We start from the raw sequence: 72089 nt of genomic DNA on the forward strand, positions 1-72089 counted from the left end.
CTTCACATAGCATATGCTTTCATTTAGTTAGAAGCTCATGTTTTGGGGCACCTGGGTGGCTCAGTTGTTAAGCGTCTGCCTTCGGCTCAGGTCATGATCCCAGGGTCCTGGGATCGAGCCCTGCATTGGGCTCTCTGCTCCGCGGGAAGCCTGTTTCTCCCTCTCCCACTCCCCCTGCTTGTGTTCCCTCTCTCACTGTCCCTCTCTCTGTCAAATAATTAAATAAAATCTTTTAAAAAATAAAAAAAAGCTCATGTTTTGTTTACTTACATTGCCGTTGAAGAGCTATGATTGAAGATAAAGACAAATAACTTTTGTTAAACTAAGGATTTGTATTTAAAATACCTCTGCACATGTGAATCTAGAAGTGCCAACAGGTTCTTCTTTGTCAGTATGCCTGTTCCTACACCTCGCTTTTCTCTAGCAATGCCTTGTGTGCCTTTCTCCTCTTAGTGTTGAGAATGGAACTCCTTCCAGAAAGCAGCATTTGTCCCCGGGGGGCTCCCTGCAGGGGCAGCTCTCCCTCTGGCCCCTGTTGGCACGAATGTGGCCACGACAGAGCAAGGAATTCTCCCGTGCCTGTTTGACCCCACTGCAATTTGTCCAGCCACTGAAGAGTTCTGTCTGTCTCACTCTGTGTTTTGGGACTCCCTCCAATCCACAGTGCTCAATTATTTTGAGCTGGTTAAGTACTGCTTATAGTGATCTCATGTTGTTTTTGCTTTGGGCTGTGTATCTCCCTCTAGACATATTTTGAGCTCCTTCAAAGTCTTTTTCTCATTATTCAAAATAGGGAAAACTAGGCAGCGGCAAATGGATTCCCAGATTATAATCTACATCCAGAGGTAACCACTGTAGATATGTTGGTTTATTTCCTTAAGACGTTAAACATAGATAACACTTTCTCTTGTTTCTGTGACACCATCTATTATAAAACACACCGTGGATTTAATCTATGCTCTTAGAACTTCATGAAACTAGTTCCTTCCTGTCACAGCTTGTCTTAACTCTGATGTCATCAGCTCAGATGAACTTCCTTGCTGACCCTTCCTAAAGTGACCATCCATCCCCCTGCCCTGCATCTCTTGTACTCTAATTGCCCCTACTCTCTTTAATTCTTAAGACTTAATACTATCTGAAATTGTCTTGTGTCTCTACTTGGCTGTATACTAACAACCCACTAGAACATAAGCTCAGGAGAGTATGAGACTTCCATCTTGTTCACTGCTCTAGTTTCAAGGCCTAGAACAGTGCCTCTGATCTCTTCGAGAACTGCTAAAAGGACAATACAAGGATTATTTTTAAAACAATGAATCCGCGAAGACAGGAATAAGGGGAGAGAAAAAGAGTGTAGTGGGGCTGAGGATTGGTCCTAGAAAAAGTAAATGCAGTGCTGTTGTGTTCTTATATCAACCCTACAGAGTCCTGGCAAATCTGAGTTCCTATAGCCTACACCCAAATTCTATTTAGTATCCATTTATTTGGATGGTGCTGATTCTGGCTTTGGTTTAAGGATCATGATCTTAAATATATTTTCCTGCCAGTAAAAAGATGAAAGTATCAATTTCTTTAACCTCATCTTAACAGCAATAACTGTTCTTAACATTTTAGTAAACTTTGAACCTTGTTTCTATACTTTTTTTTTTTTTTTTTTGGTAACACAAGGAAGGTTGTTCTAGTCTAAATAGATACTGATGCTGCTGGCAAACTAGTAAGGTAGGCTTAATTCTTTTTGCCTGTTTGGTCCACCAGAGTGGACTTAATAAAAAATTCAAGGCACTAATGTAAAAGAAATTCCGAGGTCAAATGGAAAATGGGTAAAATTCCTATTTATATTTTTAATATATCTTATCCTTTGTGTCCTATTATAAGTGACACATGATTAAAACCAGGTTATTTCCTAGTACCCATCTCCTGTTGTGTATCTTTCATCTGAACATATTACTTCTCAGCTTGTGACACACACATGATTATAATGTCATTGAAGATGGTGGCTTCAGAGAGAAAATAACCAGCAGGGATAGAACCTAAGCCACAAAGTTCTAGGGTTGAGGCAAATCTCATTTGGAAGAAAAGAAAGAGGGCAGGGTAAGACTGTGTGAACTGACCCCATAAAGGCAAACTGGGTCAAACCCTTTTCCATGCAATCTCCCAAGCTATAGACTGGCAACCTTCGGGGTTACAAAAATGGGAGGCTCAAACTATCCCCCAGTCTTTGAAGTACACTGAGGATAATTTTGGGAAATGGAGCTATAGTCAGATGAATTTCTGAAAACCAAATTCTATCAAAATAACTTACTTATTTTATAACTTTGAGTCTAGTGATTAAGGGTGGTGTAAGTGATCTTAAATGGTTGTGGTATTTCTTAGTGAAAAGAAAAGCTTGGTCGATATTCTTTAAGGAAACTGGCTGAGGTTCTAAGCAATTCTCATGTGCATTCTCAATATCTTTTCAATACTGGGGCTTCCCGGAGTGTCTCAACTTTCCACACTGATAATGAATGTCGATCAGTAGGAGTACTGGGTATGATGTAATAAGACCTTATTGGATGACTTCCCTACAGAAAATAGCTTTGAACCTTCACATAATCCAAAAAGCTGGAGATATTGGGGAATGAACAGAAGATGCACTCTAGTAGTGAGTACACACTTGGGAGTGGATAAGAGAGGAGCTGTATAAATGAAGTTCCCATGCTCATGGTAGGTAGGTAGGCTAAGGGCAGTGGTGCAAGGCAGCAGGGGTGCCTATGAAAAAAGATGGAGTCTTTCTGGCCGGGGAAACCAGAACACACCAAAAAGAATGGGGGAATCATCACAAGGAGATATCTAGAGAACTTCCAAATTCTGTTTATCCTATCTCTGGCTGACTGTTAAACTATGCATGCAGGGTTTGGGGTGCCTGGGTGGCTCAGTCAGTTAAGCAAGTAACTTCAGTGCAGGTCATGATCTGGGGTCCTGGCATTGAACCCCCACATTGGGATCCCTGCTTCTCCCTCTCCCTCTGCTCCTCCCCACCCCCACTCGTGAGCTCTGTCTCTCTCTCAAATAATTAAATGAAAGCTTAAAAAAAAAAGAAAAAAAAACTAGGCATGCAGGGTAGAGACTCAAAGCAAGTCAGCTGAAGACAAGAGACCAAATGAGACTGCAGCTGCCATCCAAGAAACAGCATGAAGTTTAAGTTCATAAGACAATTGCCAGCTAAAATGAAAGAAATACCAGAGGGAAGTAACAAGCATCCAGAACCTATACAACTAAATATTCACAGTGTTAAAGATACAATCCAAAATTACTCCACATGCAAAGAATCAAGAAAGTGGAGCATGTTCTCAAGAGAAGAGAAAGTCAATGGAGTCTGACCCCAGAATAAACCAGATGATGGAACTAAAAGGCTAGAATTTTAATGTGGTTCTTACAGCTTATCCTAAATGGTGCACCTCATGGTGAAGGAAAAGGCATGAGGTCTCCTCAGAGAAATAGGAACAATAAAAAAGAATGAAATGGAAATTCTAGATCCAAAAAAATGTAGTATCTGAAATTTAAAAAAATTAGCTGCTCACTTAAGAGTTGGATGGAGATGTGGAAGAAAATAACAAATGAACTTGAAGATAGATCAACAAAAATTATCCGAAGTGAATAACAGGAGAAAAAAGAAGTAAAAGAATGAAGTCTCAGAGACCTGTTAGATAATATCACATAGTCCAATATATGTGGAATGTGTAAATGGAATTGTGTAAGGCGAAGGGAGAGAGAATGGAGAAGTGAAAATATTTGAAGAATTAATGACCAATAAATTACTAAATTTAATTAAACACAGATATAAAGATACATGATAATCAATGAAAACCAAGCAGAATAAACCTAAAGAAGCCCTCACTAAGGCTCATCATAGTCAAACTGTTGAAATCCCAGGATAAAAAGCAAACCTTGAAAGTAGTAAGAGAAAAACAGCCCATATTATCCAGGGAAACAGTGATCTGATTACTGATTTGTCTCTCAGCAGAATTATGGAGGCCAGAAGAGGGTAGAGTGACACCTCTAAAGTGCTAAGAGAGAATAGAAATGGCCAAATCATAATTAATCACCCAGCAAATATATCCTACAAACTGAAGGCTGATGACATTTTCACATAAAACAAAACTAAAATAGTCACCAGCAGACCTGATCTTGAAGATCATCTAAAGAAAGTGCTCCAGGATGAAGGGAAAATAATACAAATGGAAATTCAAATCCTAAGAAAAGAATGAAAAGCATTGAAAAGGGTAAATATCTGGATAAATGCAAAATACTTTTATAATTTTTGATATTTTTCCTCTTAATTTATTTACAAGCCATAGAACAATTTAAAGCAAAATTTGTAATATTGATTGGTGGGGTTTGTAAGGTATGGAGATGTAATACAACCAACTACTTTAGCACAAAGGAAGGGAGAGTGGATATGGCCCAGTATGGATACATTTCCACACTTTACCTGAAATGGTAAAATACTATCTGTACATAGACAGCAAATAGTTATGGATGTATATTATAATCCCCAGGGCAGCCACAAATAATAATAATACAAAGAAATATAGCTAAAAAGCCAGTAAATCCGAGATATTTATATGAGGATAACATGAGAACTTAATGCCATTCTTGATCGATGTCCTCTAGCCATTTCTTGAGTTAAACTATTATAATTACTATTAGTAGTAGTCTTCATTAACAAGTAAAGTGTAACTCAAGGCATGACTAGAGGACATCAGCTTCCTTCCTTCATCTTTAATATTTTACGTTATAGACACCAAAAGCAAAGGCAACAGAAGCAAAAATAAACAAGCGAATCCACATTAAACTAAAAAGGTCTTGCCGATTAAAGGAAACCATCAACAAAATGAAGACATGACCTACGGAATGGAAGAAAATATTTGCAAATCATGTATATGATAAGGGGTTAATATGCAGAATACATCAAGAACTCTTACAACGCAACAGAAAAAAAATCTCCGGTTAAGAAAAGAGGCAGAGGAGGGCGCCTGGCTGACTCAGTCAGTGGAGCACGCAGCTCTCGATCTCAGGGTTGTTTGTTCGGGCCCCACATTGGGTGTAGAGATTATTTTAAAATAAAATCTTTTTAAAAATGAAATGCCTAACTTAAAAAAATGGGCAGAGAATCTGAGTAGACATTTTTCCAAAAAAGATGTATAGATGACCAGGTACATAAAAAAATGTTCAACATCATTAATCATCAAGGAGATGTGAATCAAGACCACAGTGAGCTACCACCTCATACCTGTTAGACTGGTCAGTTTTAAAAAGATAAGCAATTACAAGTGCTGGTGAGGGTGTGAACCAAAGGGAATGCTTGTGCCCTGTTAGTGGGAGTATAAATCGGTGCAGCCACTGTGAAAAACAGCATGGCTTTTCCTCAAAAAAACAAAAACAGAAATAGCATGTGATCCAGTAGTTCCACTTCTGGGTATTTCTCTGAAGGAAATGAAGTCACTATCTCAAAAAGGGATCTGTACCCCTGTGTTCAAGGAAGCATTATTTACAACAGCCAAGGCACAGAAACAGTGAAAGGTCAATGGATGAATGGGTAAAGAAAATGTGAGATGTATGTATATAGAGATATATCATGGAATATTATTTAGCCATAAAAAGGAGGAAATCCTGCCATCTGTGACAATATGCATGGACCTTTAGTGCATTATGCTAAGTGAAATAAATCAGAAAAAGACAAGATTTCACTGGCTTATGATAAAGGCAAAGCGGGATCCTCATTTTAGAAAGGGAGAATACTATGTAGTATTCCCCCCCAAATTCTTTGAACTACCGTTTCTCCCCCAAAACAGTAGTTCAAAGAATCTCACCCAAAATGCTGTCTGTGCACCTCAGCTGCCTATCTGAAATGGCATAGAGGAGTCTCGTCTCTTGGTGACCATGCTGAGGAAGGCCTAGTTTCAGGGAGAGAATAGATAGATTATAGGAAGGACAAAATCAGAAATAGAGCACATTTGTATGGGTCACATATTTATGTGGGGGATATTATGTTATTGACCACTAACACAAGTGGTTGGTACTAAATTGTTATTTTCTCAAGGCAAAAATCACAACTTTTAGGGAAAGTGGAAGCAAGCTGAGCATAGGGTCCTTTTCAGAAATGTATGGTATGACCATATGGTATGGTATGTATGGTATGACCATCTCCGTCAGGACCCTTAGAATGAAAAGCCTTTTTTGCCCATATACTCAATATCATTCAGTACCCATCTCCTCAGGAGAACCTTTGAGGAATCTTAAAACAATTTTACCACTAATGATCTTTTACTTGTAGCAAAGAATAAATTTCTTTTTGAGATTTGAAGTCAAGTAAATAGGGGATTTGGGGGATATTCTTTATAGAAATTTAAAAACTTAATAAGCTAAATATAAATCGAATTCTTAAAAAATAATCTATGACAAGAGATATCTGAGCTGGCCACCAATTCTGCTTTTATGACTCACTGTGAATTTATTGGGCAAGGGGAAGGAGATAGTTCTGGAGGGGATGAGTTGATTATAATTTTCAATAGATAAAACTTCAAATGTTTTCGTATTTTGCTGTGACTCTTAAAATATCTAGGTGACTGAAATAGAATGAGTCACCCCTGATCAAGAGAGGAAAATCAAAGGGACAATATGGGCTTGAAGTTTTTTATTCACCATCTATGAGAAAGCCTTCTAGAGTCTACTGGAGCATTTGTCTAGCTGACGAGATCGTTTTCAAGGCTCAGGTCCTGGGATTCATCGAAAAGTTCCCAAAGAAAAAGGGAGGATGGTGATTCATGTATTTTCTTTAGTCCCTTTCATAAGCTGGGCCTTCTCCTGGAGGCTTTATATTCGTGATCTCATTTAATCCTCAGATCAACTCAGTGAGGTAGATGGTATTGTACCCATTATACAGAGGAGGACACTCACTGTTTTGAAGTCTGGCAGGAAGTAGGAGAGCCATAAAGCCGACCAGGTCTGCCTGACACTAAAGGCCATCCTCCCCCCAGTCTTCTAAGTCCATTTGCTCATCTCCTCTTTGACAATACACACTCCTTCTTGGCCATCCGCCACCTAAAATGATTTTGAGAAGCCCAGCATTGCAATATAACCACCTTAGAATAAGAAAGGTTTAGGGGCATTTCAGAATTTCAATTAAAAGAAACCTCATTTGGTGGACGGAATTCAAGGTTATAAATGCTAACTGTGTTAAATACTCCCATCTTAAAGCAGATCACCCTCCAAGAGAGGGCAGTCTATGCTTCTAGATGGTCAAGTCTCTGAATTTTTAATACCCAAGAAATCTTGCAAAGTGATGTAACCAGGAAGCTTCTCAAATGTTAGAATGAAAATGACCTAGACATAGGAAGGATTGTTTGATAGGTGGCTGGCTAAGTTAAAATACAATTAAATAAAAGTCCTTTCTCAGACTTTTTATCATGTAACTTATGTTGAAAATCTTTGCCCCATTGTTCTTATCTAGTACGGCAGGAGATCTCTTCTGTTTGTGCCAATGAAAAATGCCTCAGTCCAAATATCGGACACATGTGGCTTTATGCCAGTGGTTCTTGTCTCCATCAAATGTAAAGTCTACTTTTATAAAAAAACAAAAAACAAAAAACACTTCTTTACCGTCTTGTATAGAAATTCATAGTTTATATAACTCAAATAAAATTGATAAGATCAATATAATGTTCTATATATAATGCAAAAGAAAGATCATTTATAATAACATTTCATCAGTAAAAATCACAGGCATGGCAACACTAGAAGACATTTTTAAAAAGACACAAAATATTACCATGGATAATGCTATTACTAACAGTGAATTACCATGAACACAACAGCCTCCATATAGCCCAGTGCAGGTGTGTATATGCGTGATGCTAAAACCACTTGCTCACTGCTGTCTGTGATGTGATTTTTTTTTGTACCTCCAAATGTTGAAAACCTCTTGGCAAAGTTCCAAACAAATCAAAACACAATCTCCTTTGATATTTTTTTTTACCGTAGTTGCATTCCTAGAAAATTGAGACTGCATTAAAACTGTTAAAAACATTTCGTGATTATGTTTAAAGGAGTTGGTTTTAGGTTGCAGGATGTCTGCCAGGACAGTTCTCTGTTGTATGAGACTATCTGATTTAGCTTCCCTGGGCCCCACTCAGAAAATATCAGTCACATTACCTCCATCATTGGAACTAGCAAAAATGCCCCCCACCCTTTTCCAAAACATCTCTGAGGAGGTGGTCTCAACTTAGAGAACCACTTTCTTCACCTTAGCAAGTTCTTGAAAAGCTGTGTGTGTAAGTTTAATTTTCCTACTTGAATCTGAATTTTCACATACGAAGTTTTGTAAATCGTACAGCATTTTTTAAAAAGACGCACTGGTTTTTTGTGGCATGAACAAAGGTGTTCCTGATTCACTATAAGTAATTTTCTTGGCTCACCCTAGGTGGTGACATAGGACACTGTTCACGAATGTAACATAAGAGAGAATGCAGAGTTACCTTACGTGTGTACACAAGCGGGTAAACAAAGAGGAGGTGGACCACAAGTATGATAAAGATGCCCTGGCATAGGTACATGCATTTGTATATTCAGCTGACTCAAGGACTAGGCACAAACCCTTGGCCGTCTCACCGGGTGATGGGGTCGATTCAGGGGAAAGGTGAACCCAGGGAAAAGTGGATGTCAGTAGTTGCTAGGAGGCTAAAAGTTTGTGAAGGAAACAAAGGACGTGAGTCAGGGCAGAGTGTGAATGTGTAAATGTAAACAAGGGTTAAGTAGTCGTGTTACAGGCCAGGTGAAGGGGACTAAGGCTCGGAGAGCTACCTGCTAGACAGGGCTTCCCAAATTAAGTTCTCTTGCATCGGGATCTTGCATCCGAGGTTGCTGCTGGTGGATGGCACAGAACTGTTTTTTACTCCTCATCCTGGAGGGGTAGCAACGCATGGTTGACGAGCTTCCTTTCCCCACTGTGCCCCAGACAACTTCTGCTGCCTTGACGCCTCTGGAAAGCCAAGTGACTTCAGCTGTGTGAGGCGGACATCTGTTCGCCATATTGCCTGTGCCTTCCTAATGTCTGTTTCCCTGTCCCTTTGGGAGAAGGAGTGGTGGGCAGGACTCCACACAGAAAGACCACCTTCAAAGTTCCCCAGGCTCAAGCTTCCCTCCAGCTGACCATGCATGCCTCAGCCTTGCTATAGTTTGCACACCCACCTCAGATTCCCTGCCTTACCAGGACTCCAAAAATCAGGCCCAGGCAGACTTGAACGCCGATTCATATGAAGTTCACCAGGCAAAGTGCCTGGTGTCATTTGACCTAGCTGTATGGCAGCCAATTTTTTTTTTTAATGACATGATTGCCCAGGCTTTCAAATCCTATTATGAAACTTTTTATCCTTTACTCAGAGCTTTTTTTTTTTTTTTGGTAATCTGTCATTTTAGTTTGATGGAAAGAAATGTTGAGGAGAACCACTTGGAAGTTTGTTCCATGGGGGCCAGATTATGCGGTAAGTCACAATCACTGAGCACATCTGGGGAATCTGCAGTTGTTCCATCCTTCTGTGTCCTGAAACACTGAAACATTTTATGACCGCCAGTCAGTGACTCTGAGAGAAGCCAAGCCTGGCCTGGAGAGGAAGAGGCAGAGCTGATTCCCAGGACAGTGTGGACGTGTATGAGAACCACGGGGAAGAGAGGCCTACTCAGGCCCTACGTCAGGGCCACCCCCACCCTCCGTGACAGAAAACACGGAGGGCCACCGGCTAACTCTGCCCTGCCGTGCTTTCAGGCCCCTGCAGGGATGCAGCCAGTCTGTTATTAGAAACATTTCCCAGCCAACCACAGGGTTCTGCCGACTGCTTCGCTATGGTTACACGTGACTTCGGGGTTGCAATATGATCCACTTCACACTGAGGGGCATAGGCAGTGCAGAATACATACCGTAAGTCAAAACATGGGCCTCAAAATTGGCTGCAAGAGAAATAGTTACATACTTTCATGACCCTTCTCTTCGGGCTTGACAGCAATGAGGGAGTTCTCCTCTCCTAGCAGCTTATCTAGAGAAAGCCGTAGGTGATGTTACAGCCTGGTACCCACATCTTCTCAAGTGGTCACACCCATTCAGTGTGCTGTAAGCAGTGGGTGCAAGATTCTTGAAGCCCTTACCCTCATGAGAGCCAGAAAGTTAATAATCTTCACAGCTGTGGCCAGCACCTAGTGTGCTGCCTGGAGCACAGTAGGGATGAATCAATATGGAAGCGGTAAAATGACCGACTGGATGCGCCATTCCTTCCTCATCCCCCTTCCTCTCCTTACCTCCCCCATCTAGCTCCACCCCACTGTCCTTTCTCCAAGAAGCTGTGTCAGTCAGTATAAAATGTAGTCATGAAACAGAATTAGTCAATGTTAAATGACTAAGAGAAGCAGTGTCAATATTGGTTAAGAGTATGGGCACAGGAGTTGAGAAAACGTGAATTTAAATCTTAACCGCTACCACTTGTTAGTTGGGTGACCTTGGACAAACTGTTAAATATCTTGTCTATTTCCTCATCTGGCAAGTGGGATTAATAATAGTACCTACCCCACACCTTTGTTGTAAGGATCAGAGAGGATTCATCCGAAGTGCTCAGCATTGCGTTTGGGACTTAAGTATTCAATACATGTTAGCTGCTATTATTCTTTTCTTTATGCTCCCTAGCATTATGTGGGAATCAACCCAGATAAGTGAGCACAGTTAGGCTTGTACCTCTCTGAGGAAAATTGCTGTCTTATCCATCTCTGGAGCAACTGAAATTATCTTTGTACCAATTTGACCATTGATTAGCTTGGTTGCTATGGTTATGTTACTTAACCTTTTGGGCTTCAGTTTCTTCATTGTAAACAGAGGTGGCTGCTCTATCTACACTCAAAAATAATCACATGTGAAAGTGATTGGAAAGGGTCCTAAAGAGTAACTTTGAGTTTTTGGTTTATGCCATTGTCTAGATGCCTAAAATTTAAGGGTTAGGTGAGGGTTGTGGGGAGCGATATAAAAGTCAGGGGACACTTTGAAAGGGACATCCAAAGGCATTTATCTCACCTTTATTAACTCCTGCATCATTGAATTAAAGGATTCATGATTTAGAACAATTAAGTCAACCACTCTAGCTGGTCAGTAAACATGTCCTCTTTGGAAAGCTAAAAAAGTCACATGACCTCCGTTTTCATTCTAGCCATTCTGCATGGTGTCCAAATCATTTTTCTTTTTAAGGATTAGATAGTTACTAGTAAATTAGGGCACATTTTCCACCAGCATATGCTGTTCTTCCATTCATATGTGGTAAAGAATGGAAAAGAAATGGCAAAGAAGGGAAAAGAGTGCATACAATCAATCATCTTTATAATTATGCTCATGTTATTGGAGCACACCATGTCATTTAGGGTTCCTGGACCCAATATCAACATAATGGAAGGGGTTTCCCCCACACACAACACCAGCAATTCTCGGATATCAGCTGGGTGTCTCAGAATTCATGTCCATTATGACACTACCCAGAGATAGCATCAGATTCCAGAGGTGAAGGGCACAGTCCTATAAGACTGCCTCTCCACCCTCTAGGTGACTTGCCAGTCACAATCCCTGGGCTGTGACCTGTGCATCTGATTGGCCCACTACAGATCAGAAGTTGCAACAACTCACTCCTTAGGCTTGATTAATTTGCTACAGTGGTTGACAGAACTCAGGGAAACACTTAGGTTCACCAGTTTATTAAGGTATATAATAAACAACATAAATCATCAGCCAGATGAAGAGATCCGTAGGAGATTAATCTATAGGAGTATTAATAATGAGGCACCCATTTTATTTTTATGGCTCTGAAGCATTTTCGGAAACTGTGGATGAAAACCAAATATATCTGTGAAATATATATTTGGTCATTTAAATAATTATATCAAATCTTTAAATAATTATATTAAGCATTTTTGCCTAAATAATCTCATTTAATTCCAGCCCATGGGGTTGATACATTGTCTGCATTTTACATGGGAAGAAGAAATTAAGGCTTACAGATGTTAAGTAACTTGGCCAAGTCACACAGCTGTGAATTGTAGAACACTGACCTTTTTTAATGTCTGCTTTCTCTTATTTTGTTTCCTCAAGTTTGGTTGAGTGTCACTGACCACCCTGGGTCATCACCTCTGTGGTGGCAGAGCACGAGGTAGAGTGACATTTAGAGCCCTGAATGACTCAGGTTGCCATTAATCTCCTCTTGAACTGGCAAAAACTCAAGAATGAGCTTGTGCCATTGACACTTAGTCTACGGAATCCCATACACTTGATTCCATTGCTGGAGATCCGAGTCACTCTGTACTGATACAAGATTCTCCTCCTCTTGAATACCATCAGTCCCTTAATCACTACAATCATCTTGGGTGACCTTTCATCAGTCTACTGCTCCGTTTCCTTTGTCATCATTTATGAAGCATGTACTATCCATATTGGGCATGTGGGATCAGAAAAAGATTGTCCTTGTCCCCCAAGAGCAGCTGCTCTTGGCATACATAGGTGGGTAGGCAGGTAAGTAGGTAGTGAGGCAAGACAGTGACAAATATGAAATGAAGGCCATAACAATGTGCTGTGTGAGTAGGGATGGAAGAGTGACTAATTCCAGTTTAAGGCTGGGGATCTGCAGAGGCAGATAATCTGGCTTTGAAAGAAGAATGAAGGGTGAATCTGGTAGAAGGATTTTATTACCAGTCAGAAAAAAACCATCTTGACTGTCAAACCCAGAGATTCCCATCATGTCCCTCTTTTTCACTGAGCCAAGGAATAGTATGAGTTCCCTTCTCTCTACCACAAAGGGATCATCACCAGTTTAGAATAATTCACTGTATGTGGGATGAATCTTCTTGGCCAGCCATGTCTTACTCCTTTGGTGACTCCAAAGGCAGGAATGTTAAGCCAAGTAATAGGGTAGTGGATGCATACCAAGAGACTCGAGTAGATGGCCATTTGGGTTCAGAGAGGAACTTCCAATAAAAATAATGCACACAGCATATAACTACCTACTTATAGAAATGTCTTTGGGAACTCTTAGCTCATTTCCTACCTTTCACTTGTCCAAATATCTCTTAATGCTTTATTTACAGAGACATTTGTTGTTCACCTGTTAAGGGCTTTTTGCTAGATGTATTTTTTTTTTGCTAGACAAGACCAAAACTGAGAAAAGTCCATACAAGTCCATATAATCAAAATGTTATCTGCATAGGCATTTTGAAGTCCTCCACTATCCCATCTACCACAAAGTGAACTGGCATGAAAAAATTCTGGGTCTAAAATGAAGAGTCTGCTCTTAAGAGATAGACTCCCACACAGAAAGATGACAATTTTCTCTCTTTTATTTTCCAATGTTCTATTTAATTTTGCTTTCTCAGCTTTTTTCCTACCTATATGATCCCACATTCAAATTAGTTTTGAGATACATCCACAGTTTCTCTTTGAATCGAGTAGCATTATATGCAGTAATCACAGTTGATCATCTTATTTGAATAATGAGCCTGTAAAAGTAGGAGAAAAACATGGCCAGATAAAAATTCCTCTTAGATATTCATGTTGGAGCCAAATGGAATAAATGACTTTTATATCTGACCCTGCACATGTAGAAGACAAATAGAGAACCTGCATTTTCAGCTAATTTAAATAGAAGATGGAATTGAAACAGAAAGCTAATAACTGAGTTAGTCATCTTGTGACAAAGAAAATGTAACCTGCTTTATTATTGTAATGGCAAATATCAGTGGAGTAGAAAATTGACCAGTCTTCTTATATTAGATAAAAAAAAAAGTGTTGGTTGCCAAGGAAGCTCTGCTTATATAAGCCTTGACTCCATACTCTATAATGGATTAGAGCCTATAAGATCTCATTAGCACATCACTAACAGAAGTTGTCAAAGCCATATTAAATAACATTAAAAGTTGCAGTATTGCTGCGGTGCTGATGGCAAATGTTGAGATCAAATTTAAAATTCCATAATATTTCAGTTGAACCTGTTTGGTTTTGGAGATTTTGACACAGAATGTAAAATCACAGATAACTATACCCAAAATTAAATAGAACATTGGAAAATAAAAGATGTCAGTCAAAGACAGAAAGAGTTATCTCTTGTATCAAAAGCAAATTATCTTCCCAGATAAGTCACCTGACTGGTCTAGTCATGGATCAACAGTATGATCCTAGCTTCATCAAACTGGATTGCAATTAAGGCTCTACCATATAAGCTACATATTTTAAAAATATCTTCATTAGATATCTTCCTTTTCATACAGTGTGCTATCATCATGTTCACTCATTGTGGTTTTAAGGTCTCATAACGGTGTGAATTAAATGCAACAGCAAAAATAAAAGAAAAGCACAACATGGAGAAAAAAAGTATCAACGGTAGCAGTACGCACAAGGGTAAACGCTCAGCATGCCTACACTCACCTCGTTTCTATTAAAATGGAATGTGCCACCACAGCATTCCAGTCCCTTTCCAACCTATAATTAATGTGTGTCTTCTTCGTGGCATGAAACTAAAAATGGTCTCAGAGGTGAGCGACAGGCATTTCAGAGCATGGCAGATGCGGCAGGAGAGGGCTGTGAGTGGAGTAGGAGTACATTCCCACAGTACCACCATTTTCTTTTCTGTTCTCACCGAAGTGTCCGAAGTGGAGCCACCTCCCCACAGGCAGGTACTGGAGGGTATGGAGGTGCATTTTAGATAGGAAAAAGGCACTGTATGTATAAATGTGTATATTAGATGTTGATTCGCATATGATACTGTCTTTTCTTTTGTTTCACTCCCTGAATGTTTTACTATAATTAATGTATTCATTTTCTGTATTCATTCCCAGGAGCATGTTGCAGTGGGCATAATTCTTAAAATTGAAGAAATTCATTAAACAAATAATTAGTTGAAGTTGATAAAATAGATTAATTTAAATGATTGAAAACACCTAGTACCAGCTCTCAATAAAATGATTCTTTGAGGGGAAAAAAAAATCACATTGTTAAAATTCCAGCTTCAGATTGCCTCTTGATTAACCTAAAAATATAAGGTTGGCTCCAAGCCTGGAAGGTTGGCAAGTGGAGCTTTGATCAACCAAGATTGGCAGGGGATTCCAGAGCTGGGGCCCCCCTGCCAAACATGCCCTGTCTCCAGTTGCCCTCCATCTAAATTGGGGATCCGTTAACAGAGACCCACAGTGGATTTCAGCTGTCATGACTTGTGTATACAGAGAGAGCTTAACTTGAGTCAGGATGGGGACTCAGTACCTGAGGTTGTGAACAGGTTGGAATTTTAGGTAGAGTTCAAGTTGAAAGGAAAAACAGAAAAACTTATTTTAATTGGAAGTTGGGTAGAATGTGTGTATGAGTAATACAGGCAAAACTATATTACTCACTTTCTTTTAGGAACTGGTTTCTCATAAATCACTGAGTCTTATATAGAATGTTGAAAGGTATATATCACTTACCTACTTGTAATAAGATTTTTATCAGCTAGCTAATTCATAGATGACTCTAATACCATTCAGTTGAGATGCTTTGTCTTCATAACTCAGTCTGTCTCCTACACATTGTTCCCCTCCCCATAATTTGGTAATGAGTCTATTTTGATCTGTGATCTGGGTCCCTCTTAATACTATGCTCTTCTTTTTTCTTTTTTTTTTTGCCTATCCAGAACTCTCTCTTCCTGAAGGGTGATTTGTCAGCCCCCCCCTCCCACACACACACAAAGCGAGATTAAATACAGTAATGTTTGTGAAAGTGTTAAAGTGCAACATAAATGCCAAAGACTTTAAAATTGGTTTAAGATTAAAAACTGGTACATGAATTAAAAGATTAAAACTGGTACATGAATCTAAAAGTTCAAAATACATGTTTCATGTTTAAGTCTTACAATTTCAAATTGGTACTAAGAGTTTCTAGTATTGGCTAATTTCACATTTTGCATATTCAGATTCTGATGACCACAATTAAATTTAATTCATTTCAAGGGAAAAACAAAGGTCCTTTTTCTTTTCTTCCACTGACTTTATCATTGATTTTTCTGGATTGAATTTAAAATAGACTAGTTTTTAAAAATCCTCTAGAATCTGTTGACCATTTTTTTTCATAACCCTGGTTGCCACAGAGAGGATTTTCTTATCACATGACCTGACCCTGAAACTGTTTGCTTATTCATAAAATGGACTAAAACTGCCCTTCCTTTTCACAAGCGTTGTGAGATTCAGTCATTCATGTGTCATAAAAACATCTTTAAAATATGCAGAGTGTTATCAATGTGAGGTAGTATCCATTGCTATCTGGGTTTATTTTATACCTTCCATGTGTTCAGGAGTTTTACTAAATGCTATGTCATATTTCTTAATGGTTTTATTTCAGGAAGAAAGCACCAGATCTAAAAACAACTGAATTAACTAAAACTTGGGGGGGGGGAGTTTATTTAGTATAATGTATCCATACTATATCTATCTGTACTTTTCCCTGTGCCTGTTCTCTCTCTCTTGATTCTACTTTATATCCTTTGAACCTGACAAAGGAAAGGATTGAGAGGCTGTAGTCAAATTTTCTGCTTTTGGGGGTGGAGGTTGGGTAGTGGTCAGAAGAAAACAAATCTCTAAAATATCCGGTCATGTGTTTCAATTTTGCCTATAAACAGCTGGGAAAATGTACAGCCCTATTCTCTAAGGACAGAAGTTGATTATCTGAACTCCTGGCCTCCCTGACAATGGGAGGTGAAACTGGAGAGACATCAGGTATAGCAGCTTGGTCTTAATTAGGGGCTTGGTTTTTTCCATGTTATTGAGTCTAGGCATTCTAAGATTATCATCTTTAGTGAATACTTTAAGACCATTAGTCTGAACACACAATGAGGAATTGGAGTTTAAACCCTGTAGAGCCATTTCTAAGAACACCTCCTTCCCTAATGATGCCTTTCTTCATAGAGCTTCATAGATTCAACTTCAAAAGTGGCCCCCCTCTGTAAATGGATGGCCACTCTTACCGAGTCTGCTGAGGATTTGAGATGTCCAAGTGAAGTGGCTGTACAAAACACAGTCATTTTACTTGGGTTCTAAAACATCTGTAAGAGGAAGGAAAAGTTAAAATTTGAAGCCAGAAACTTGACCATCTTCTTTTTGCATGCTAAGGGAGTAGGAGAATCTACTTCACGAAAGGTAGCTTTTTATTCCGGAAAATACCTTGTTAGAACTCTTTAAGTGTCATGTGTGAACCCCTGCCCCATTTCTTAGGGGCCCTATTCCCAAAGAAGAAGCAAAAACGGGAGCTAAGTCACCTCACCTGACATAACAGAAGTAAAATTTGGGAAGGAGGACCCTGAGACAGACAGAGACCAGAAGATGGTCCAGGAAGATAGCAGGAGACAGAGATCTGGAAGAAGAGAGAAGCAGAGAAGAGCCATCAGTGGCAGGTGGTGGGAGAACCACAGGATGCTGCTTGCTCTCTGCCCCTCCATCATTCACAGCAGTGTTAGGGGCAGTAGAGAGAATTCAGGGACAGGTTTGGAGAAAGAGAGTATGCCCTTTGCATATCGACCTTCCTGCTGTCCTGCAAATACAAAGTGCTCTGAGAGCGTCAACAACCAACCAGCCAGCTCTCGCCTGGGGAGCCTGGACTTGACTAAGAGGGTAAAGGATGAGTAGGTGCTTGCCTACTTGGTCAGGAGTGGCAGGCAAAGAATTCCACAGAGGATGCAGCACAGACAGAAGCATGGTGGTCTGGAAGGACCCAAGCAGCTGGGAGAAGCCACCTGTGATGGCTCTGCTCTGTTAGGCATTCTCAGACACTTTTTTCCTTTACTATTTAAAAAAAAAAAATGGGGAAATAAAAAAGGGAATTTAGACAGAAGAAAGACCTAATCAGATTTTTGTCTTGAAAAGAAAGCTCTTGTGCATGGCTTCTGACCATTTATTTCTTGGACAAATATTTACTGAGCTTCAATATGCCAGAACTATGCTAGGCTCTGGGGATATAGTCATGAATTAAGGACTAGTTCTTATTCTTATAGCACTTACAACTTGGTTAGGAGATAGATGTTATAACATTATTCACAAAAATTAAAGTTTAATTATAAGTAGTGGAAAAGGTGCTTTGATTAAGCATTAGAAAGGAGACCTAATTTTGTTTGAAGGTTGGGTGGGAGTTGGGTCAAGTCAGGCCACCCAGATGAAACTTAACAGATAGGCGGCCACTGGCCAAGTAAAGAGGAGTACTGTAGCTCTGTAGAGTTTGGGGAAGTTCGAGGCTTAACAGTCAATTAGGAAGCTGTTCTAATGGCCCGGGTAGATTCCCAAGTCCTGATCTACAGAAATTGGGGGGTTGGTCTCCAAAGCCACCTCTAGCTCTGAAGTTATTGAGAAGTAAGCATCTCCTATGTGCTTCACATTGCACTAGGTACTGGTTAGGAATGAAATAAAAAATATGTAAGTTATAGATCCCCAACAGAGTGACTGTCCAACAAATCAGGCATTTAGTGCAGGTTCGGGGAGTTTAGCTCTGGTTATGTATGTTGCTTTATAGAGCTTTAACAGAATTCATATAATACTTTTAATTATTTCTTATTGAAATGACAGAACCATCTACCATGGCCCAACATCTACTTCTTAAAATCTTAAGGTTTCTTAAGTTTCTTTTCTTGGATTGCCTCCTATTTGAAGCTCTCCAGTCATGATGGATGGATGATTGGTAGATAGGTAGGTAGGTAGATAGAGAGAGAGATAGCTAGCTAGCTAGATAGATGTTTGAAGCTTAAAATGTCTGATACAATACTGAACACTTGGTAGGACTCTACTGATCATCTTCACAGTGGAGGTAAAGGTGTCAATCTGAGGAACTACCACTTAATTGGTGGCATTACTGTTAACTTACAGAAGCAGTGCCTTGCACATAAAAAGCACTCACATATTTGGGTGGATGAATAAGTGTACCAGTGAACACTGCTTCAAAGTGTTCCACTGAGAAATAGAATCACATGTCTGCCAGAAACTCCCTATGGCTATGGTTATGTCAATGTGGTTATAGTGCTATCCTTAAGTGCTTTCACTGATGTAATGGACACAAAGTGGGATGTGTCCCCACTCTTTCTCTGCCTACTCAAAATGATTCTCATTCTGCCCACCCCGTTTTTCTCCCCACCTTTGATAAACTCCAAAGACTTTCCCTTTCTAATTTTCAGGGCTCTAATATTCAGAACTGGGAGAAAGGTGAGTAAAAAAGTGAAAAGATGTTCAGGATAGGGTTGAGGAATAAGTGGTTTTATTTTTTCTTATTTATTGGATCATTTTTTTCAATAATTCTTATACTTTGGCATAAATGGGGACACATCATAAATTCTATTTTTATTGCGGACACGGTTTTTAAAAAGCTTTACTTTGCTTATTTGTTGATTTACTTACTTGAGCACCCCCAAGAAGAGATCTTTTTTTCTGTCTATTTTTCTCTCTTCTTTTTTGGCAGAACAAGGTACTAAAGCAGATGAGGTGGGCAAGGGAAGATGACAGGCAAATGGAGGAATTTCTTTAAGGCATTAATTCTTTCTACAGTGCCCAAGGAAAGCAGTTAAAGGAGATGAGCTACTATAAAATTCTGTCTTGGCTGCTGGACTGTTTGAATCATCAGGACACAGCTTTGAAAAGGGCTTAGGTAGGGACTGCTCCACTCTTCAAGGCAGTGGTTCCTTGTGGTTGCCTTTATATTTGATAAGGACAGATTCTAATTCCATGAGTGTAGATGCTAGAGCTGAGGCAGGTGCAGGACTCAAATGTTGGGTAGAAGTTCCAGTGAGGCATGTTTCGGTTCGATACTTTGAAATGCTTTCTAACAGGTAGAAAGAGCTCACAGAAGAATGGGTGCCCTATCAAAGTGTTAAATCAGTTGACAAAATAGATTTCATCTTGTAGGTGAGTAGGCTAAATAACACTGAAGGTCTTTCTCTTCAGTAGAATATCTCTAGTTAGGCACCCCCTAAATGCATGTTGAACAGAGAAATGCACAACCTCAGTATAAACTCAAGCTAGAGACCTTTCCCCTATCCTGCAACTCCAGAACCCAAAGTAAGCTGGCTGTTTTTCAAGCTAGTTTCTCAATAATTTTGATGGGAGGAATGTTCTTTATAAGGTTCCAGGCTCCCCCCCACACACATTATAAAAAGGCTCATCTAACTGGTTAACCTACAACTACCACCAAACTCAGTATTGATGTTTAATTTTTTAAAAATAAAATGTGTGCCCTTCAATATAAATGAACTTAGTTATGGAGCTGTATAAAGTGTTTGGGAAAGCTTTCTGTTGTATCTTAGAGAGGCAGAAGTTCTGGCAGTGACTTCAAATTAAGCACCTCCAATACTTAGGGCATGGTGTGAAAAGGCTAAAATTCAAGATGACATTGAGAACAATACAATCCAATGCTAATAATTATAAAGTTAATTGACCACTGACTATGTACCATGCACTATGCTAACATGCTCTGTCTGTTCTAACTGTAACAATGACCTTCTAGTGAAGGTGCTGTTATTCTCCCCTTACAAGTGAATAAAGAGGAGGGATGAAGGAGATCATCAAATATTTCCCAGGGAGTATATAGTAGTACAGGTAATCAAGCCTACCTTTTCAGTTGCCATACTTAAAGAGCCACTAAAAGAAGGATCTTTACTACAGATGGAATAGACCCAGAAGTAAGGAGATCCATCAGAGCCAGCTGGAACAAACTCTGGAAGGGATCATGGAGACAATCTCTTCTCCCCCATTTCAGAGTATACATGGGTTCCAAATTGGCAAGAGTAAGTGTTAGGGGATAAAGCATGAGAGTGATTGTTTCTGCTCAGAAACAGGACTGGCCTCCCTCCCGGGGTGAATTTGGCCGGGAGGCAGTAGAGAGGTCTGAGCTCTTTGTGCCCCTCTAGTCGGGAAGAGAGCTGAGGCAGCAGGGTCTGGGAAATATGGCCCAGCGGGCATGCATTTGAGGGGATGTCCCCAGCCATTTGTATTGTCATTGTATGGCCCTCCTGACAGGGCTGTTACTTACACCAGTAGCCTAAACAGTAGGTCATGTTTGCACTTAAACTATAATCATCATGCATGAAAGCAACAAATATCATGAATAGTCTAAGAATGTATGTACTCGTTGCAAGCCAGGATTAAAGTCAATTTTAATTTATCTGCTCTTCTAAGGTCCTTTTGGATAATTTAGCTAATGGCAATCATCAAAGGCAGTGTTTCTTAAAATCAGGTCTCTATGCCATCTATGTTAGAATTATCTAGGATGCTTGTTAAAATGGCAGATTCTTGGACCCTATCCCAAATATGCCATATTGATTAGGATAGTCTCAGTTAACCTCAAAATCTAAGTGACTTGGCAAAATGAAGGTTTATTCCCCCCTCAAATAAAGTTGGCTGCAGGTTTGGTAGTTCTCCATAGTAGTTATTTTCAAGTAGTGACCCAGCATCCAATCAGCTGATATTTTCTGGTTCCATTATTTTAATAAGGGAGCATGGAGAATTCACACAACTCTACTACACTTGGCATGGTAGCCCATTGCCATAACTCGTACAGGGACCCACCCTCCTGCAAGGTGCTAAGAAATACAAGGATACACAAAAACGTAGACTGGATAATAAACATCTATGACACTTTCCATTCTTTGCCCCTTTTTCCTACACAGAGAACATACTCAATCCCTCCCTAAGAAAGACAACCCAAAGCCCCATCCAGTAGATGCCTCGAGCTCTAAGTCTGGGATTTCAGGGTGATGGCCAGTAGTCACTTCCAGGTCCAGATATGGCTCCTCTTGCACTGGAGAACTATGAGTTAAAAAGGCAAGTTATGTGCCTCTTCTCCACAGACACTCCCAGTATAGAATGATGGAACAGGGACATGTTAACTGCAGTTGGCAAAAGGAAACAAAGGAGACTCACCACAGTTATTGGTTGGCCGCAACTCTGAAGTCTTCCTGGGCATTAGGTATGGTGGCTTCCTACACTCATGTGGAAGAGTTTTCTTGACTAGACCCTAATGTTGTTTTCAGGGAGGAGACAGGAAATCTCTTGTCCACTCTTCTCTGAAGCACTTGGCTCTACCCTCCGGGAAGTTCTTATTCTTACTCGGTTTTCCTCTGTAGCATCTCAAATGGATATTGTGGTATATGCCCTCCTTAAGGACTTTCTAGTCAAGGGAGCTTGAGGGCTAAGGGTCATTTTAGGTCTCTTGACTTTTAGACAAAAACAACTTCTTCAAAGATTGAATAGAATTCCGGTGTATTTGTTTGCAGGCAGTCCTGTGTGCCAAGAACCCCATCCACACATCTTGTTTGAGACATGGTTCTCAAAAAGGCCTTATTTTTTTGTTGGTCCCTTCCAACTGAATGGCCACACACTAAATCTGATCTGTGCCCTGAGTCATTTGGATCATCTGTGTTTCTGGAACTCCATTATTCACAGCCGTTTTATATCCTCTTTCTCACAGTCTGTGGTCCAGTTGGAGTGGGTTTTCCAATGTCTCAAGGCTTCACATCGCTGGGCTCTGTTGCCTTTCATTTCTGCCAATTCATTCTAGAGCATTTCTCTCTTTTTTTTATTTCTCTTTTATAGCGCTTTGCTGGTTGCAGCTAATAGTCATCAGTACGTACTATTGATGTTCTGTTTTCTAAAACACTCCCCCCAGAGCTGCCAGCTCAGTAATCATGTGGTCTCCCAGCCAAGTTATGGGTGACAGTCTAACAAGTGTTTTTGCCACAGACTAACCTAATCTCACATTTCTAACTCCATTTTCAGTTTCCGCCTTGCCTGCCACCTGGCTGCTGAGCCAGTGCTGTATACTTTAGAGTTTTGTTAGAGCAGCAGCCCACTTTCAGTATCAAATTCTGGATTTGTCATAAGCTAGTTAATGCTGCAGAAGCAGGCCCACCTCCAAATATGTTGTTTAACATAAAAAGAGTGTTATTTTTTACTCCAAGTCTATCATAGTTCTAGGGACTCTGTAGGACCTCTCCGTTCCAAGCAGTGATCCAGGGGTGCAGGCTGTTCCTATCATATAGGTATGCAGCTGGCCCATGTGACTTGAGGGCCACCTGGCAAAGGGAGGAGGGAGCTGAGATGGCCATGCACCAGCTCCAAAATGCTTTGGCAAAGTATTGGCATGTCACTTCTGTCCCTAGTCGTTGACTATGCCAAATGACACTTGCCTCTTTGGTGAGCAGTAAATGTCTCTGGCATACCGACTTAATCAGACTCTGAGGGTAGGGCCCAGAATCTGCATTTTAACAGGCATCCAGTTTTGAGAACATATGTTCTAAGATCAGTGCTGGTGTTCTTAAGTTGTTTTTTAACAAAACTGAAGCTTAGAGATGATGCAGTGTACCCAAGGTCACACAAATTTAGAGGCAAAGTTCAGGTCAACTCCTAACCACTCAAGAATAATAAAAGCCCCATAATAATGCAAGTCATGAACCCTAATCACAATTACAGAGTGAGGAACCATGTTTTTTTCTTCTTTTCCTGAGCCCCTAGTTGTTGAAAGAAAACAGTATAGGAACGTAGATTAAAGCAGCATGTTAGCAAAATCCACCAAAAACCAAAACACAGAAGCAGAGGCAGGAAAATAATTTTTGTTAGAGAAGAGAAAACAACTTGGTCAAGAGTAAATCTGCTACGGGTTCACACCTAGATGCTTAAGACAAGTGAAAAGCCCTAAATAGATCTTTCCTGACCTTAGCTGGACCAAATGACAGCATCGGAAAGAAGTGTGATATACCCAGGCATCCACACGGTAGTTGTGAGGATTGGGGCTAGTGCTTTGCACCTCCATGGTGCCCGTGTCTCCCGTGAGCTCATTTTCAAAGAAAACCTACTGGTGCACCTCTGAAATAAATGGGCCCATTGGCTGGGAGTAAAAATAGTATTCTGTCAAGGTGAAGGGATAAGCTTCAGCATTGAGGCGATTCACTTTGGAATTTGGAAATTTCATCCTTGGATCTTACCAGCAAAGAAAAGCTAAATGTGGCATGAGGAAGAGGGAAATTCTTCCTTGCTAAGAACACCAAAATAGCTTGAGCTAATTATATTAACCTAAAAAAGTAAGCGAAAATTAATGAGAAATAAGAGGAATTCTAACTCTGGAAATAGCCTCTCTAATGTGGGTTGAAATCCTATATGCTTTGGTGGAATAAACCCAGGTCAGGAGCTAACCCACCAAAATGAAATTCTAGAAATGCAGAATGCTTCAGGGATCCTGAGTCCCCAAAGATATTGAGTATCTTGCACTATTATCCCAAACTTTTGGATCCAGTAAAATATGATTCAAATTTTGCCTCAGGCCTTCACTTTTGGAAAGTCGTATGTATTAACAATTTCAATTTGGATGTTTCTTATTTTCTTGCCCTTTAGCCTGTTCAAACATTACTTTGTAGGAGTCATTTGTTTGGGAAGCAGTCTGATTGTTTTGAAAAATTTTTGAAAGCCTTTGTTGTTGGGATAAGAAGCAAAATTTTGCCTGTTCCTGAGTAAATACATTAAACGTAAACTGGAACATAATAGAAAGTATCTGAATCAGGGGTTCTTAAAGTGTGGTCCCCAGACCAGTGTCATCATTATCACCTGGACACAGAGCCCTCATGCAGGAGGGCCTCACACTTGGTTTAGTGCTCTTGCTGTCTTCAAATTCTGAACTTATTTCTGCAAGTGAAGTCCATTTCATAGTGCAAAATCCATAAAGTAAGTAAAGATAGTAGGACCTGAAAGCATTAGTGTGAGCAGGGGAGAAACAGGCACGTGGGATGGCCCTGTTCACCAAGGCGTTCACACTGTCCATGAGCACAGAATTCCGGTGGACCCAGAGGGTAGGAGTTCGGTGAGATTCACAGCCAGTATATCTACAACTGAATAAACTGGGGGACAATGGTGGAGCCATTGGCAGCCCAGAGCAGTCACAAGTTCCATTTGAACCAGAACTCTCTATGAACCCAGACAAAAACAATGGCATTCTGAGAGGCACAACCCTCTGAGGAACACTAGCCATTCTTTCCCGTGAATTGGCCACCTGCTGACCCTCAGGAGGAAAAGGACAGATAGGGCCAGCCGTGGTTCCTTACTCCGTACTTCCTTATTCCTCACGAAGTCAAAAGTGGAGAAACTTGGCAGAAGGCGTGCCTATCAAGAAGTCAAATAAAGACAACTGAACCAGTTTTGTGTGGCAATTCCACTCTTCTGGTCCGAACAGTATATATGATACAAAGACGAATTGTCCTAGGGTCGGTGATTTCACAAATGAATGAAATGGTCTTTCAAATTGTCATTGTATAGTCTAAAGATGAACAAAGTCAGGCTCATTATTTACTATGACACGTCAAGTAGCCAATAAAAGAATACCATGTTGGTTGAGAGAGACCATGAAAGAAAGGAAATGTTTTGTCTTTTAGTACCTTATTTAAAGGGACTTTTTTCTTGCTTTTTGAGTGAGTAGCTCTGCCTCTTGATTTCGCTCAGGGTCCCACAAATTAGGTCACCGCTCCCGGGCACTGGGTGGAAGTGTAAGTTCCAGGTCACACACTAGACCGACATAATCAAAACTCACTGTGATGGGATGGGGAGGAGGGCGGCCACATGTGTGTAAGCCAGCCCTCCAGGTGATTCTGAATGGAGGTCAAGTTTAAAAGCACCGGTCTGAGTCATGTAAGCTAGAGAACCCCATGGCTCTATTTCTCTGGAAGTTCCAGGTGTGCTTACTTTATTTTATCTCCCCTATGAAACGATAGAAAACATCACCACCTTCATAACTGGCCTCTAGATGTCCGTCACCTACTGCTTGTGTGTCTCTGCTGTGGAGTCAGACTCATCTGTGTACAAATTGAGGCAGCTGTGCAACTTTGAACAGGATTCTCAACCTCTCTGACCCTCCATGTTCTCAGCTGCCAAATGCGAGTATTCATGCCCGCTTCCTAATGTGGTTAGAGGAATTAAATGAGCTAATACATGTTAAGTGTTTACCACAGTGTCTGCTACATGGTAAACCCTAAAGGAAAAGGCGTTGCATCTAAATTATTATTAATAATTATTATCTGTGTTCCTTATCGCCAGTGCTCTTAGTCTCAACCTAGATAAATCTATGAGGCATCACCCTTGCTTCCCTCTTGCTGAGGTATATCTTCTGCTTCACCTTGACGCCCATAGGCACAAAAGAGTAGAACTTTTCTTTCTACGAGTGGAGGGGAGGGATTGAGAAACAGAATATGCTGTTTCTTATTGTTGACTAGACATGTTCTTGTCTGAAAAGTTCTGCTTTCTTAAATAATGTTGCCTTATAATTCTAAAAGCACACAAAGTATTACCTATCCCCCTTGACTGGATGTCCTATAGAGAAATTTATTTCATAATCACTGAGAGCCTGAGCTTTGGAGTTGGGCCCATCTGTGTCCTTGATTGCACCACTTACTGGCTCTCGGTCAATTTCTTCAAATGCAAAAAAGTACCAACTTCATTACACTGCAGGGCTGGGCCAAGAGATGAAGTGGAAGAATGTATGTAAAGTGCACAGCTCAGTATCTGGCTCTAGGTGCTCTATATGTGTGTGCAATTGTGATCACTGCTTAGAAACTAGAGTTCAAAGCCGCTCTGGCTCTGCATCTTACCATCATATGTGTTGGCAAGTACCTGCCCTGACCTCCTTTCCTCACTGTCCAACTGGCGTAGTACTAAGTCTCTCCTACCCACCTGTAAGTGTGAACCCAAAGAACTATCCAAAAGCACTCTGTAGAGTATCAGAGTTCCAAAGAACATGAGAAAGTTTTGTTACTGATACTGCTGTCATCAGAACAAAGATAACAAAACCCTGAGAAGGATGTGTTGCTGTTGACCCATGCTTCTGCTCCTTATGTGAGTTCTTAGCATGTCATTAGGAACCAAGCCCTATTCATTTCAGTGTGTTTTTTGTAACAGGAGAAAGTGTATGTTAGCACGAGGCTAGAAGTGATCTCTAAAAAGGCTAGTGTTAAGTGTTAACTGTTCTCCTGTTTTTCCTGAGATCTTTAGAAGAAGGCAGTGCTCAAACCAGAGGCACCTTGAGCATTATTAGAACTTGAATTTGAATCCAGGACTGCCCGTGGTTTCCTCAGTGTAAGTGTGGTATCCCGTCTACAGTGACCATGCCTCTCAAATAGGCTATGGAAGGAATCCCCTTCTTTCTCTCGCTCTTTTTCTTAAGTTTTTATTTTTAAGTGATCTCTACACACCCAACATGGGGCTCGAACTTACAACCCTGAGATCAAGAGTTGCATGCTCCACCGATTGAGCAGCCAGGCACCCCACCTTCTTTCCCTTATGCGTACATCTGGATCCGACTGTGGATCCTATGTTCCTTGAGGATAAATCTTAACTTCTCAAGTGAGTTACATTTTGCAACTTTCTTTCTCAAACATTAATATGCATGCAAATCACCCAGGAATCTTCTTAAAAAGTGGGTTCTAATTCATGAGGTCTGCTTCGAGCTTGAAAGTCTACATTTCTAACAAGCTCCCAGGTGATGCCAATGCTGCTGATTCATAGAGCGAACACACTTTGTATAGTAAGGGTTTATCATGAAAGCCCCACTGGTATTTTGCAGAGCATACAGGTCGAAGGCTTTGTGTTGAAGAAAGAGCCCTGAGCAAAAAAAAACTGCAGGTGGAGGCGTGGATGGGTGGTGCCTGTGACCAGCTGGGGATGACAGCTTTGGCAAGGGGTTGTTGAGGGATTGTAAGGCCTATGGCAGTAGAGGTTCCAACTTGAGCCCGTGGTCTTGAAGAACAAAGATAGGACTTTTGACCAGTCCTTCTCTACTGGAACCCAAAGGGGTTTCAGGTAGGGATCTCTGGATAATACTGTGCCTGGAAAAACATTCCAGCAAATAACACAGTTGGAGATGGCTGCAATGACTTTCACACTGCCCCACAAGCTCCGCACACTCAGCATGTCTCCTTAACCCAACTGCCTGCTCTTTCCAAGGCCAGATTTCTAGAGTCTAGTGATACTGTGATAGTAGTGGTGGTGGTGGTGGTGGTGGTGTCAGAGAAGAAACTGTATTTGCACAACAGCTGGTTATACAAGTATTTAAAAAGAAGAAAAAGTGGCTGAGTGAGGAGGGGAGCCACCAGTCAGGAGGGACTGGCCTCAGCGGTGGCACGTAGCAGGACCCAGGATGCTCGCCTTCAGGAATGACTCCATCTGTTTTCCTGATATGCCCTCTGAGTGTCCTGGGTCCTCTGCTGAGCTGAAGGGGCCTCCTCTGGCCAGTGGGCTGAAGGTTGTGCAGATCCCAGGCTAAATCATCGTTTAGCAGATCTGATATTTGTTGGCGCCCAAAAGCCAGTAGCTCCGGGCTGGTCTGCAGCTCCCAGTGGTCCTCAGCCTTCTCCTGGGCTTCTTCTGAGGCATCCAGGAACTCCAGCTTTCTCTTCTGGTCTTTCTTCCTCACGATATGGATCTCAGCCTTTGCAGATGCTGCCTGCTCCTGAATCAATTATAGGGGTATCACCGCAGCCTTTTTGAGGGGGCTTAGCCAGGGGGACTGTGCACGGGCAAGGGGTGAGAGCAATGGGGAAAAGAATTCTCTTTATCTTTTGGGTCCACAGTGTCCTGGGCCAGAACCTTGGCTTCCTGTTCTTTTTGCTTCATCTTAAGCCTCTCAGTCTCCAGATCTTTGTCCTCACAAGCACCATCGGGGCGCTCAGCCCATGGATCCCCTGACTCCCCTGAGAGCCCAGCAGATGGTCCAAGTAATGGCCATAGCTGCGGTTAATATTGGAGAACTCAGGCTGCAAATGTCCTGAAATCTATTTCATTTAATAGATTTAACCACCCTGCAAGGTAGTAGCCATTATTATCCCCATTTTCCAAGTAAAGAAACTAAAACACAGGGAGTGTTTTAAGGGACCAGGTCACACACCTAATTAGTGAATGTCTCACTGTTTCCCATCGTTTGCCCCACCACTAGCCATTGGCCATCATGTTGTATGCTATCATTAAACAATTCCTGATATTCTACAGGTTGTAGTAAATGCCCAGGTAGTGATGGCGGGGCTGGGGCGGCGGAGGGGGGCGGCGGGGACTCAAAAGTATCTGGCAGGCCTTTCCTTCCCAAACGTGAGGAAGACATTATAGGCAAGTAGAAAACACCTTCACTGTTTGGGCAGCAACCAAGGCACCATGGGAACTCATCACCAAATCTTTCCCATGAGGGGCAAAAACTTAAATACAATGAATGAGGGCTTCCATATGAAAACAATGGAAGAACATTTGCCATGAAGCCTTCGGGGGAACTACCTATAATCTCCTATCTCACTCAGTCACCATCCTGGCTAGGCTCTAGAAAGAGCTTTCTGTCTCCTTATTCAAATATTCAGGGGCAAAGATTCATCTCCAGAAGGCAAGCTCCTTTATTTCTTTATCTCAGCCATGGCACAGAGCCTGCCTCATGGGGTATATTCAGCACATACCACTAAGAGGTTAATTAATCCACCGACCAAAGATGGCCTTCACTCTCCGAAGTAAAACAAATAGAAGTTGTGCTTAAGTTCCTTCCCCTAGGCAGAGAAATACAGTTGTGGGCAATGTCATAATTTATTCCACACATGCAACCAGGCACTGCCCTGCCTCAGTGCCTGGGTGACAATGACCAGGATCACACTGTGGCTGTGAGCTTCACACAGTCCTACAGCTGAGTCACTCATCTAACTTTAGGAGAAGTTCTCAGCGTCTTGGTCTCAGTTTCCTTATCTGTACAATGGAAATGATAGTGGTGCTTACCTCAGAGTTGTTGAAGATTAGATAAGTCAATGCATGTGAAGTGCTGAGTGTAGTGTTCATCCTATGGTAACCCTACATATCAGCTATATGAACATGACATGGGCCCTACCCACAGAGCAGGTGCAAGCAAATTTTTTTTGTCAAGGACCAGGTAGTAAAAATCTTATACTTTGTGTGCTACATATAGTCTCTGTCACAACAACTCAGCTCTGCCATTGTAGCATGAAAGGAACCACACGCGATACATAATTGAATCTCCTATTTTAATATGGCATAAGATAGTATTTTCCTTTTTTTTTCCCCAGCAGTTTGAAAATGTAAAATCCATTCTTAATTCACAGACTGTACAAAAATAGGCAACAGGCCAGATTTGGCCCATGGGCCACAGTTTGCTCATCCCTGGTCTGAAGAGAAAATTTACAAGCTGTTTGCAATCCAGATGTTTGTTCAAAGTGCTGAGAAGAGAAGGCTTTATTCTGCCAGGCAGTGAAAAGAGGAGGATTAAGAATGGCTCCAGAGGGGAAGAAACATTTGAGCTGGGCTTTAGAGAACAAGTAGGAGTTCACCCAATGGGACAGATAAGAGAAGGAACAACAACTAGAAAAAGAATGAGCAAAGGGGGAAAAAAAACAGTATTTAAAGGGAATTGACCAAAGTTCATTGCTGTACAGAAAGTGAAATCACATGGAAAGTAAAGAGGAAAGATTCTTGTGGTTTAGCTATTTGTTTTTCTCTTTAATTATTATATGAGGCCACTATTAGATCTGGGATGATATTACAAAGATCCTCAGAATAGACCCTTCATTTGTGTTCAATTACCATGTTTTTACACCCAGCGCCAGCCATCATGACCCTTTTCTGAACAATTCTAACAACGTCCTGACAGTTTGTCCTAAAATTCTCTGAATAAGCATCTGTTGACAAAGAACACAGCTTTTCCTTTTGGATAATTATGTCAGTCAAATCTAAAAGAATGTGATAATCTTGAAATAATAAGATCATTCTACTCTTTTTAAGATTTTATAGAGAGTGCATGCACTAGGGGAGGGGGAGGAGGGGCAAAGAGAGAGGGAGAGAGAATCTCAAGCAGACTCCGTGCTGAGTGTAGAGCCAAGGCGGGATTCGATCTCATGACCCTGAGATCATGACCTGAACCAAAATCAAGAGTCTGACACCTAACCAAATGAGCCACCCAGGCTCTCCAAGATTTCAGATTTTTTAAGTGAGACCCTATGTTAATAGCCCAAGTGTCCTCAACTCTTCCAACTCTATCATGAAACACTTACCAAGAATCAGACACTTAACTGCTTAACTGAATGAGCCATCCAGATGCCCCACTCAATCTACTCTTAATTTAGTAAGTTACATCAATTGGTTACCTCTGTCAGGTGTTTACTGAAAATGCATTTTTTTAGATATAATTGATATATAACATGTTGCAGGTGTACAACATAATGATTTGATATTTGTTCATATTGTGAAATGATCACTATAATAAGTCTAGACACCATCCATTACCACACAGTTATAAAATGTCTTTTTCTTGACATGAAAACTTTTACTATACTACTAGCAACTTTCAAATATACATTACAGTATTATTAATTATAGTTGTAAGAAATGCATTTTTAGGCAGACTTTTTTTAAGCTGGTCTTTGGTATCTTTGGTAATCTCACTATAAAAAGTGGCCAAGTCTTTTGTCTGCAAAATTACATCTTTGAAATTTTTAAAACCAGATAGAGAATGGATTTGCTTAAAGCAAACTGAGATGACCTGGAATTGTTTTTAAATCCAGCTGCCTGGAATCTGCAGATTTTTTGTTCTACAATGTTTTCAGTATTTAGAACGTGTTCAGTGATACTATATTGAACAGATTTTAAAGTAGGTGGGCATTTGTCAGTTCTATTTTAAAGCAGCTCTTGGGGTCCTGCGAGGGAGCCCCGTGATGGGCTTCACACTTGGCAGGGAGTCTGCTTGGTATTCCCCCCCCCCACCGCTTGCTCTCACTCTCACACTCTCAAATAAAAATAAATCTTTAAAAATAAGGAAGGGAAAAATTAAAGGGGGGGAATCAGAGGGGGAGACGAACCATGAGAGACTATGGACTCTGGGAATCAAACTGTGGGTTTTAGAGGGGAGGGGGTTTGGGGGATGGGGAGTCAGTGATGGGTATTAAGTGATGGGTATTAAGTGATGGGTATTAAGGAGGGCATGTATTGAATGAGGCGCTGGGTGTTATATGCAAACAATGGATCATGGAAGGCTACATCGAAAACTAATGATGTACTGTATGGTGACTAACATAACATAATAAAAAAATTATATAAATAAATAAAACAACTCTGATTTTTCAACCCTTTAAGCATCTGAGTTTCAGGAGACTATAGAAAAGAAATTACTTAGATTTGTTGTGTCTTTGATTCAAACACACTTGTGATGAGCGCTTACTATGCACCAGACACTTTGCAGGACACTGAGGAAGCACAAAGACCAAGGCACATTCTCTGCCCTCACAATGAGATCATGGAACACTGCACTATTTTGAAGGAGGTCCAACACAAAGGCTGTACAAAGGAGAAGATATTCTCTTAAAGTCATTAGTAAATAGAACATTATGGGAGCTCCTATTTTCAGCCAAAGATGCTTCTTCTGTAGTCTTCATCCCATCCAAACTAAGAGTGGCAATTTGTACTGGTAATAAAAGTAGTAGCCAACAATTATTGAATTATCAAATTATTGAATGCCTACTATGTGCCAGACTCTGCTAACTGCTTTGCTACACTATGATACTAAATCCTTACAAAATCTCTATGAGGTAATTTCTATTATATCTCAGTTAATGTGCCTGAGATCACACAGTTAGTGTGTATTAGAACGCTGACCCAACCCAGCCTTTTTTCACAGCCCATGCAATTCCCACCACATTATACTGGTGTTTTCTCTAGTGTATACATCAGAGGCTGAATCATTTTCTATACAGGAATCTACAAAGCAGCCTCAAAATTTTGAGGGTTAATTTTAACCACGGACAGGCATTAGCAAGTCTCTGACTACTTTATTGATATGTTCTCTAAGTGTTCCAGTCATCTGAGGAAATGAATAAGGGAATGCTGAGGTGTATACACTGCGCTTATTCTTAAGACCACATAACAAAACCAAAGGGGAAGAGGAGGTGGGGTAAGGGGCTAGGGATGGGTTATTTCAGACCATTTTGGTCATTACCCTCCAGTATTGCTTTTGAATCCATTCCAGGGCAATTAGGATTATTATGACTTAAGAATCCTTGACCTTGTCATTCTGCAAGTGTAAAGATGTTGCTCATTCATCAGTGAGAACTGGTTTCCTTGGATTAAATAATCATCAAAGAAAATAGAGCATAGCAGGGTGTTGAAGGTCAACTCTCCAAGGCAAGAGAAAGACAACAGAAAAGGAGGGGGTCCAGAGGCTGGAATCGCAAAAGCAGAAGGGTAGAAGGCAGCTGGCAATGGGCAGTATAGATTATCCATAATTTGAAATGCATGGACCCCCTACAGAGAGAAGTCTTTCATGACTTAGCTGTCCAGGAAACAAACCAACAGTTGGCTCTTTGTTCCTTTTTCTCAAATTAAACCAGGATTAGAAGAACCAAGAGGAAAGGATGTGAACTGCAAGTTGTTTTACTTTATAGAATGCATCCTGTTCCATGCCTTTTGATGTATGGTTTTTTGGCTGTCCCAGCACATCACACAAGAACTGCCTTTACCCATGGCAGAGGTGCCACAACAAAACAGTTAATTTCTCTGTTCAAGTTTGCCAGTGAGTCAGCCGAGTGAATATCTGTAAGGGAAGGAGAGAACATTCATTCTTCTTTTTAAATATCTCTGGGACGTTTTATTACCAGGAATCTGAGTAGGCAATACTAAATGAAAATAATAATCAAATCTGAAGCAGACCCATTTGTCATAGTAACATATCTGATCCCAGAGCTTAGTCAGGAAGAAAAACAATTCATAGAAAGTCCATGAGGCTCCAAGATCTTATTTTCTATAAGATTTTATATAAGAAGCATTTTTGCTTTCTTCCTTTGAATTTATGCTTAGTGGAAATTGTCCAATAACATAATTGTCTTTTTGAGGACATTTTGGGAAAGGGGAAGAAGTATTTATTACAAGGTTCAGATAAACCTGCATTACTGTTGTCCTCACTCAATTCATCAATATCTCTAAAGACTATGGTAATAGCCTCCTGTCTCATCCCTGCCTCTCTCCCTCTTCACCTGGGGTGAAATGCCACCCCAGGTTCTTCCCATGGCCAACCCAATCTCTCTGTCAGGTTTCAGGTTAATGCCACTTCCTCGGAGAGACCTCTGCTAACTGCCATGCCCAGCACTCACTGTCTATTTCATTTGTTTTTGTTTTTCTCAATTATTTTTATAGCCCTTAACATAATCTTCTTAATCTGGCTTATTGGCTGGAGGACCTCTTTACTCCTGCATCTACCCAGCACAGGACCTGCCACATATCAGCACTCCATGTTTGGTTAATGAATAAAAAGCTATTATAAATAAAATGATAATTATAAACAGATGAAAAATTCAGTGAGACAATAGGCTTAATAATTTAGAAATATTGTTTAATCTTTTAAAAATCCTCTCATGAAGGAGCTGTTGCCATCACTTAATGAACAGGGAAACAAAAGATAAGGTCCCTCAGTTTATCGGTAGAAAGTGAGGATTTCTACTTAGGTGTGACTTCAAAGTCCCTTCTATTTCTACCAAACCATATTACCTTCCAAATAGGAACATTTTTACATAAAAGAGGTTTTTGAACTTTTTTAATATCCAAAGACTTTGGATTCCAGCCTACACAGCCTTGTGATCTTGGACCAAAATTCCTATAATTATATCTTACCCTGTGAATAAAAAATGTAAGGAATGGGCTGTCCATTTCCTGTTAAATGGATTTGACATCCTTAACCACTGTGTGCACACACATGCCAACCCAAAACTGTAGGGAAGAATCTTCATACTAATTAATAAATTTGCAGTGTTCAGCCAGATAATGACTATGATTGACAATCCTCTTATAATGGCTCTTGAACTGGTTTCTTGTACATAAATCAGGACCATAGCCTCTGCACAAGCATAATTCACAGGACCATTTTAGTTTAAGGCGTACATAATCTTCAGGAAGTACACAATAGCATAAGCAGTCCCAATATAAACAGAATGATACATATACACACATGGATATAGACACTATACATGTATGTGCCCACAAATATGCACACACAGTGTATTTGAAGCACTACTGTATATATAGAACTGTATCTCACTGGAAAACTGAATATTGTCAAAATATTGCCAGGAAATACAATTAGCCCATTTATTAAGTTCCCCTTTGTGTGTCTGTTTTCTGATTAGTTTATTTGAACTAAGCCTTTTTTTTTAAACTTTCATGCCTAGTGTCAATAGCATGTTTGCCAAAGTATGCCTGAGGTTTAATCTTTCACAACAGAGACCCATGATCCATAATATCTTCATTTATTTGAAACAACGTTGGAAGATATTAAACCATGTATTGCTTAAAGGGAGGTACACAGATGACTTAAGTGCAGCACTACGTGGGATAACCAGAGATGAGGGGGGGAATCAGTGTACTCCATCACTCCATCAGAGTGGGGCCAGTCTCAGGCTGCAGAGGCCAAAATTTCATAGGAATTATTTATATGGGTACCTGTTATCTATGCCAAGTGATACTAGTTTCCCATTTATGAAAGTGATATTTAAGTTCATTTGGGGGTAAATATATTTAAGGAAAAATTTGTCAATTTAAAAATACATAAATAATTGTGTAAGTCATATGTAAGGTGGCAAAAATTATGCAAGCATATGCAAAAGACCAGTGGAAAAAAACGAAGGCAGCAGAGATCTGGAAGTCAGAGTTCACCATTTCAGTCTGAGTAAACCTGAGTAAGTTACTTAACCTCACTTAAAATAGCTGCAGTAACCTCAGAGCTTTTGTCTGCTCAAATGGAAAATATATCAAGTGGAACATAGCAGAGGCTAAGGAAATGATCTTTGTAATGATAATAACCATTTTTATTACTATGAACTGTCATTAATGAAAAGGTGTATGTGAAGCACCTGGCACAGAACCTAGTCTACAGTATATACTCAGCAAATGGGGATTAACATTTCCTCACCAATTCAGCTTCCTTCACAATAGACCTATACACACACATGTGATTCATAACTCAGTTGTAGCTGAGGATGTGAATGCTCTGTGGCCCATTTTAAGAAGGGAGCTTAAAGACTACATTGTATATGATTGATATGGCATACAAAATCTAAGTAAATACATAGTGAGTGATCTTACTGTCTCAGCAGTGCCTGGAAAGAATGGGCATCACAAAAACAAAAGGTTTTGTTCAGAAAGCAGCTTTCTGTAATGGGGAACAAACATATCCACCTTCTATTTCTATTGTAATGAAATGGGTTAAATATTAATCATCTGTCAGTTTGCAGTTGTAAATTTAAAGGTTAAAACTGTTGCTTAGAAGATCTTCAGAAGCCCTTTCCTTGACAGAACTATATACCAGGAAATTCATCCACAAATCCAACACAAACTGAAAAAGCTTCTCAAGAAGAAAAATAAATGAAGATGGACATCTTATGTTAGCTAGGAGTATGGAAAAATTGTTATATTTATAGGATCTCATCCCAAGACCCCTGTGAAGACAACAGGAGGAGATAAGTGGAATTAGAAATTTGCTGACTTAAAGGAAATACAGTGAACCCAAAAATTGGGGACTTAGCAAGACAGAGATCATTCCTAGGATGAAAAAAGTGAGAAACAAAGAAACTACTAGCAGTCAGTGAAGCTTAGCTGAATATAGACACAATAGCAAATCCTTCTCTGTAATGGTGTACTTTTAAAATATTTTATTACAGAAATTTTCAAGCATACACAAAGAAGGGAAAGTTAATAATCTTCATATGCCCACCATGTAACTTCAACGCCGATCAACATACTGCCAATCAGGTTTCATCTAGCCTCCTCTGGTTGGGTTGGTGGGGTAGTAAAATTGGGAATGGGGCTGGAGAATTTAAGGTTCAAATCTTAGACCTTGTGTCAATCATAATGACACAAATACTTCAGTATGCATTTTTACATGATAAGGAATATTTTACATAGTTACTATGCTATTATCACTCTTAAAAAATTAACGGATTCCTTAATACCATCTAATACCTAATTTCCCAAATTGTTTCAAGGATGTCTCTGTAAAAAATGGATCTAAATCAGGATTAAAACATAGTCCACAAAATGCATTCTTTTTTCTCCTATATCTCTTCTAGAACAGTCCCCCTGAGACACCTTTTTGCACCATTGATTTGTTGGAGAAATTGAGAGTATTACACATTCTGAATTTCATTCACCATGGTGTTATTTAACTTGTTCTTCTGCCATCCATATTTCTTACAAATGGTGGCTAGATCCAGAGGCTTGATTAGATTCTAGTTTATATTTTTAGGCAAGAATGTTTCATAGATGGCACTGCAGAATTAAAGAATTCTTGATTCTTTTCCTTTATCAATTTTCAGACCAGTAAGTTGATACCTAGTAACAGGGGTTTTTTCTCTTGAATTTTCTTATGTGTTTCTTGGGTTTCAATCTATCAAATCATTTTTCTTTTTGATATTCAAGTTGTCCTATATTAGCACAGTGGGAATGCCTTATGGTTGACTCCTGCATCTTTTGACACATTCCCTCCTAGTCTTTCAAGGATTCCTTGTTTACTAGCCCAAGACTTCCCAGGCTTATCTCACTCATTTCTGGCTCCAGACTAGAATCAGCCTTTTCTGAGAACTCCGGTTCCTTTCAGAGAGACATAGCATTTAAAAACCACAATCTGAGTGGTAAGGTTACTCATCACTCCTGCATTATCATTGTTTCTAAACCTTTCCAATAGACAAATCTATGACAAAAAAAAATCATAAATGAGAGGAAGAGAATCATGAATTCGTAATGATATCTCCAATTCATATTTAGGATAAAAGTTTTTTCTTTGACTTCATACTTGTACATATTTCTTTTATACCAAAAAATCTAGGTTCTTAACATAATTGTTTCATTTTACATGTATAATATGTACATATTTATGTATAACATATGTATATTTGCATATAAATATATATAATATTTTACATGCATAATAACTTAAAATAAGATTACAATATGGCACTGATTATAAGATTCCTGAGTACATAAATTGGTTTTGTTGTTGAGAAAAGGTAACATTAGCAGCATACATGGATTGATTGAAAAAGCTATTCATGTGTACCAGACTCTGAATTTGCCATGTCACATTAGTTTAAAGTGTATCAGTTTGAGTACTTGGTGTACTCGTTTTTAGAAGACTTAAGCAAGGTAATTGAAGGTAGAATTTAATGACCAATCTAATTTATCCTAACAACTTGGGGTACCCAACCTAACTCAGCTGTACCAGCTAACACTACAACATACACTCCACAAGGGTAGGACCATGTCTTTTCTTCACCAGTATATTATGCAGCACTTAGCATTGTGCTTGTAGCACATGCATGCACAAATCAGTCAATCATCCTACATAGCTTAGGGGAAGTCACTAAAGGCGAGAGTTTCTTTCTAGATGTGTTGAGATAGTCATAAGTGACAGCAGAGTGGTCTTCTATTTCTTCAGATTCTCTACCACTGTTCATATAACTTGTTAAATAACAAGTGTTATTTATGGATTAAGAGCTAAGGAGGCTCTTAGAAGCCTAATTCAATCCCTTCATTTCTTAAATAAGAAAAATGAGCCGTTCAAAGATTCAGTGCTTTACCCACAATCACCCAGCTCCCTCCCAGCTGAGTCAAAACTAAGATCCAGCGCCCTCCTTCCCTGGTCTGTGGTGGTTTCTGCTTGGGGGCAGGTGGCCTGCATTCTTTATCCATTGCTAGTGTCCTGTGTGGACTAGTAAAGTTAAACAGCATATTTAATCCCTTTCAGAAGGTTTGGATACATTCTCTTTTATTAGGCCCAGATTGTTGGCAAATTCAACCTGATTTGTGATTGGCTTGTTCTAACTGAAGCCAACAGGAGTGACCTAACAATTTGCCATAGACATTGTTTTGTTCCTAATTTCAGTTTGTATTAGAATACAAAATCCAGTATTGTGAGAAACAGTAATAAATTATTACTTTGTCTAACCCAGGAAAAAAAATCAGTGAATTAAAAAAAAAAAAAAAAACATGTGACCAACATCTACAGACTTAATATTTGATTGACTTCCTAATTTTTTAGGTAAAATATTTTAGATAAAAATGGAAGTTTGCTTATTAATCTTTGTTCTTGATTACCAATTGTCACTTGACTCTACAGCATATTAGAGGACTGGCCATTCTCCCTCTTCATTAAGTCCAATTTGAAACATTTGATCATTATTAGAGATTTTATATGCATAATGGCTCCATAGCAGTTCCTTTTTTTTTAAATATCCAGCAATTTTTTTATTATGTTATGTTAATCACCATACATTACATCATTAGTTTTTGATGTCGTGTTCCATGATTCATTGTTTGCATATAACACCCAGTGCTCCACGCAGAACGTGCCCTCCTCAATACCCATCACCAGGCTAACCCATCCTCCCACCCCCCTCCCCTCTAGAACCCTCAGTTTGTTTCTCAGAGTCCATAGCAGTTCCTTTTAAATCATGAGATTTTGAGCAATGTGGTGACTGCACTTTGGTGCTGAACTTATTTTTTATTTGAACTTTTAAATTCCATTGCTAGTACTTTAATTACAGAAAAAAATATCAAAATTTTAAAGATTTTTTTTTATTTGAGAGAGAGAGAGAATGTGCATGCACAAGCAGGGCGTAGGGGCAGAGGGGGAGGGAGAGAAGGAGGGAGAGGGACAGGCAGACTCTGCACTGAGCATGGAGCCCAATGTGGGGTTGGATCCCACACACACCCCCACCCAAGATGACCTGAGCTGAAATCAAGAGTGAGATGCTTAACTGACTGAGCTACCCAGGCGCCCCCCCACAAAATAACCAAATTTTAAGACACTTTTAAACCAAGATTACAGAGCATATGCTAATTCAGTGGTGCTATTATCTGAATGGTAATGAAAGTGGCCATTGTGTACAAAAAATATGGACTCTTCTTTAAAAATCAAATTCCATATTTAATACATCAAATTCAGGTTCTTGTTTTTATTTTAACTTTGTATAGTCTCAACATCTTAAGCGTTTCCAGGTAATATACTGTAATGGAAATTTTATCAGCTTCAATTTATCACCGAAACCCTGCCTTAATGCTTTTAGATCTTTACTGGTTTTTTAATTATAAAATTTTATTTATTTAGGGCGCCTGGGTGGCTCAGTTGGTTAAGCGACTGCCTTCGGCTCAGGTCATGATCCTGGAGTCACTGAATCGAGTCCTGCATCGGGCTCCCTGCTCGGCAGGGAGTCTGCTTCTCCCTCTGACCCTCCCCCCCTCATGCGCTCTCTCTCTCATTCTCTCTCTCTCAAATAAATACATAAAATCTTTAAAAAAAATTTTATTTATTTAGTTAAAACACATATACGGGTTTTTCAGTGATATTATTGGAATATTTATCATTTATCTCGGGCAAAAACTATAAAAGAGTATTTCAAAATTCATCCAGTTGAAGGTTTTTGAATTGAATGCTTTTGAAAAGAGATTACTTCATTCTTTAAAATCCAGTTCACCACTTAAATATATTTCACAAAGATTGGAGTTGGTTTCATTCAGGTAAGGGAGGGTTTAGATGCATATTCAACATTTTTTACCAAATAAGCCTTTATCTGCAACAATACTGCTACATGTGTAGCCCTTGTTTAAAAGTACAGTGCAGCAAAGCAGGAAAGGCCCTTTTTATAAGAAAAGCAGTAAATATGCATAGAAAACAAGAGGGTCACATAATATATACAGATGTAAAATGAAAGGTAAAATGCTCCTACACACATATTTCACTTTGAAAAAGTTAGTGAGTATATTGATCGAGCAAATTTCTAGAAATAAAATTGCTGGGTCAAGGAATATGTGCATTTACATTTTGACACATATTCCCCAGCATCCCCATGAAGAGTTTGTACTGATGGATATCCTTATAGGAGAGTATAAGATGGCCTGTTTCTCCACATTCTTGACCACATTGTATGTTATTAAATATTTTAATCTTTGTCAATCTGAGAGATGAAAAATGACATCTTACCTTTGAGTAAGTTGAATATCTTTTCACGTTGATAAGCCACTTAAGTTTCTTTTTTTCTAAACCGAAAATTCTTACCTTTCTCCTTTCCCATTTTTCTTTGATTCATCTTCATTTCTTGATTTTTAAGATCCCTTTTTAAAAATTTAAAAATTTAAAAAACCTACTTTTTTATCATGTGTGCTGAAAGTATTTTCCCAGTTTGCTCTCATTTCTGCCATGCAAAGATGTTTAATTCTTATCGATTTAAATTTATCATTTATTCCCTATCTGGCTTTTGTGTTCAGTATCTTGCTGAGGAAGGACTTCACCATTTGAGGGTTTTCTTCTCTTGTTCTCTTCTGGTACTTTATCAGTTTCACTCTTTAAATATATAAATACTTAAATCTTTGACCTGTCTCATGGGAGGAATGATACAGCTTTATTTTTTCTCAAAATGATTATTTCAGAAACATTTATTTGAATAATCTGTATTTTCCTCTCCAGTTTGAAGTCTTCGTTTATTATATACTAAATATCTATATGAGTTTTCTTGGATAGTTAAGCTTATTTCTAGACTCCATGCCATTTATTGTTTTGTCTTTTTAGCCAGAACACTGATTAATGGCTACAGTTTTTAATTTTAATATACTTTCAAGCCAGCTTGTCAAGTTCTGAAAAAATGGAGCTCAAGTGAGCAAAAGAGAGAGAAAATGAAAGGAACCTTAGTATTGTGGTCAAGATCACTTTTAATTGATCAATTTAGAGTGAATTAATATCTCTGTGGTATTAAATATTCCAACTCAAGCTGATGGAATGGCTTCTATTTAAATTTTCTTTATAGAAATAGAGTTTTAAAATTTCCTTTATGTATCTTAAGCATTTTTGTTACGTTTATTTCAGATATTTTATATTTTTATTTTTATAAATGGAATATGCCTGATTCTTATAGAACTATCAATGGTTTTTCTTATGGCAAGTTATATCTACTATTTATTAATAATTTTTATTGGCTACTGCAGTCTGTCAAATGAATTTTTGGCATCTGTACAAAAATGGTCAAATGGCTCTTCTCCTTTGACCTATGACTATGGTGAATGATATTAATAGATTTACTACTATCGAACCATCCTTGCATTGCTTGCATAGAGTAGAATGTATTATGCTGTGAATGCCCTGCTGCTAATGTTTTAGTTGAGACCAATCCCAAGTTTTCAGAACAAGCAAAAGCTGCCACATCTGGTTTATTCTCTGCTTTATACTTAGCACATAATACCAAGCCCTGTGCCTGAAGCAGAAAAACTCAATACATATTTGTGAAAAGCAGGGTGGTTCCATGAGTCACTTGATTTAATTCTCTCTTGACTTTTCTGGTCTGTTCTAGAAAGAGAATCCATGACTAAGAGCAGAGTAAAGGTCAATGAGTTGGTCATGTGAGGATGCATCCAGGTTCTTTGAAAAATTCTTTGTGTGTTCACATGATTTTTTTTTGATTACTCATAACCTTTTTGGGTCCATTCTCCCCTGTTTTGACTAGACATGTTTTACATCTTGAGCAATCCTCCAGACATCAGCAAAGACATCTCTGACACAAGCCTAAGCTTTCAGAACAAGCTGTTTTGCATTACTGTGAGGCCCAGCTAGGGTGTCTGACCAAACCCATGGGAAGTGGAGAACAGAGCTTGAGCTGGACCTGCCAAATTCCTGTGTTGGCTCAGTGGCCCCAACTTAATTGGCGTAGCTAAATTACAGGGCCAGGGCTCTAGGCAGTGGCCCAGGACCCCGCCAATATAATTCCTGTAGGCACCTCTCTTTCACTCTTCCCATTCGCTTCCAGCAATGGCAAGTGAAATCTCCTGTCTTTTTGTGCTCCACGACCATCACCGTTAATATCTCCCAAAGCTCAGTGGCCTGCATGTGCAGACCAATTCTCTAAATAAAGAATGTGCAAACCACAAGAGTAGAAGAAAGATAGGAAAAAGGCGGTTTGCGTCTTAACAGCTGTGATGATAATGCTGCCGATGAGCAATGACTATGACCAATCTGCTCACCTATATTCAGTCAGGTACTCCTTCATTTTCTTATCTACCGTGGTGTTTCTTTTCCAAACTCTCCCTATGGCTTCTGTCTTATGGCCACAAAATTGACTCAAAATCTTCTAAAGCTTCCATATATCTCCTTTTCCCTTTTCCTCATATTTCTATCTAACTGTCCCCTTTAGGTGTTCCTTATGGCCAGTTGTAACAACTACTTGATTTCAGGCACTATTCATATGAGTTGTACCCAAACATATTCAATTACATTGACTGCCCAGTTGAAAATTCTATTTCCAACTTGATTTATGGTTTATTATTTCTGATTCAATAAATGGCATATTTAAGGAAATCAGATCAAAACACTAGTTTATTGGCTGTCACGTCATCAGCCCTCTTATAGCTAGTAAAGGGTCAGTTCATACTGCTGACTAAATGAATGGCTTATGATACTAGCCTAGTTTGATGCTAATTTCCTCCTTAGGTAGAGAACCACACAAATTCTAGGACAGGTACCTTAATAATTTAGAATATTCTGAAGTGCAACTGTGTTGACATCTGTTTGCCTAAAGTCAAAGTGAAATTCATGATTGCATTGGTTATTGGGATAATTAAAGCTGTAAATAACTCTTAGCAAGGAATATCCTGATAAACTGGTGAATTCAGAGCCAATCAGAGTTATTTGGCCTTTAAAACTATACTTTTAGATAAAAATTGTCTACTTTGTTCATGTGGAATACGTTAGCTAAAAGGTTTCCAAATTTTTGCTTCGCTTTGGGGTACAGACTTGGCATGGGACTACTTAGTATTCTCCCCTTACATCTTCCATTTAAACAGGAAATACAACCAGCAGATGATCCCTACTGAATTGCTCCTGCTTCAAAGATGAGGTTTTGCTGTACAGCACCAACTCTCACTTTTTCCACATTACATAATTCTCTGTTCCCCAGCATCTCCATGCTGTCATCACATAAGTAGAACCAGGAGTGTGGTTTGGTTAATGCTTCGTGTTGATATTGATGGACTACGACTAGCAGGTTCCTTGTTGCCTGGCAACCAAGGAAAATGCCTCCGCCTACTGAACTCACTATGGGTACCACTTGCACAAATGCAGCTCCATCACTGAATGGATTATTGTTGACTTATTCCTGATGATTCCCAGCCAGCTTTAGTGCCTTCAGCCCACTCTGATGAAGCTTCTGATTGAAGGCAAAAACTGTGCTGTTTATCCCCCTCGTAGTCTGAAGTTTAATCATAAAACAAAGTGCCACAAATTAATCCAAATGTCCTTATTTAGTAACTCTGTTGTCACTGAATCTGGGACCAGGCAACTCAATATAGAGTCCTCGATGGAGAATTAGAACCCACTTGCTCATCATCCTCTGTATGGGAGACGAACCATGAGAGACTATGGACTCCGGGAGTCAAACTGAGTGTTTTAGAGGGGAGAGGGGTGGGGGGAGTGGGTGAGCCCAGTGATGGGTATTAAGGAGAGCATGTATTGCGTGGACCACTGGGTGTTATGCACAAACAATGAAACATGGAACACTACATCAAAAACTAATGATGTACTGTATGGTGACTAACATAACATAAAATTATAAAAAAAATGTACTTGGTGAGTATTTTTTTTTTGCCACCAATTTTCTTTTATAAGTTTCATAAAGGTTAAGTTTCCACAAGAGCAATTAACTTGCTTCCTTTGTGGTAAGCACTTAATATATATTATCCTTTATAGTCATCATAACAGTATGAGGAAAATATTAATAGTACCCCCATTTTTTAGATAAGACAGCTGAAATTTCATGAGGTTTTGCTGTTGAAACAAAAGCACGAATATGGTTAAGTAACCGAGCTGTGGATCAAATACAGATTTACCAGATTGTAAAGCGTGTGTACATTATGCTGCCTCAGGAGATTAAGAACCAGTGACACAAATAATACATTTATTTCTAAAAACACATCCTGTTTGCCAATCAAAATAATTAGCAAAATGACCAGCTTTCAAAATTTTCAACTCTGAAGGACCACTCACAAAGACCAAGCATGGGAACAGATCAGGTCTCTGAGTAAACTAGAAGCAGATGATGGACCTCTGCTAGTATACTGATCACCTCAAAAGTAAATCAAAGAAAACAATCTAAAGGAAGTTCAATTTTATTTCCTAACAGTTAAAGTAATATTACTGAATGTTTACAATGTACCTCATCATCAAAACCAGGCTTCTCTGACATAACTACTTTGTTATCCATATTTAAGGCCAATTAACTGGAATTCTACTTGAAGGAAACTGAAACTCAGCAGCTTTTTCTAAGTTACCCGGTGAATAAGCAGTGAAATGGAAATTTAAACTCAGGATTGTCCAACTCAAAAGACGGTCTTTGGGCTTTTTGGATTTACACATCAGAAAAGAAAACCTGCTGGCAAGATACTTTGACATTGTACGAAGAGGGAACCTTCTTAACATTCTAGAGTTACCTATGTAGCCACAGAGTGTTGCTCATAATCAAAACAGTTATGATAATGACCACAGGGGTTAACATTTCCAAATATTTTGCCGTCTGGTTCCTGACCCTCTGTTAAGCACTTGGCACAGAACATCATTGCATTGAAGCCTCACAGGTACGCCGGGCTGCCCATACCTGTAATATCCCCATTTTCTAGCGGAGGACAATGAAATTGCCCCAGGGCACATGGAGTTGGCTCAGCATCCCAATCAGTCAAGCTCACCCCCCAGCTTCCAACCTGACAGTCACTGCTCCTGAGAGCCTGCAGATCCACAGCATCCCCCAAGTCTCCCTAAGGAAGTATGAGAAGATTTTTCGTTCTCTCTGCTATTGAAAAGGCACTCCTCTTTCAAGAATACTTTAGTCTGTGTGGACCCGCCTCGGTACTGGGCACAATACTGGGAGAGAGAGAGAGAGGGAGAGCCCCTGTGGATAGGCAGCAGCCAGAGAGAGGCAGCCCATACTTGTTTGCCTTAACCAAGGAGGGACAAATTCACACTGAGCAATAGGGTGACATTGTCCAAGGCACAGAGACAAGTGAGATTGAGAGCCAGCTAGAAAGAGGGAGTTTTATGGTGTGCTGTCTGCCCGACCCATCGACCAAACGCAAGTTGGCCGGCACTCCCTGATCCAGCTAAGTAGAGCCAAACACGATATCCCAAGTGTGCAGCCACACTAGCTGAGCATACTTAGTGCTCTTGCAAACCATTACAGTTTAAAGTGGAATGAAAATTATCCTGTGAACACTGGTTCTGTTGTTGTGAAATCATCTGTGCTTGACTCACTGAAGGAGACTTGAAGGTCCAAGAGGTACGTGACCAAGATTTATGTTTCAATGTTTCTGTCCCTGCTGACCCGAAGTGAGAGAACAGAGCAACAAAAGGTGACATTATATCCCAGGGGCCAGAGCATGCCCTTTGTTACTTTGTTGGTTTAGGATGCGGTAGCCAGATAGCCGAGCTTATTAAAATTTTTTGATACGGAGCCACAAGTGGTTTCTGGGTGAGACATAAGGAACTCCCTTATTAGTTAAGTGGACAAAGTTCAATGCTTAGGCTTGGTAACATTTGCTGTCTTACTCAAAGAATTGCTATGCTCATTTCTGGTTTCTTATTTGTTCAAGACCAGTAGCATCAAGGGAACTCCTCAGTTCATAGGAGCTCCTTAGAGATGCTTACAGGGCATCTTTGGGGTCAGGGGTACAGGCGTGGGGCTCCAGGCAGGCCCTTGCCACACCCATAGCAGCAAGCACCTTCTCTTTCCTGTTTTATGAAGTGGGGTCCTGTTGGGAACACCTGTTGTTTTAACACCACCTTTCTTTCAGGGAGCACCCGGGTTTTCTTTAGAAATCTGCCACTCTCTGTGCATTTGTCTTGGATGATGTGGACTCCTCTACCAGATGCAGAACAGACGTCTACAAGACTCAGGCCGAACCCACCAGTGTCTCTGATTCATCTCATCCCACAGGCAGTCTTGGGCTCTTGACCTAACCGGATCAATGAGACTGAGCTGGCCCAAGCCCTCATCTAGCCCCGTCGCTTTCCAGCTCATGATATGGCCTGAGCCACAGGCTCCCCATCTGTAACCTAGGGATGATACTCTTTATGCTTAGAACTGTGCCTGGCAGGCACTATACATTTTATGAAACATGAGCCCTTGTTTATGAACCTGGAAGCACAATCGATTGCTCAGTTTTATTAGATCCTTCCTAATTTTTCCACTGAGCAGTTACCCTAAATGCCCTCTATAACTTCCCTTCCCTCTCAAACAAAAATAACAGCACTTCCTCCTTTTCAAGCCAATTATCTCCACCCACTGAAACCCCTATCCAATTTGCTTTCACTTCTCCTTCTCATTCCTGTTCTTCACTCTGTGTGAATGTGGGACCTAGAGAAATTTTGTCTTCTGCTAGACATTCGATGCTCACAATACCACATTGCCCACTGTGATGCTTCTCCAGCATTTTGTCCACCTCTACCTCAAGACGAAATAGTCCTTTTGTAACACCATCTTGCAGGTATAACGACACTTAGGTACAAGGCCCGCTTTCCTGGCTGAAATTCCAGCTCTTTACAGCATTACCTTCCCTTCAGTTCACTTAAGTTTGGCCCTCTGCACATTTTCCAAAGCCCCTCCCCCAATCCTTTTATTCTGAGGAAGTTGACAGAGGCAGACGAGGCAGGGAAAAAGAGAGACCCCCTGGGGAAAAAAAAGGGGGGGGGGCTCCTGTGTCTTGTAAAAAGTTGCAGCTTCCTGAGGACATATTTAATATCTTGAAAAAGGCAGAGCGGGGTAGACCGAAGAATGCCTCTGAGGATGAGACAAGAGAAAGGAGACATGTGTTTGAGCCTGGGAAGGGGAGAAGCCAGATAGCCGTTGAAGAACCAGAATCCAGTGTCACTCATAGCTCCTCCCCCTCAAGGAGGTGGTGGGATGTGGAAGGGGTAGGCGGCCTGGTAGGTCTGAGGAGGATGACCCTGGGCAGAGGTTCCCCAGGCTCGGCAGCATCCCCATGCCAACGGTGGGGCATGACTGTGAAGAGACTACAGAACTTGAGGAGAATTCCAGGCCTGGATGGTGAGGATGTCAGCAGCAACCATGATGAACTGGCAGAGGGGCATGAATTTAGCCTCTTATGTCACCCAAAGAGGGGAGCACCCCAACCATGATAGACATTAGCCTCCCTGCCATGCTGGCTGGCAGGAGGCAGACTTTAACAGAAATGAAGCACCAGAAGGGATGAGGCCTGCACATAGCTCGCACCCTGCAGTGTGCTCTGGGATTGAGCCCCACATCTCGGCACCAGCAGCGTCCTTTGGGGTTCTAGTAGGTGTGCACATTTCAGTGCAGGGCTACAGTGGGAATGTAGACACACAGCCCCTCTCTAGGGTAAGACAGCTTCATCTGAGGCCCCAGGATTAGCCCTCAGTGTGGGTCAGTGCCAATAGCCAAAATAGATCCTTTTGCGGGGGAAAAATCACTTCCCTACCCCCAGGAAATTGATCCAACATCACCCATCTGGAATTTTCTGAAGCCAAACCCACTCATCAATGTCAAAACCAGAATGAGAGGAAATTTTCTGAAGAAACACCCTCCCATCCTCCCATGTCATCGGTGAAAAACAGCCAGCTTTGTTTTCTTTGCTTGTGAAGGAAGAAAAAAATTTTTAAAAACCCAGGGTGGATCATGATGCTGAGTCTCAAGTATCCTCATTTCCAGATGCCTTTATAGTTCCCAAGTTGACCCATCAAACTGAGTTACAACCCTATTAAAATGCCACACTTAATATATATATATATATTTTTGTCTAATCCCCTAATACTCCAATCCCTGGCTGTCAGCAGACACATCAGGAAACTCTCCCACCTGGAGGATTTGGTTTGGGTTTGTTTTGGCCCAGGCAAGAAAGCACTGAGGAGAAGGGCCAGGCTGCAGAAAGAGCACAAGTGTGGGCAGTGGGGGGTCACCAGCCTTCTACATTCAGGTGGTCTCTTTGGTGAGCAGCCCCGGGGATCGCTGGCAGGTGGGTGAGGTGGGTGAAGTGCCGTTTTGAAGGAGATGTGTGACCAGACTAAAGGAGCGCCCATTAGCCACCAAGTGAAGGGAGTGAACCCTGTTAACCTTTCTCGGCTCCTTACCAAGGAAGGGGGGGTGGTCCTGGGGTAACTCACCCCAGCAGATCCTGCCCCAGGACAATGCTGGAATGCAAATATTGATAAATCCCGTGGTGGTTTAATGCTCTTCAGAGTGCTAAACACACACTGTGAGTCATGAAACCAAGATGAAAGTCCTACTTGTTAGGTTCCCTGACCGGCAAGGATAAAAGGAAAGAAACTGTCAGACAAGGGCCATTTCCTCCATCTTGTGATAATAAACCTCTGTAAACAGACGTTGTTTTCTGGTCCTGAGTGTCTTCCTCATAGAGGCAGGTGGCTTTGGCTATGGGGAATTACCAGCGTTCTGATGACTCTGCTATCCCCACGGCCTATCTTGGGAAGGAATTAGAAGGGGAAAAAGAGGAGGAAGGATTAGACATTTCTATTGGATGTTGTTCTTCACTGTATACCTTCTCCAGAGGAGGAGGATCCATTTCAGCCCTGTGCTTCTCCAGCACAGTGCCTGGCCCTCTGCCTGACAAGTATGCATCAGGTGGGGAAGGGCACCTGGTGGGGTTCAGACAGAGGCCAGGTGGTGGTGCTCTGTGGGAAAAGACAGCTGGCCCCCTTGACGTCACTGGCTTTCCTCTGAGCCACCACCATGTTTCCTTTTTTGAAAGCAAATACAGAATACTAAAAAGTCTGGATAGTTAAGGATTTCTTGAAAGGACAAATACGATCCTCATATGTGGCTAAAAACTACAGGAATTAATAACACAGCTAGATGGTACTCTGGAATTACTAGGATGTTTCTTTTTTGATCAAAGTGAAGTGGAGAAGGAATTGAAAAACCACCTGGGAGTCTTGAGTAGAAATCTCGAATGTGCACCAGAAGCTCACCTGTTGTGTACCTCAGTGGGGAGGAGACAAAATGAAAGCTTAGGGGAAAATGTCTCGCTGGAACGCCTGGCCACACAAATGGGAAAACATGGCAAACTGTGGCCAAAGGAACTGTGGTTACTTCCAGAAGTTACAAATATGAAAACAGTAGAGGCTGAAAGCAAATGTAATCCGTTCATGAGCTCACTGACAAGGTTCGGAATGGGTGATTGTCCATCACATGCTCTAATTGTAGTAATTGCTTATGGCAGTTACGCTGCCACATTCTGTCCACCCCGTCTCCCCGAAGATCTCCCGCGGCAGTGCCGCCTTGCTAGCCTAATCTCTCCCAGGCTGTGCATGTTGATGCGCTCAGATCCAGCACGCATTATAAACCATAGAATCATAAAAAGAGAGGGGTTGGGATAATTGAGAATCAGAGTCAGTAAAAGCCGTATGACTGAGTCAGACTGCTTTAAAAAAAAAAAAAAATCCTGGGATCGACAACCAAGCAGTTAGCTGGCTGGATGGGATGAGAATATAATGTTTGACTCAAGAAGTGGCCCTCAAAGTGTGGTTCTGGACCAGTAACATCAGCATCACCTGGGAAGTGGATAGAAATGCAAATTATCAAGTCCCTCGACCCCAGCTCCACTGATTTAGAAATTCTGAGGGCAGAGCTCCCTGTGTGTGCTTTAACAACACCCCACCCACCGTGCCTAGTGATTCTGATGCAGGCTGAAGTTTGAGAATCAATGGACTGAAGACCGAAGCTGATTAAGGAACACAATACAACTTCACTTGCCAGAGAAAGTGGCCTTGTGGGTTTCCAAGGATCAGTTGTCCCAGTGATAATTCTTTCTTTAAGAGATTAACACTTCTCTTTCTCGGAAAGTGTCTTCAGAGACAAGACCCAGAGTGGATCTTGTTCATCTGCTTCCTCATTTGGATGGGTCTTCACAAAAAAGCCAAATCACAGAGCTTGATGACCAGACCCACCCCTAAATGTCATTTGTCAGGTTTTCAAACTCAAATTCAATGTCAGTGGACAACGGTTTCACATTGAGTGTGTTCAAGAGAATGTGCTGGGGGCAATTAGGTCAGACATGTTCGCCATGACTTTGAGCTCATTGTGCCCCTGTCTTTTCTCGGTATTTTTAAAATATAGCACACATCTGAGGGGGGTGGAGCAAGATGGCAGAGGAGTAGGAGACCTGGATTTTGTCTGGTCTCAGGAATTCAGCTGAATAGGGATCAAACCATTCTGAACACCTACAAACTCAACAGGAGATTGAAGAGGAGAATAGCAACAACTCTCTGAACAGAAAAGCGACCACTTTCTGGAAGGTAGGATGTGCGGAGAAGTGAATCTGAGGCAATATTCAGGAGGATAGACGGCGGGGAAGGGGGCCTCCGACGGCCGCTTCTGGCAAGTGATAGAGCCGCGGAGCACAAAATCGGAACTTTTACAAGTCGGCTCCGCTGAGGGACGTCGCTCCAGTGGCTAAGCGGGGGGTGGAACCCTCGCGGGACAGTGTGGACTCAGGACCCTCAGAGTCACAGAAGGACCGGGGGTGCCTGAGTGCAGCAGAGCTCCCAGGTATCGGAGCGGGGAAGCCGGCTGCAGAGACGGACCCGAGGCGCGGGCTCTCAGCTCGGGGTTGCCATAAACTGTGATCCGCGGCCCACTCGGGCCACCGCTCCTCCAGCAGGGACCCAACAAGCGGCAGATCCGGGGAGACTCCCCTTCCTCCCCCGGGAGGAGCGGTGCAGGAGTGCACCGCAGGGATCTGCTGGGTTTGGAGACTCCACATGGGGTCGGGTGCCAGAGATAGAAACGCTCGGTCACAGGCCGGGTGAGCACGGAGTGCGGCCAGAGACCAGGGAGACGGGAGTGACTGCTTTTCTCTGGGGGCGCACTGAGGAACGGAGCCCCGAGTTCTTGCCTCCTCTGGGGCAGAGATTGGGAGGCCACCATTTTCACTGTCCTCTAAAGCCATATGGAAAGCTTGCAGGGAACAAAAGCTCCTGAGAGCAAACCCGAGCAGCTTGCTTAGCCCGGACCGACAAGGGCGGGGCAATTCCGCCTCTGGCAAAGACATTTGGGAACCACAGCAACAGGCCCCTCCCCCAGAAGATCAGCACGAACAGCCAGCAAGCCAAGACCAAGTTTACCGATCAAGGAGAACGGGCGAACTCCAGCGCTAGGGGAATACTGCACATAGAATTCATGGCTTTTTTTTTACCATGATTCATTAGTTTTTCAAAGTTAATTTTTTAACTGTTTTTTTAATTTCTCTTTTTCCCTTTTTCAACCAACATCTTATCAATCCCTTTTTTTAAAACATTTTTTATTTTTCATTTTTAGAGTCATATTTTATCCCTTCATAGTAGTTACCCTTATTTTTGGCATATATATATAAGTTGTTCTTTCTTTAAAATTTTGAGTTACAGTTTCTTCTAACAGATCAAAATATACCTAAATCACTAGTGTATGGCTTTGTTCTAGTCTCCTGCCTGATCACATTCTCTCCCTTTTTTTTTAAATCTTCTTTCTTTTTTCAAACAACTTCTTATCGTATCAATTCCTTTTATAAAATCTTTTATAATTTTCATCTTTACAATCATCTTCCATCCCTTCATTGTATCAACCCTTATTTTGTACATATATAAGTCTTTATTCCTTTAAAATTTTAGGAGGCACTTTTTTCTAACAGACCAAAATACCCCCAAAATCTAGTCTGTGGCCCTGATCTATGAACTAGCCTGAACATATTAGATCATATTCGGTTTTTTTTGTATTGTTCTGTTTTTGTTCTTAATCTTTTTCTTTTTGGTTCTTTTTTTTCCTTCCTTCCTTTCTCTTTCTCTTTTCTTTCTTTCCCTTTCTTTTCCCCTGGTTTCAGGTCTTTTCTGATTTGTATAGAGTATATTTGCTGGGGACATTGTTAACCTGTTAGCATTTTGTTCTCTCATTCATCTATTCTCTGGACAAAATGACAAGACGAAAAAAATCACCTCAGCAAAAAGAACAAGAGGTAGTACTGTCAGCCAGGGACCTACTCAATACGGACATTAGTATGATTTCAGACCTAGAGTTCAGAATCATGACTTTAAAGATACTAGCTGGGCTTGAAAAAAGCGTGGAAATTATTAGAGAAACCCTTTCTGGAGAAATAAAAGAACTAAAATCTAACCAAGTTGAAATCAAAAAGGCTATTGATGAGGTGCAATCAAAAATGGGGGCACTAACTGCTAGGATAAATGAGGCGGAAGAGAGAATCAGCGATATAAAAGACCAAATGGTGGAAAATAAAGAAACTGAGTAAAAGAGAGATGAACAACTACTGGATCACGAGGGAAGAATTCGAGAGATAAGCGATACGATAAGACAAAACAACATTAGAATAATTGGGATCCCAGAAGAAGAAGAAAGAGAGAGAGGGGCAGAAGGTATATTGGAGCAAATAATAGCAGAGAACTTCCCCAATGTGAGGAAGGAAATAGGCATCAAAATCCAGGAGGCACAGAGAACCCCTCTCAAAATCAATAAAAATAGGTCAACACCCCGACATCTAATAGTAAAACGTACGAGTCTCAGAGACAAAGAGAAAATCCTGAAAGCAGCTCGGGAGAAGAGATATGTAACCTACAATGGTAGAAACATTAGATTGGCAACAGACCTATCCACAGAGACCTGGCAGGCCGGGAGGACTGGCATGATATCTTCAGAGCACTAAACGAGAAAAATATGCAGCCAAGAATACTATATCCAGCTAGGCTCTCATTGAAAATTGAACGAGAGATAAAAAGCTTCTAGGACAAACAAAAACTAAAGGAATTTGCAAACACGAAACCAGCCCTCCAAGAAATATTGAAAGGGGTCCTCTAAGCAAAGAGAGAGCCTAAAAGCAGCACAGATCAGAAAGGAACACAGACAATATACAGTAACAGTCACCTTACAGGCAATACAATGGCACTAAATTCATACCTTTCAATAGTTACCCTGGATGTAAATGGGCTAAATGCCCCAATCAAAGACACAGGCTATCAGATTGGATTAAAAAACAAGACCCATCAATATGCTGCCTGCAAGAGACTCATTTTAGACCCAAAGACACCCCCAGATTGAAAGTGAGGGGGTGGAAAACCATTTACCATGCTAATGGATATCAAAAGAAAGCTGGGATGGCAATCCTTATATCAGACAAATTAGATTTTAAACCAAAGACTAATAAGAGATGAGGAAGGACACTCTATCCTACTTAAAGGGTCTATCCAACAAGAAGATCTAACAATTGTAAATATCTATGCCCCGAACATGGGAGCAGCCAATTATATAAGGCAATTAATAACAAAAGCAAAGAAATACACTGACAACAATACAATAATAGTGGGGGACTTTAGCACCCCCCTGACTGAAATGGACAGATCATCTAAGCAAAAGATCAACAAGGAAATAAAGACTTTAAATGATACACTGGACCAAATGGACTTCACAGACCTATTCAGAACATTCCATCCCAAAGCAACAGAATACACATTCTTCTCTAGTGCCCATGGAACATTCTCCAGAATTGATCACATCCTAGGTCACAAATCAGGTCTCAACCGGTACCAAAAGATTGGGATCATTCCCTGCATATTTTCAGACCACAATGCTTTGAAACTAGAACTCAATCACAAGAGGAAAGTTGGAAAGAACTCAAATACATGGAGGCTAAAGAGCAGCCTACTAAAGAATGAATGGGTCAACCAGGAAATTCAAGAAGATTAAAAAAATTCATGGAAGCCAATGAAAATGAAAACACAACTGTTCAAAATCTTTGGGATACAGCAAAGGCAGTCCTGAGAGGAAAGTATATACCAATACAAGCCTTTCTCAAGATACAAGAAAGGTCTCAAATACACAACCTAACCCTACACCTAAAGGAGCTGGAGAAAGAACAGCAAATGAAGACTAAACCCAGCAGGAGAAGAGAAATAATAAAGATCAGAGCAGAAACCAATGAACTAGAAACCAAAAGAACAGTAGAACAGATCAACGAAAGTAGGAGCTGATTCTTTGAAAGAATTAACAAGATTGATAACCCCTGGCCAGACTTATCAAAAAGAAAAGAGAAATGACCCAAATCAACAAAATCATGAATGAAAGAGGAGAGATCACAACCAACACCAAAGAAATAAAAACAATTATAAGAACATATTATGAGGAACTCTATGCCAGCAAATTAGATAACCTGGAAGAAATGGGTGCATTCCTAGAGATGTATCAACTACCAAAATTGAACCACGAAGAAATAGAAAACCTGAACAGACCTATAACCACTAAGGAAATTGAAGCTGTCATCAAAAATCTCCCAACAAACAAAAGCCCAGGGCCAGAGGGCTTCCCAGGTGAATTCTATCAGACATTTAAAGAAAAATTAATACCTATTCTCCTGAAACTGTTCCAAAAAATAGAAATAGAAGGAAAACTTCCAGTCATTTTATGAGGCCACCATTACCTTGATCCCAAAACCAAAGACCCCATCAAAAAGGAGAACTACATACCAATATCCTTGATGAACATGGATGCAAAAATTCTCACCAAAATACTAGCCAATAGGATCCAACAGTACATTAAAAGGATTATTCACCATGACCAAGTGGGATTTATTCCTGGGCTGCAAGGCTGGTTCAACATCCGCAAATCAATCAACGTGATACAATACATTAACAAAAGAAAGAACAAGAATCATATGATCCTCTCAATAGATGCAGAAAAAGCATTTGACAAAGTACAGCATCCTTTCTTGATCAAAACTCTTCAGAGTATAGGGATAGAGGGTACATACCTCAATATCATAAAAGCCATCTATGAAAAACCTACAGCGAATATCATTCTCAATGGGGAAAAGCTGAGAGCTTTTCCCCTAAGGTCAGGAACGCGACAGGGATGTCCACTCTCACCACTGCTATTCAACATAGTATTAGAAGTCCTAGCCACAGCAATCAGACAACAAAAAGAAATCAAAGGCATCCAAATCGGCAAAGAGGAAGTCAAACTCTCCCTCTTTGCAGATAATATGACACTGTATGTGGAAAACCCAAAAGACTCCACCCCAAAACTGCTAGAACTCATACAGGAATTCAGTAAAGTGGCAGGATATAAAATCAATGCACAAAAATCAGTGGCATTCCTATACACCAACAACAAGACAGAAGGGAGATAAATCAAGGAGTCGATCCCATTTACAATTGCACCCAAAACCATAAGATACCTAGGAATAAATCTAACCAAAGAGGCAAAGGATCTGTACTCAGAAAACTATAAAATACTCATGAAAGAAATTGAGGAAGACACAAAGAAATGGAAAAACGTTCCATGCTCATGGATTGGAAGAACAAACATTGTGAAGATGTCAATGCTACCTAGAGCCATCTACACATTCAATGCAATCCCCATCCAAATACCATCCACTTTTTTCAAAGAAATGGAACAAATAATCCTAAAATTTGTATGGAACCAGAAGAGACCCCGAATAGCCAGAGGAATATTGAAAAAGAAAAGCAAAGCTGGCGGCATCACAATTCCAGACTTCAAGCTCTATTATAAAGCTGTCATCATCAAGACAGTATGGTACTGGCACAAAAACAGACACATAGATCAATGGAACAGAATCAAGAGCCCAGAAATGGACCCTCAACTCTATGGTCAACTCATCTTTGACAAAGCAGGAAAGAATGTCCAATGGAAAAAAGACAGTCTCTTCAACAAATGGTGTTGGGAAAATTGGACAGCCACATGCAGAAAAATGAAACTGGACCATTTCCTTACACCACACACAAAAATAGACTCCAAATGGTTGAAAGACCTAAACGTGAGACAGGAGTCCATCAACATTCTAAAGGAGAACATAGGCAGCAAACTCTTCGACCTCAGCCGCAGCAACTTCTTCCTACAAACACCTCCAAAAGCAAGGGAAGCAAGGGCAAAAATGAACTATTGGGATTCCATCAAGATAAAAAGCTTTTGCACAGCAAGAGAAACAGTCCACAAAACCAAAAGACAACCGACAGAATGGGAGAAGATATTTGCAAATGACATATCAGATAAAGGGCTAGTATCCAAAATCTATAAAGAACTTATCAAACTCAACACCCAAAGAACAAATAATCCAATCAAGAAATGGGCAGAAGACATGGACAGACATTTTTCCAAAGAAGACATCCAAATGGCCAACAGACCCATGAAAAAGTGCTCAACATCGCTCGGCATCAGGGAAATCCAAATCAAAACCTCCATGAGATACCACCTCACACCAGTCAGAATGGCTAAAATTAACAAGTCAGGAAACGACAGATGTTGGCGGGGATGCAGAGAAAGGGGAACCCTCCTACACTGTTGGTGGGAATGCAAGCTGGTGCAGCCACTCTGGAAAACAGTATGGAGTTTCCTCAAACAGTTGAAAATAGAGCTACCATTCGATCCAGCAATTGCACTACTGGGTATTTACCACAAAGATACAAATGTAGGGATCCGAAGGGGTACATGCACCCCAATGTTTATAGCAGCAATGTCCACAGTAGCCAAACTGTGGAAAGAGCCAAGATGTCCCTCGACAGAGGAATGGATAAAGAAGATGTGGTATATATACACAATGGAATATTATGCAGCCATCAAAAGGAATGAGATCTTGCCATTTGCAATGACGTGGGTGGAACTGGAGGGTGTTATGCTGAGTGAAATAAGTCAACCAGAGAAAGACATGTATCATATTACCTCACTGATATGAGGAATTCTTAATCTCAGGAAACAAACTGAGTGTAGCTGAGTGGTGGGGGATGGGAGGGAGGGGGTGGCTGGGTGATAGACATTGGGTAGGGTATGTGCTATGGTGAGTGCTGTGAATTGTGCAAGACTGTTGAATCACAGATCGGTACTTCTGAAACAAATAATGCAAGCTATGTTAAGAAAAAAGAAAAAGAAGAAGATAGCAGGAGAGGAAGAATGAAGGGGAGTAAGTCGGAGGGGGAGACGAACCATGAGAGACGATGGACTCTGAAAAACAAACTGAGGGTTCTAGAGGGGAGGGGGGTGGGGGGATGGGTTAGCCTCGTGATGGGTATTAAGGAGGGCACATTCTGCGTGGAGCACTGGGTGTTATGCACAAACAATGAATCATGGAACACTACATCAAGAACTAATGATGTATGGTGATTAACATAACAATAAAAAATTAAAATAAAATATAGCACACATCTGGAACAGTCTGAGAACGTGGCTCTTCTAGGTAGGATACGGCCCAAGTACAAAATAACAAAGGATAAACCGAGAGACTTCAGGAGCCACCAGATTGTGGGTCAGAGGCCACGGGTGCCAAGAAATAGATGGATAAACTTTCCAAAGCTGCTCAACTTGCATGATTTGGATTCTTAGGGTATTTTGACAGTGATGGGCCTTGAAACAGCTGTGAGATCCCAACAGAACTAGAGCAGTGCAGTGGAGACAAAATCCCACCGAGAGTTTATGGGGTAGTTTGGGGAGTAAGATGTCACACAGGTTAATTCAACAAAATGCCATGGCAGGTCTCCCGTTTGGCCATCACAGTGCTTTCTAATGAAATGTAACCTGTGCCTAATTAATGTTTGGGAAATATTGAGAGTGTAATGACCCAAAGCATCCCCATGCCATGGGAGTCAGGCAGTATGGCTGGATTTAAACGTAACTCAGACACGTTTGCGCCAAGCTCATATTAAAGCAATCATAATTGCCATATTTTTTAAACTTCCTCATGTGGTTGCCCCTCTCCAATCTTGTGACAGTCAAGACATCAAGAAGAGCTAAGGGAGAGGTTTGTGTTCTCATATTGACCAGAGGCTTTAACTAATTTCTTTGATAGTTCAAGATTTACACATTCACCAAAACTTCCAGTAATGTAATTTTTATGTATCCCATGTCCTTATTTCTCATTGGGGAATATTGTTAGTAAATGTTATTCTAAATCAATTAATTAGGGAAATAGAATTTTTGCAAAAAAGGAACAACCAAAAAGCCATCATTAACACCTTATTCTGTTCCGCCTTGACGAACCTCAGCAAGGTAGTAAAGAGAGCAAATGCAAATTTGATCTGCCTGTCTGAATGATGAGACACTGTACTGGTAGGAAATGCATTCAGCTCAACTAACAGCAAACTGATAGTCATTTAAATACAAGAAGATGTGTTTGTCTCTTATCTCAGTTCACAGAGAGGAAGTTTGCCATCAGAAGGTCGCCTTCAAGGATTCAGATTTTTCTGTCTTCTTGGTCCATTACCCTTAGCTTTTGCCTTTGGCCTGATGGTAGCAACAGAGGTGTACCTCCAACACTGTATCCATGTTTCAGGCAGAAGAAGAGAAAGTACTAGCAAACTTCTGGATAGGTCTCATTGGCAGAACTGTTACATGACCATATCTGGCTGAAAGGGAGGCTAGAAAATCAGGTTTTTAGTATTTTCAACCTCTGAAAGAGAAAAGGAAATTGGGTCAACAAATCCAGAGTGTAGTATTACAGACATCATAATAAATAACAGAACTCTGGATTAGTATGTCCTAACATGTTTCAGCAAACATCATCAAGGGCCCTCTCTGATTATAGGTTCATATAGGCAACTAATCATGATACAATGTGATAAAGACTAAATCCAGGTGTGTAATTAGAGCTTTTTGTTTTGCTGGAGGGGTACAGGGAAGCTTCAGTGCTTGTCAGGCTTTAACAGGATTTTATTAAAATGCAGATTCGGGATTCAGTGGATCCGGGGCAGGGCCTGAGATCCTGCATTTACAGCAAGCTCCAAGGAGATGCTGGTGCTGCTGGTCCATGGCCCACACCAAAAAAGTAAGGGTGTAGGTTAACATTTAAACAGGGCGTAAAACATAAGTAGGAATTCACCAAGTGGAGAAAAGGGATGGGAAAACATAAGTCTAGGGAATAGAGCACACAAATGCATGTGCACATCCCCATTTATGCAATCCTTTGTCACACTATTTATATATAGTGTGTGCTATATGTATGTGTGTACATGTGTGTAGATAGATAGATAGATAGATAGATAGATGATACACAGAAAGGTAGTTGGGTAAGTATTTAGAAGATATATATAATAAGTAGATATATATTTAATCAGCTATACTACATACTCATGGTAAGTGTTAACACAGATTCTCAGCCAATGAGCACCTTACCACAGTCTTCTAATTCAATGTGTTGTGTTTTTTTTTGTTGTTGTTGTTTCTGTGGCCTTTTCTCTGGTCATTTGTGTTGTAATCTAGGAAGTATGTTTGGCCCATTATGATTGGTGAAAGACTTGCCAGTATTATCAGTCCTGAAGCTGTCCAAGAACACAAAGGAAGAGTACCATATTAGAGCTTAAAAGGTGAAGTCACTGCAAAAACTGGTCAAGGGCATCAACACTATAGATCATTCATTAAATGTTATAAAATTAATCATAGTGGAACTGCAGCTTGGGATGATTGACCAATAATTGTGTGACCCATGGCCTCAAAGAAACTATGGCCAGAGGGATGTCATGACTTCAGAGGATTTGAGAAAATCTGGAGAGTCACTGCCAGTGCATGGTACCAGACATACCTCTCTGGGGAGACCATGCTGAAATGACCCCATGTACAGTTGGCTCAAGTAGCATTTCCATTTCAAGGGGCTTATCCCCCACACTACATGAGGAATGCCATTAGGGGACACATTTAGAGACTAGCACATAGTTTGATTTTTTGGAGTACAGGACAAGACAGGAGGAATGGTAGTAGATGAGCCTGTTCTTATCTCAAAATTAGGTTGGCTTTAACCATGCTGAGGTTCCATCTTACGCTACAGACTATGAGGAACTGTCAAAGTTCATACAAAATGGAATAACATAGTCACATTTGCGCTTTAGAGAAATAACTTCATTGACTATTCATTGGATAGATGCAGGGAAAGTAGAGCAGCTAAACTGGAGTTAGGGAGGTGTGGGGTAGGAGGAAAGGCAAGATAAGACCCTGAACCCTAACACTGACTATAGCAGGGGAGAAAAGGAACAAGATGCAACAGTCATGTCGAAGGTAGGCTCAATAGCACGGACTAAACTTTAAGATGTGTGTTTAGGAATAAATAGAAGTTGAAGATGACCTTGAGACCAGAGTAGCAGTTTGGACCATCATGATGTGTTTATTTTCTTTTTTAATTTACATTTGAAGTCCTTCAGTCATTCACAGGTTCACAAGTCCTTTATACCCATTTGCCTTATTCTTGACCACTTCATGTATCTTTGACACCTGCCAGAACCTGAAAGCTTTTGGGACTGAGCATGAGAGGTTTTAGCTTGGCCAACAGGATGAATGATAGTGCCTCTAACTGCAAGAGTTAATACAGGAGTGGAGCTTGTCTGCACAACAAAGGTAATTCAGTCTAGAGCTTTACCAATAGAGGGGAGTATGGTTTGGCCTTCACAGATCGAGGACTAGCCTGAAACTTGATTCACTTTTTCTGTGACCTTGAGCCAGTTCCCTGGCCTTTCAGTAGCTATAAAGCAGAAGAAAACGTCCACCACCCTGTGAATAGCTCCCCAAAGTGACTAGGCTCAAAACATTGATTCCGGCCAGTACACATTAATCAATGTCATCTCTCCCTCATTTCAGGCATTTTTACAAGCCCTCATTTCCCCACACACTCAGCTCTCTAGACTCAGAAAACATATGCTGATAACCCGGACTCAGGGTGCTTCCCCAGAGCAATGCTGCCCTGTGGAATCAAAACTGAGAGGAGAAAAAACAAGTTGGTGTATCAAATTTCTCTGGGACCCAACATTCGATTCCTTGTATACAAGAATTTTTTTGAAAAAGTGCAGTGTTTATTTTCATGGTTGCACTGAAGACCTCTGGAAATACCACAGATAACCACAGCACCAATAACTATTTAATTTATTACATTTGTACATGCATATGGAAAGAAAGCAATCTTGGCATAAAGACAACTATAAACAAATGTAAATTACAAATCAGACAGTCAAATTGGAAATTGAAGTAAAAAGATTCAAAATCTACCTTATGTTTTCCCAATTTGGGTAGCATTGTTATCAAATCTTTTTTATATTTTATTTCCACTAATATGAAGTCCCTTTTCAGTGAATGAGCTTTCCTTTCTTCTCCTTATGCATTCAGTTAAAAAAACTCAGGCACGGGTCTAGGCTCTGGGAATGCAAAGATCAAATAAGACCCTGTCCCTCGTCAAATCATGATTTAATCCTGTGCCTTGTGCAAAGTTCAGTTGTAAAATAATAATAATAATAATAATAATGAATGAGTAAATGGACTAATTTAACCTATTAAATGTCTCAAACCCTTTTTTGAAGAGCGGAGGGAGAGTTTACTCTTTTTAAGGAGGCATTGTGAATAAACTACAGCTGAAGAATGAAAGAAATCAAATTCTATTCTTTGTATCTTTTTGATCATGCCTTTTGGTCCCTGATTAACCCAAATAGACATTTATTTCCTCAAGCTGGATTATCTTGGTTAAATCAATGTATACATCTAAATACCTAAACTAAAAGCAAATAGATGATATTTTTCTTCCTAGTGGTACGGCTACAGTTTTCCTGCACCTGCTAATGAGTAGCCTCAGTAGGTTTAGCTAAACTCATAGACTTTTATTTGAAATCATTATAGTGAAATCACTTTGTTTCTAGCTTCCTGAGACTATAATCCTGGTTAACGTCACTATCTACTCTTAATTAAATCAATGCAAAAACCATCTAACTGATGTCTGTACATCCTCTCTTGCCTCATCCCATTCCATTCTCCACACTATAAATAAAGCGGTATCTTGAAAACACAAGTTAATTATATTAACTCAGTCTCTAAAACCTTCCCATTGCTCTTGGGATAAATACATGAATACTTAAAGTGGTCTTACACCCGACAAGATAAGCCCATCCCCATGTCTCCAGACTCAGCTAGTACCATGATTCTTTTCCCCTTATAATTGGCTGTCATTGCCCCATACATCTCTCTTTGAAGCAATTGTCATAGGTGTAATTTTTATTTTTAAATTACTTGGTGACTTTTTTCCTCACTTGATAATAAACAGCAATAGGGTAGTGACCATGTCTATTATGGCTCATAGCTATATCTCTAGTGGCTAGCTCAGGAGCCTTACACAAGAAAGGCATTTAATACATACTGGTTGCATGAGTGAAAGGATACATGAATATATGATTGGTTGTTAATCCAATCACCTGGTACTCTTTTTAATAGTCAGAAAACTTATTTCAGGGATGAAAATTCTCTTTTGTTTAATTGTACAGTAAATATTACCTTCTATGTATTTCAAGGTCTTGATGATAATCAAAGTGGTCAATGAAGGATTTGTATTTCTCCCATTCCAGAAAAATGGAGGGAGAGGAAAAACATAGTTATGATCTACTATCTCTAAAATTCTCTGTGATTGTCTGCATTTACCTGATGTTGAATGAATCTTGACCTCTCTAAAAAGAAAGTTTTGTCTGTAGAAATCATGAATTTTTTATATAGTTAATCATTTTACAAATCATGTTGGAGAAAACATTCTTGATTGCTTCAGCTTCATTTATGCTCTGGCCCACCTTTCATAGTTCAACACTTATGATAATAACCTTTGAGCTACAAAGATGAATAAGATATAATCACTGATCTTGAAGAGATCTAAGCCCAGCAAGGAGTGATGAACTCTTAAACAATACATAGAATAAAGATTACAATATAAATGTGTACAAGTCCTAAATGAGAAGGGATTGATATGAGAGGAGAGTATAGAAACTTAATCTGAGCTTCATATGGTCAGGTAATCAAAGAAGTTTATCATACTTGGCCAGCTGCTATGGATACCCACTGAAAAAGAATGTCCTTTCTTTTGTGTGTCTAATTAAACCTTGTATCCAATTAAATTTTGCCCTGAATGACAGCTTGCTCTACCATTGCTTTCTCTCTAACTACTGTTGCTCTGAATGGTTTTCTTCATCTCTGATCTTTGACTCTTGTTACCAACTCTATCTATGGCATTTTCCTTCTGGTAACTCTCCAATAATCAACCTTGCCTACTCTGACACTTCTGGCTCCTGGAGCATGAATAGAACCAGTGGATGAACTCTTTACCTGCCCTGTTACCCATCCATCCCTTCAACATGACTTAATACATGGTTGTCATCTAGGGAGGGAAATAGACATGAATGCAAATAAATGGCTACATCAGCAAAATCAAACAGCATGGTATGAGAAGCTGCATAACATGTACTTAAGAACATGGCCTATAGAATAAGAAGACTGAGTTCAAATCCTGGTGCCATCTCTTACTAGCTGGAAGAAATGAAGCAAATCTCTTAACCTCATCAGTCAATTGGAATAATAATCCCTGCCTCTTGAAGCTATAGCAAGTATTAAATGAAGAAATTTATGTAAGATGTTTAACACTGTGCCCAGAACAGAGTAGGCACAAAATAAATGATAATCATGAAAGTGATAAATGAAAAGATCATAAGGACATGTATAAAATGCTACAGGAAGTCAAATCAAGGTATGGATGATTCTACTTAAGAAGGAGTTCATGGAGGAGAGGCATTTGAGCTAAATATGGAAGGGTAGAAGGAAGCCAGGAGGAAGACTGGGAGATTCATTTCAGAAAAAAAAAAAATCATAAACTAAAAAGGCAGATTTAAGGGGCACCTGGGTGGCTCAGTTGTTAAGCGTCTGCCTTCGGCTCAGGTCATGATCCCAGGGACCTGGGATCGAGCCCCGCGTCGGGCTCCCTGCTCAGCGGGGGGCCTGCTTCTCCCTCTCCCACTCCCCCTGCTTGTGTTCCCTCTCTCACTGTGTCTCTCTCTGTCAAATAAATAAATAAAATCTTTTTTTAAAAAGGGCAGATTTAAGGCTTACGAGTCTACAGAAGAAATAAATAAGCTAGCTTGAATCATGGGCTCAACGATAGATAATACAGAAGAAGAATCCAAACCAGATCTTGGAGATATTCCCCAGACTGGGTTTCAGTTAATGACATAAATTGTGTTCAAGTGATGTGTGTGTAAAGTATATGCAGTTAGCAGCTAGGACGTCACGAGATGGGGCTTTTATTAAAGGCCCACCCTCTTCTTTTCAGACATGTATATAGAGGCCTCCAAGTGTGTCATGACCCTGTTTATCAGCTACTTACGTTGTTAAAAACTCTTCTTAACCATTTTTTTAATCCAGGTGCATATTTTCAGGGTCTAACTAAAAATTCAAAGGTATGAACCATGATTTCTCTCTTTACTCAGAGCCTACATTGTTCATCTGGGTCTAGCAAGAGCTCTTCAAAACTTCCAAAAAATGTTTTCAGTCATTACAATCAAAAAGAACATGCTCCTAAAAGCTTGCTGTTTTGTGTCTATGTCTGTCTCTGTCTCCCCACACCTCCAACTCAGGCCCTTCTCACTTCCGCTTCTTTCATGATTGACACCCTCGCTCATGAGACTTTGAGCAATTTGGTATTTTGTTTATGATTGTTTTTAGCCCCTCATACTCTATAAATCACCCAATACTTTCTATTCCATTACTACCCAGTTGACACTTGAGAAACACAGTTTGCTATTTTATTTTCCTCTCCCATTATTCATCTGGCCCCTCCATATGTATTTTTCTTACACACAAACCCAGTACTAAAAATATACATCAGTTGAAGGTTCTGCCAAAATACTTAGTGAATGAGTAATGCAACTTGCCCGAGACCAGAAGTGTGGGGGTCCTAAAATAAATCCCTTTGAAATGAATGAACCAATTTGCCTGGAACCTGACTTCATTAAGACATTATGAATAACTATATGGGATACAAAGTCAGTGGGCTGGTATGAGGCTCAGCGCACATGACACATCAGCCTTCAGGAGACATCTCTCCCTGAATGTTGCCAATTCAGCTGGTATTCTCAGGGCATACGTGTATTGCAGCCCCTGTTTTGTTTTGTTTTAATTCTTTATTTGCTCTCATCTTTAAGTATCCTATGTATTTGTTTACCCACTTACTGTCTGTATCTTCCCTCTGGATTGTAACTCCATGAAGGGAGACCCGACTCTTCTGTGCTGTTTCCCACTGTGTTCCCAGCACTAAGTCAGTGATTTGCACAGGGTAAGTGCTCAGATTTGTTGAATAGATTTAAAACCCAAAGTCCTGTAAGGCCAAACTAACAACTAACTCCTTTTGTGCTTGTATGTCTCCTAAGAATAAAATAACGAAGCCGAGTGTAGTTGATGAGCGTGCCCTACGTGGCTGGTACTGCGCTAGCACGAGAACATAGATTCTGCTGCATACTCGATAATCCCCACGACTGTGCTGCATGACTCTACGCTTGCCATGCCTTTGCACATGAGACCACTGATGCTCAGAGAGGTTAGCTGGCTCATCCAAGGTCGGATAGCTGGAAACCAGAAGCCTTAGGGTTTGACTCTAGGACTCCTTTATCGCAGCTTCTCAGTTTATCACTCTGCTACTCCTTCCCATCAAGTACCATGTATCCTCTTGACATTCTCAGGGGGTGACCCCTTTTGTATTGATCCTGAACTGAAATGAAAGAAAAGAACTGTTGGTTTTGGTGGCTTGCTGCTCCTTTTCTCAGACGTCGCAGAGTTAGAGCGATGGTTACTCATCCTCCTACCTCTTATCCCCTCTGGCTACTTTGGTCTTCCACATCTTCTGGGAAGAGCAAAATAAAACTGATCCCTTTTCCAAAACTGATCAATCTTTCCCGGTTACATTTCCAAGCAAATCTGGATGGACTCAAGCCTCACAGGAAAGTCCCCCCATCGCAGGAGTCCAGATTCTCTCCCTGCTCTGAAGGAATTTTACAATCCACCTAAATTATTTAACTAGCTGCATCGAGAGTGGTAAACTCTCCATTTTAAGCAAAGCAGGAAGGGAAATGTATCCTTTGCCTGCTCACTGGATTTTTTCTTCTGGATCCCATTTCAATCCTCTGCCTGAGGCTTTTCAAGAGCTCTGGAAACATTGACTCGCTCCACTGCATCTGGGGTCACAATGCCACCCATTTGAATAAAGCAGACTACCTCTTTTATTTCTTTTATGCTTAAAAAATGTCCCTGAGATCACGTACATATTTTAATTATTATTATTATTATTTTTTTTATTTTGCTTCTTGTTTCCCTTGCCTCCTGCTACATGTCTAGTAAGAAGTTGCTGCAGCCGAGGTCAAAGAGGTTGCTGCCTGTGTTCTCCTCTAGGATTTTGATGGTTTCCTGTCTCACATTTAGTCTTTCATCCATTTCAAATTTATTTTTGTGTCTGGTATAAGGGAGTGGTTCAGTTTAATTCTTCTGTGTGTTGTTGTCCAGTTTTCCCAACACCATTTGTTGAAGAGACTTTTTTCCATTGGATATTCTTCCTGCTTTGTCGAAGTTTAGTTGACCATAGAGTTGTGGGTCCATTTCTGGGTTTTCTGTTTTGTTCCATTGATCTATGGGTCTGTTTTTGTGCCAGTACCATACTGCCTTGATGACTGCAGCTTCATAATATAGCTTGAAATCTGGAATTGTGGTGCCTCTAGCTTTCTTTTTCAGGATTGCTTTGGCTATTCAGGGTCTTTGTGGTCCCATACAAATTTTAGGATTGTTTGTTCTAGCTCTGTGAAACATGCTGGTAGTGTTTTGATGGGGATTACATTAAATGTGTAGATTGCTTTGGGTAGTATCAACAATTTAACAATGTTTGTTTTTCCCTTCCATGAGCATGGAATGCTTTTCCATTTCTTTGTGTCTTCTTCAATTTCTTTCCTAAGTGTTATATAGTTTTCAGAGTATAGATCTTTTACTCATTTAGTTAGACTTATTCCTAGGTATCTTATGGTTTTTGGTGCAATTACAGATGGGATGGATTCCTTGATTTTTCTGCTGCTTCATTACTGGTGTATAGAAATGCAACAAATTTCTGCACATTTTATATCCTGCAACTTTGCTGAATTCATGTATGAGCGCTAGCAATATTTTGGTGGAGTCTTTCAGGTTTTCTACTTAGAGTATCATGTTATCTGCAAATAATGAAAGTTTTATTTCTTCCTTGCCAATCTGGATGCATTTTATTTCTTTTTGTTGTCTGACTGCTGGGGCTAAGACTTCCAATACTACGTTAAATAGTAATGGTGAGAGTGGACATCCCTGTCTTGTTCCTGACTATAGGGGAAAGGCTCTCAGTTTTTCCCCATTGAGAATGATATTAGCCGTGGGTCTTTTGTATATGAACTATTGGAACTTAAGATGAAAAGTTTCTGCACAGCAAAGGAAATAATCAACAAAACTAAAAGACAACCTATGGAATGGGAGAAGATATTTGCAAATGACAGATCTTATAAAGGGTTAGTATCCAAAATCTACACAGAACTTATCAAAGTCAGCACCCAAAAACAAATAACCCAGTTAAGAAATGGGCAGAAGACATAAATAGACACTTTTCCAAAAAAGACATCCAGATGGCTAATAGACACATGAAAAGATGCTCACTATCACTCATCGTCAGGGGAATACAAACCAAAACCATGATGACATACCACCTCACACCTGTCGGGATGGCTAAAATTAACAGCACAAGAAACAACAGGAGTTGGGGAGGATGCAGAGAAAGGGGAACCCTTTTGCACTGTTGGTGGGAATGCAAACTGGTGCAGCCACTTTGGAGAACAGTATGGAGGTTCCTCAAAATGTTAAAAATAGAACTACCCTATGATCCAGCAACTGCACTACTAGGTATTTACCCAAAGGATACAAAAATACAGATTTGAAGGGGTACATGAACCCCGATGTTTATAGCAGCATTATCAACAAGAGCCACACTATGCAGAGAGCCCAAATGTTCATCAACTGATGAATGGATAAAAAAAGTGTAGTATATGTATACAATGGAATATTACTCAGCCATCAAAAGAATGAAATCTTGCCATTTGCAATGACATGGATGGAGCTAGAGGTTCTTATGCTAAGTGAAATAAGTCAGTGAGAGAAAGACAAATACCGTATGATCTCACTCATATGTGGAATTTAAGAAAGAAAACAGATGAAAATGTGGGAAGGGGGAAAGAAAAAAAGGAGAAAGGGAAACAAGCCACCAGACTCTTTTTTTTTTTTAGTTCATTGACATTTTTTTTATTATTATTATGTTATGTTATTCATCATACATTACATCATTAGTTTCTGATGTAGTGTTCCATGATTCATTGTTTGCGCATAAAACCCAGTGCTCCATGCAGAATGTGCCCTCTTTAATACCCATCACCAGGCTAACCCATCCCCCACCCCCCTCCCCTCTAGAACCCTCAGTTTGTTTTTCAGAGTCCATCGTCTCTCATGGTTCGTCTCCCCCTCCGATTCCACCCCCTTCATTCTTCCCCTCCTGCTATCTTCTTCTTTTTTTTTCTTAACATATATTGCATTATTTGTTTCAGAGGTACAGATCTGTGACTCAACAGTCTTACACAATTCACAGCGCTCACCATAGCACATACCCTCCCCAATGTCTATCACCCAGCCACCCCATCCCTCCCACCCCCCACCACTCCAGCAACCCTCACTTTGTTTCCTGAGATTAAGAATTCCTCATATCAGTGAGGTCATATGAAGCCATCAGACTCTTAACAATAGAGAACAAACTGAGGGGTGATGGAGGGAGGTGGGTGGGGGATGGGCTGGATGGGGGATGGACATTAAGGAGGGCACTTGCTGTGATGAGCCCTGGGGGTTGTATGTAAGTGATGAATCACCAAATTCTACTCCAGAAACCAATATTGCACATATGTTCACTACCTAAAATTTAAATAAAAAATAATTAATTAGTTAAAGAATAAATGTGTCTTATTCCATTAGATCACCATTGTGTTTGTCTTGCCTTTATAGGATGGAATAAGTTCTGAAGAATTTGAAGGACTTTAAAATCACTGAGTTTCCCCCACATTGATGTTTTACTCCTCTGCAATACAAACTCTGAACCATTATTCAATACACAGCAAATATAACTTCTGTGCAGTGTTTTCAGATTATCCAAAGCAGTGATCATCTCCATAAAAGTTTGCACAAACTCTACAATATCACTTACCACACAAAATAATTATCTCTTTACCTGTTGTTTACCCATCATAGACTATACATACCCTGTGGTCAGGCATCATATCACATTAATTTTCTATTCCTTGCCTGTCACCTGGTATTTAGTAGATCCTCAAAAAGTGTTGAATGAATTCTATATACCTGCCGTTATTCATCCTCTTTTGAAACACTTTGATTGACAGCTCACTATTTTAAGATCTAGCCCCTTCTCTTGTTGTGCAAATATAATTATTATAAGATCACATATCTTTGTTGTATTGACCTAAGCTCAGTGTCCATAACACTTCTACCTTTTATCCTGGTTTTGCTTTCTGGCCCAGCCAGGTGAAGCGTGCTCCTCTTTAAGTATTTGAGGTCAGTTAATATGCCCCCTCCAGGCTGGCACCCGACTTGCCTTTACTGAGGGCCTTACAGGATGGCTTCTAAATTTTAACCGTTATGGTTCCTCTTCCCAGGATAATCTAATTATCCAAATTCCTCTGAAAGAGGGGTGCCATGCCATGTCCCAGACATGGTCTCACCACCAAGTAATATGAGATTCTGCTGAGCTGGACACTACATTTTTGCAAATAGCCTCAGTAACCTGACATTTTTCTGTTTTATATCAATTTTCTTATGTCTTTTTTTTTCCTGTAGGTAGGTTAGATTTCTAATTGATCCTGCTGTAATTCATTTTACAACCTTAAAAGTGAGACATCACATTTGTCAGTGTCTAAAAATGTTTGGGATCTTAGGGTGCTGAGGCATAGGACCCTGAACCCTGAGTACAGTCATGTATTTTGGTAGTTAACTGATACGCTCTCTCCTTCTGTAGCTAACTGATACCCTCTTTACTGATAAACCTATAAATAATTAGGTTTTAAATAGTCGCATTCTGAGTACATTTCCAGGCATGTGCTAGCCTTCATTCACTCCTCTGGGTAGTCGCCAACAAATAGTAACAATAGCAGCAGCTAGGCTTTTGTGCACGGAGCATCAGGCTCTGTGCTAAGCACTTTACATGCTTGTCAGCTGGGATAGGCGGGGTTGGCATGCTGATAAAACAACCCTCAATTCTTGGTGGTTTAAACAACATTATTTTTTTTCATCTCACTAGTGTGGGAGAGAAGGGGTAGTATTTCACTCAACCTAGTCACTGGAGAGCCAGTTGAATAGAAGTTCTTTCTCAACATGTAATTCCTCATCATCATGAGAGAGGGAAGTAAACCTAACATTTCTTTCCCTTGTTGGTTCTAAAAGTTCCTTCCCAGAAACAACACAGGCCATTTCTGCTCCCATTTCATCAGCCAAAACAAGGTGCATATTGGACTTCATTTTTTGAATTTCAAGATCTAGCCCTTAGTAGAGTGTCTGACCCAGAGTGACCCCCCCAGAAAATATGTCGTGAATGACTGAATGGATGGGTGGATTGAGTCTCCAGTTAGGATGCCCCTAGCTCAACCAACCCCAGCTCAAAATGGCTTAAGACAGGTGAAAACATATTGTCTCACATACTGAGTGAGTCTGAGGTTTGGGGAAGTCATTTAGGATCCCAGATCCTTTCATCTCTCTGCTCTGCCATTCCCTGAATGTGCTTGGGTGACCTCCCCGTCCCCATGGTCATGAGGTGGCTGCAGCAGTTAAACAATCATATCTGACGACAGCAGCATCCTGAGGAAGAAGAAACCAATTCTTCTGTGGGATCCTCTGTAAGGAAAGCTTTGCCAGAAGCTCCCCCAGCAGATTTCCCATCATGTCTCTGTGGCCAGAGTGGTGTGACATGCTCATGCCTACACCATCATTGGCAGGTGGTGTGGGGCTGCTACAATTCATTTAGTCCAATCAGACCAGTCTCCAGCCTTGGGATGGGATGACTCCCATTTGAGGAGGAAGGTGGATCCCTGGATACGCTTGGAGTTTTGTTAA

The sequence above is a fragment of the Callorhinus ursinus genome, unplaced genomic scaffold (genome assembly GCF_003265705.2).
Source record: "Callorhinus ursinus isolate GAN/ISIS: 27379988/994484 unplaced genomic scaffold, GSC_fseal_2.0 scaffold23, whole genome shotgun sequence".
In the NCBI taxonomy this organism is placed as follows: Eukaryota; Metazoa; Chordata; class Mammalia; order Carnivora; family Otariidae; genus Callorhinus; species Callorhinus ursinus.